The sequence below is a fragment of the Capricornis sumatraensis genome, chromosome 17 (assembly GCF_032405125.1).
Source record: "Capricornis sumatraensis isolate serow.1 chromosome 17, serow.2, whole genome shotgun sequence".
In the NCBI taxonomy this organism is placed as follows: domain Eukaryota; kingdom Metazoa; phylum Chordata; class Mammalia; order Artiodactyla; family Bovidae; genus Capricornis; species Capricornis sumatraensis.
The window spans coordinates 30,449,339-30,521,427 of NC_091085.1; positions in this window are offsets into that span (position 1 = coordinate 30,449,339).

The window sequence follows — 72,089 nt, forward strand, 5'->3', positions numbered from 1 at the left end:
ATTTAAGGGCCTAGATCTGATAGATAGAGTGCCTGATGACTATGGAATGAGGTCTGTGACATTGTACAGGAGACAGGGATCAAGACCATCCCCATGGAAAAGAAATGAAAAAAAAGCAAAATGGCTGTCTGGGGAGGCCTTACAAATAGCTGTGAAAAGAAGAGAGGTGAAAAGCAATGGACAAAAAGAAAGATATAAGCATCTGAATGCAGAGTTCCAAAGAATAGCAAGAAGAGATAAGAAAGACTTCTTCAGTGATCAGTGCAAAGAAATAGAGGAAAAGAACAGCATGGGAAAGACTAGAGATCTCTTCAAGAAAATTAGAGATACCAAGGGAACATTTCATGCAAAGATGGGCTCGAGAAAGGACAGAAATGGTATGGACCTAACAGAAGCAGAAGAAATTAAGAAGAGGTGGCAAGAATATACAGAAGAACTGTACACAAAAGATCTTCACGACCCAGATAATCATGATGGTGTGATCACTCATCTAGAGCCAGACATCCTGGAATGTGAAGTCAAGTGGGCCTTGGAAAGCATTGCTACAAACAAAGCTAGTGGAGGTGATGGAATTCCAGTTGAGCCATTTCAAATCGTGAAAGATGATGCTGTGAAGTGCTGCACTCAATATGCCAGCAAGTTTGGAAAACTCAGCAGTGGCCACAGGACTAGAAAAGGTCAGTTTTCATTCCAATCCCAAAGAAAGGCAATGTCAAAGAATGTTCAAACTACCACACAATTGCAGTCATCTCACATCCTAGTAAAGTAATGCTCAAAATTCTCCAAGCCAGGCTTCAGCAGTATGTGAACTGTGAACTTCTTGATGTTCAAGGTGGTTTTAAAAAGGCAGAGGAAACAGAGATCAAATTGCCAACATCCGCTGGATCATGGAAAAAGCAAGAGTTCCAGAAAAACATCTTCTGAAAAAGATGGGAATACCAGATCATCTGACCTGCCTCTTGAGAATTCTGTATGCAGGTCAGAAAGCAACAGTTAGAACTCGACATGGAACAACAGACTGGTTTCAAATAGGAAAAGGAGTATGTCAAGGCTGTATATTGTCACCCTGCTTATTTAACTTCTATGCAGAGTACATCATGAGAAACGCTGGACTGGAAGAAACACAAGCTGGAATCAAGATTGCCGGGAGAAATATCAATAACCTCAGATATGCAGATAACATCACCCTCATGGCAGAAAGTGAAGAGGAGCTAAAAAGCCTCTTGGTGAAAGTGGAGAGTGAAAAAGTTGGCCTAAAGCTCAACATTCAGAAAACAAAAATCATGGCATCCGGTCCCATCACTTCACGGGAAGTAGATTGGGAAACAGTGAAAACAGTGTCAGACTTTATTTTTGGGGGCTTCAAAATCACTGCACATGGTGATTGCAGCCATGAAATTAAAAGACGCTTACTCCTTGGAAGAAAAGTTATGACCAACGTAGACAGTATATTCACAAGCAGAGACATTACTTTGCTGACTAAGGTCTGTCTAGTCAAGGCTATAGTTTTTCCTGTGGTCATGTATGGATGTGAGAGTCGGACTGTGAAGAAAGCTGAGTGCCGAAGAATTGATGCTTTTGAACTGTGGTGTTGGAGAAGACTCTTTAGAGTCCCTTGGACTGCAAGGAGATCCAACCAGTCCATTCTGAAGGAGATCAGCCCTAGCATTTCTTTAGAAGGAATGATGCTAAAGCTGAAACTCCAGTACTCTGGCTACCTCATGCAAAGAGTTGACTTATTGTAAAAGACTCTGATGCTGAGAGTTATTGGGGGTAGGAGGAGAAGGGGATGGGACGACAAAGGATGAGATGGCTGGATGGCATCACTAACTCAATGGACCTGAGTTTGAGTGAACCCCGGGAGATGGTGATGGACAAGGAAGCCTGGCGTGCTGCAATTCATGGGTTCACAAAGAGTCAGACACGACTGAGCGACTGATCTGAACTGAGATTTAAGGCTCATTTTCGTACTCAAGTATTTCTCATTTTGTTTAAGTCATTCACTCACCAGGAGAATCTACTCCATATTCACAAGTAGATAGTTTAGGCCGCTGGTAAGAACAGAATAGCACAACTGAGGGAAGGACCCTTGTAACTAGTTCCCTTACTACATGAAAGTAAATCATTAAGAATAAAACAAAGGAGCACCTCTATTTTTCAATTTCACTTTTCATTCAATATTTTTTGATCTAGTAGGCTGAGGAGATAGTAGCAGTTCAGTTCAGTCACTCAGTTGTGTCGAACTCATTGTGATCCCATGGACTGCAGCACGCCAGGCCTCCCTGTCCATAACCAACTCCTGGAGTTTACTTACTCCTGTCCATTGAGTCAGTGATTCCATCCAACCATCTCATCCTGTCATCTCCTTCCCTCATGCCTTCAATCCTTCTCAGCATCAGGGTCTTTTCAAATGAGTAAGTTCTCTGCATCAGGTGGCTAAAGTATTGGAGTTTCAGCTTCAGCATCAGTCCTTCCAAAGAATATTCAGGCTGGTTTCCTTTAGGATGGACTGGTTGGATCTCTTTGCTGTCGAAGGGACTCTCAAGAGTCTTCTCCAACACCACGGTTCAAAAGCATCAATTCTTCAGGACTCAGCTTTCTTTATAGTCCAACTCTCACATCCATGACTACTGGAAAACCAATAGCTTTGTCTAGACAGAACTTTGTTGGCAAAATAATGTCTCTGCTTTTTAATATGCTGTCTAGGTTGGTCATAACTTTTCTTCCAAGGAGCAAATGTCTTTTAATTTCATGAGTGCAGTCACCATCTGCAGTGTTTTGGAGTATAGCACAAAAGAAAAATTATGTCTCATCTCTGTTGTAATTTATATTCTAGTAAGCAGATAAAGAATATTATCCTATAAAATAAATAAAATATTTCCAAGAATTTTTAAGTGCTTTTTAAAAATAGACACAAACAAGGTGATACAATAGAATGTTTCAGGTTACTTGGTGAGGGTGGAACAATTGTGCTCAGACCTGAAAAGAAAGAGAACCAGGCATGTTCAAAGATGGATGTTTCAGGCAGAAATGATAGCAAGTTCAAAGCCTAATGTGGGAAGAAATTTGGAATACTGAGTGAAAACAAAGATCACAATGGCTCAGTAATAATTAGCAAGGAGGAAGGGAGTTCAAAACAAGATGTAAAAGTTAGACAGGAGCCTTTTCTATAGAGCCTGGCACCTAGAGAAGTTTGGATTTTATTCTGAGTATAATTAGAGATAGTGGAAACTTTTATGCATAAAAAGCATACTCTGATTTGTTTTTTTAAAAGAAAAACATTTAACTAATATGAGGAGAATCAATTGACTGTGTTTGAGGGAAGAACCAATAAAATATTTTGAAGCTACACAGAAGTTTAGGTAATTGGTGGACCAAGAAGTTATGCGTAAAGATAAAGAGTAGATCCACATTGGATAATGGTGTGTATGAATGTCCAGAAATAAGATGGCCTCAGAGTCTTCCTGCTGAAGTCCATAAGTTGACTATATTTCAGTCTTATACAGTAAACAGTGGAAGAGGAGAGAGGACGTGTGATAGCAAGGATAGAGTGTGTGCACCTGACATAATACAGAGTTCCTTTATCAAACCAACACTACTGCTTTATTGTAATTTCATCATCATTGATTGGGCCTGATCTTTGTGGACTGTACCATGTCCATTCCATGGAGTCAAAAATCAAACATAAGAATATAGACCAGCAAAGAAAATGAAAAAGTCCTAGCTCTCAAGTAAGCAACCTTTTTGGAGACTTATAGTCTGTGTTATAAATAAGAGCATAGGTTAAAAAAAAAAGCTACATACCAATATATTATAGTATATTTCTATAGTGTTTCAGTATCTGAAATGAGTAAATTACTCCAAAGTAGAAGAAAATAGATTGCTTTACTTATATGAATTAAGAAAGTCAACATTTGAATTTATCCGTCAAATTTGAATAAGATAAATAATCCAGGTGATTTTCTTTTACATTAAAGTATGAGTCTTGAAATCCTCTTTGTGTTATAATTCAAATTGGAGTCAAAGTTTCATCATGCAAGAGAACAAAATATTTCATAAAATGTCTCTAGCTAATCTTGCACCAAACCAACAACTTCTTATAGTTTTCTAAGATTCTTATTTAGGTTCCACAACTTGCAATGAATTAATGAGGGAGAGGTGAAAAGATAAAAAGACAGCCACATTTAGTGAGGTCTAAATTGTAAATGCAGTTCATTGCAGATAACATATTACCATATTCTCTGTCTGTAATACAGAGTATTAGTTCAGATAGGAATGTGATTTTAAATAAATCTTATTATAATTTCACAAACTAATGAATTGCTTAGGAAAGTTCTCACTCTTTCAAATCAAGCCTGAAACTAGCATTTAAATTATCAGCTCGAACATAAATGAATACATTAATGTATGGAAATCATAGCTACACACCCATTCCTATTTTTCCTTTTTTTTTTTTTCCTTTTCTCATTTTCTGGAGTAATTTACAGCACCTGTTATTCAGTCTTTAGTCTTCACATTTATGTGAGCTATCTCTTAATGTTGACTGCTATATAAAGAGATCATATTTGTCACTGTTTCCAGGATCCTACAATGATATAGAGATTTAATATAACAGAATTTAAAATTAGATTTTGCATCATGAACACATATAATGGACTCTAGTGAATCAAATACATTTTATGAAACAATGATGTGATCAAATAATGTAAATCAATATAATCATTTTTCCCTGTTTTTTTTTTGACAATGTCAAGCAGAAGCATGACTAAACATATTCTTATGACTCATGTTTCTAGTAGTAAAAAAGGTTCCATTTTAATAAGTCTCCCCTCACTTCTCTCCCTTATGCACTAAATTCTATTGTAAATACTTTCATTTCTTTTTTTATTCATTTGTTTATTTTCCAATGTGGTCTTTAAATCTAGTTTCATCACATTGAAATCAATGTTATCAGTACTGTTTTCTTTTGGAGATTTATTAAGGATTTCTCTGTGGTCAGTTTCTGTGGTTTCTTTCTCTTTTAAGCTATATTGAAATATAATTAACATATAACATTGAAGTATATTTCTGGTGAACAGTATAATGATTTGATAGATGTATATATTCCAAAATGATTACCACAATAATGTTAGTTAATACATCCAACATCTCAAATAGTTTGTTGGGGGAGTGAGTGGTGAGAACTTTTAAAATCTACTGGATGATGGCATTTATCTCAATGCATATATATATATATATATATATATATATATAAATGATAGAAATCATTTAAAAAGAGAGGTAGAATACAGGGAGAGGCAAAAAGGAATGGTAAAAGTAAATGAAAAATAGTGAAAATTTTAGCAAAATGGTAAACTCAAACATACCATATAAATAAATTTAAGTTTAAATGGACTAATAGTGCACAGGTTTTTGGACTAGATTAAAAAAAAAATACTCATCTTTCTGTACTCTATAAGAGGTACATTTCAAATGTAAAAACACAGATAAGTTAAAAGTAAATAGAAAGACATATACTATACAAACAGAAAGCATAAGAGCATTAATAGCAGATACAAAGAGTATTATAGGGTATAAACAGGTAATTTCCTAATGATTAAATTGTGAATTTATCAGGAGATGGAAACAGTCTAAGTACAGAAATACACATAATAATGGTTTCAAACTATACATAGCCAAGACTAATGAAAGCTTTAGTAGAAACAGACATATTCAAGTCATAAGTGAATATTTTAATAATCCTCTCTCAATAATGTATGAATTTTAACTATTAAAAACACCTTGACCTGATATTTATTGAATGTTACATCCAAGAACTAAAGAATGAACATTCTTTGTCAAGGGCATATTAAACACTGACAAAGCAGAGCAGACCATACATTGGAATATAAAAACAAATACCAATGATTTTTAAAGATATGAAATAACATCAAGATTTCTGTAATCTCCTCAATATTCAAAAATTAATCACATCACACCTTCCTAAATGACTTATAGAAATTAAAAGACCCAAAGCCCAAGGAAAGAAATCATGAAGAAAACAAAAAAAAATGATAATAAAAATGTTTCAAAACTTATGAGATACAGTAAAACGGTCCTTAGATGAAAGAGTATAGCTTCATATTACTGTGTTGAAGGACATATTTAAACTCAATTATAAAAGTTTTTACCTTTAGAAGCTAGATAAAGGAAAATAACTAAGCACAGAGTGTCAGAAGGAAGGAAATAACAATTAAGACTACTACTAATTATTACAATAATAAGTAGTAATAATAGTAGGAATCTAAAAATAAAATCCTAGGAACAATAGATTAAAAAAAAAAAACAAAGTTGTTTCTTTGATAAGATCAATAAAGTTGATTAACTTCTAGATACACTAAATAAGGAAAAAAAGATAAAAAATACAAATTTGGCACTGTGATTTTTTTTTTTCTATCACACCTAGTACTAGAAATTTAATTCCAGATTATCAATAATATTAAATGGGCAGCAGAAACCAAGATGTCATCTTTTCCATGAAGACATCTGGATCAAATAGCCAAAGAATGTTCATACTCTCTAAATGTGGTTGCTAACGACCCAGGTGGCCTGTGCTACATCGTCTAGGGCTGGTAAGGCTAGTTCTTCATTTCTTGGTACTCAAAAGCCATGCATATATGTTTAAAACCAAATAGTTTGTTGAAGGAATGAAAGAACTGGTGAATTTTGTATAAAAGTTGCTGTTTCATCATTAGGAGTTTTCCCTCGTTACTTCCTATTAAAATACCTAATTAAAATACATTGAATATAATCTACCTCATCTGGTATTAATAGACACACCAGTACTAAATGAAATTTTTTTATATTGCAGTCCTGACTTAAACACACATATTCAGCCATTCACAAACTCTAGACCTGATTCTTCAACACTTGAAGATTCAAAGAGAAATATATACTTGATGCAAGAAAGAGAACAAGGAGAAGAAAGAGGTGAATTTTAGAATGTCACTCTATCTTCAGGTGTCCACTCATGGAAAAGAAAATACATATATATGGCATAAATAGAGCTATTCCCTGAAATTTCAGAAATCTGAAAAGGGAGATGCTGGGGACATACTGGAGTGTGACGTCAAGTGGACCTTAGGAAGCATCACTACAAACAAAGCTAATGGAGATGATGGAACTCCAGTTGAGCTCTTTTAAATCCTAAAAGATAATGTTGTGAAAGTGCTGCATTCAATATCCCAGCATATCTGGAAAACTCAGCAGTGGGCACAGGACTGGAAAAGGTCAGTTTTCATTCCAATTCCAAAGAAAGGCTCGCCAAAGAATACTCAAGCTACCGCACAATTACACTCATCTCACATGCTAGTAAAGTAATGCTCAAAATTCTCCAAGCCAGGCTTCAACAGTACGTGAACCATGAACTTCGAGATGTTCAAACTAGATTTAGAAAAGGCAGAGGAAACAGAGATCAAATTGCCAACATCCGCTGGATCATGGAAAAAGCAAGAGAGTTCCAGAAAAACATCTTTTTCTGCTTTATTAACTTTGCCAAAGCCTTTGACTGTGTGGATCACAATAAACTGTGGAAAATTCTGGAAGAGATGGCAATACCAGACCACCTCACCTGTCTCCTGAGAAATCTGTATGCAGGTCAGGAAGTAACAGTTAAAACTGGACACAGAACAACAGATTGGTTCCAAATAGGGAAAGGAGTATGTCAAAGCTGTATATTGTCACCCTGCTTATTTAACTTCTATGCAGAGTACATCATGAGAAACTCTGGGCTGGAAGAAGCACAAGCTGGAATCAAGATTGCCGGGAGAAATATCAATAACCTCAGATATGCACACCACCCTTATGGAAGAAAGCAAAGAAGAACTAAAGAGCCTTGTGGTGAAAGTGAAATAGGACAGTGAAGAGTTAGTTTAAAGCTCAACAGTCAGAAAACCAAGACCGTAGCATCTGTTCTCATCATTTCATGTCAAGTAGATGGGGAAAGAGTTGAAACAGTGACAGACTTTATTTTGGGGGGGTTCCAAAATCATGGTGATTGCAGCCATGAAATTAAAAGATGCTTACTCCTTGGAAGAAAAGTTATGACCAACCTAGACAGCATATTAAAAAGCAGAAGCATTACTTTGCCAACAAAAGTCCGTCTTTGCCAACAAAGCTATGGTTTTTCCAGTAGTCATGTATGAATGTGAGAGTTGGACTATAAAGAAAGCTGTGTGAAGAAAAGAAGAAAATTATGACCAACCAAGACAGGAGCCCACCAAAAAGCAGAAGTATTACTTTGCCAACAAAGCTATCGTTTTTCCCGCAGTCATGTATGAATGTGAGAGTTGGACTATGAAGAAAGCTGAGTGCCAAAGAATTGATGGTTTTGAAGTGTAATGTTGGATAAGACTCTTGAGAGTCCCTTGGACTGCAAGGAGATCCAATCAGTCCATCCGAAAGCAAATCAGTCCTGAATATTGATTGGAAGGAAGGACCAATGCTGAAGCTGAAACTCTAATGCTTTGGCCACTCAATGTGAAGCACTGACTAATTTGAAAAAAACCTTGATGCTGGGAAAGATAGAAGGCGGAAAGAGAGGGGTCGACAGAGGATGAGATGGTTGGATGGCCTCACCGAATCAATGGACATGAGTTTGAATAAACTCCTGGAGTTGGTGATGGACAGGGAAGCCCGGCCTGCTGCAGTCCATGGGGTCGCAAAGAGTCAGACACAACTGAGTCAGACACGACTGAACTGAACTGGGCTGGCTTTTCACCATTTGGAATCTAGCCTTGGTTTAGCAGAAAAAATTAAGTGAACAATTGTTGTTCTGACACCCCAAATTTGTGTAGAATATTATACAGTATGCTATGTATTTCTAGAAGAAAAGGATTCCCAGATATTTTTGCTTCTAGTGAGAAAATTTTAAACTAAAAACTTCCAGTGGGTTTTGTTGCTTTACAGTTATTAGTAGATGACAAGTAACAACAGGGACTCTATAAATTCCTGAAATTGTGATGCTGGTATGTCCACAGACATCTAGTTTTACTGAAAATGGAAAATGGTTCAGTAAATAGAGATAAATACAGAGTTTTAAGTGATAGTAATTGATTTACTAAAATAATAGATTGTAGGTTTTATATATCTAAGTAAAAGTTTCAGTTAATCAGTATTATTTTAATCACAGGATTAATATAGATGCACGTTAGTGCCCTGCCTGCCTTGGCTTGTTATTTTTTATAACTGCAAACTAGAGAAAGTTAAACGTCAACTTTCAGGTTCAAGCACATTTCTGGATCTAACCTTTGAAAAATGAAGATGAAAAACTAGATAATTCCTAAGAATATATTCAACATTTAGATATCTATGTTGCTGCTGTCTCTGCAATGTATTTTCAACCCTATTTAAACTTGACATTTATTTTTTCTTGTTTCTAACCAGTATTTCATTTTGTACTCCAGTTTTAGAATCATACTAGACACTTGCTTTCTCTCCATTTAAATCTATGTTTCAAATTCTTACTTCTTGGCCTAACTTTCCCTGAGGAAGGAGCCTCGCTTTACCTCCATACATAGTCTTTTTCGGGTTGCACATTCTATTTCTTCACACTGGTCTTTGAGATTGGATTCTCATTCTTTGCTTCTAGAACTCATTCCTCTCTGATCTTAATAGCCTTCTTGCATGTTAGTTGCTCAGTCATGTCTGACTCTTTGTGACCACGTGAACTAAGCCCACCAAGCTCCTCTGCCCATAGAATTCTCCAGGTAAGAATACTGGAGTGGATTGCCATTCCCTTCTTCAGGGGATCTTCCCGACCCCGGGGCTGAACCTAGGTTTCCCATACTGCAGGCAGATTCTTCACCATCTGAGCCACCAGGAAAGCATAATAAAGTGAAAGTGTTAGTGGCTCAGTTGTTTTGTCTGACTCCTTGTGACCCCACAGGCTGTAGCCCACTAGGCTTGTCTGTCCATGGAATTCTCCAGGCAAGAATACTGGAGTAGATTCTTACTATCTGAGCCACCAAAGAAGGCCGACAGCTTTCTTAATCGGCACCTAATTCCTTTCTTTCAGGTACCTTAATTTTCTTCTCTGTCATATCACAAAGACTATGCATGTCATTGCTTTCAGCATCTCCTGAAATGTCTTTTCCTATCATGTCCACACTCAATGCAATCTCGTATTTGCATTAAGTAGCAAATTCTACATTATTATTTTGCATTTTCTGAAGTTTTTTTTAGCTTTTCATTCTCTAGTTTCACAATACTGAGCAAAAAGTAACCTCCATAGACACATATTTTTCTCCTCAAATCTCATTCCAGGCATCAGCTTGCAAGATGGCTGGATGGCATCACCAACTTTATGTACATGAGTTTGTGCAAGCTCAAGGAGTCAGGGATGCACAGGGAAGTCTAGTGTGTTACAGTCCATGAGGTTTCAAGGAGTCGGACACAACTCTCAACTGAACTGAACTTATATATCTTGAATCTAGGCTCCTGGGCAAACATAGACATTCCTATCAGGGATGACGTTTTAAAGGGTTAGAGATTTCCTTCCAGAAGCCAAGGGCAATGGCCAGACCAAATGTTGGCAATGGCCAACACCAAAAATAGCAATATACAGATACTTAAGTTTATTATTAAAGGGCTTCCCTGGTAGCTCAGTGGTGAAGAATCTACATGCAATATTGGAATCTCAGGAGACATGAGTTCAATCCCTGGGTCAGGGAGATCCCCTGGAGAAGGGAATGGCAATCTACTCCAGTATTTTTGCCTGGAGAATCCTGTGGACAGAGGAGCCTGTTGGGCTACAGTCCATAGGGTCGAAAAGAGTCGGACACTACGGAAGCGACTTAGTATGCATCTAAACAAGGTTATGATGTACCTTAATTTATTCAGCTGCTCCTCTATGTATGATCACATAGGTTATTTTCCATATTTTCCAGCTATAAAGGGTAAGATGTAGGGCATTCATACAGTGAAGAACTATGCAGCAGTAAAAACCAGATGAGAAAAATTTCTATATATGAAATGATACAGAATGATTTTCAGAAATACAGTGTGTGCTGGAGCTTTCTGTCCTGCATTACTGCTGTTCAGCTTCAAGAGCTACCCTTTGTAAAGCCTGCTATTCTATCAATTATGAAAAATACTAGATTTAAGAAAATACTGATACATAGTATCTGGCCATTTGTATGAAAAAAGTACAGGAAGAGAAAAAAGAGATTGTTTAACTACAGGAGTTGGGTTCAAACAAGGACTTGTAGTGACTAACTTAATTTTGACCAGAGAGGCCTGGCCATTGCCCTCGGCTTCTGAAAGGAAATCTCTAACCCTTTAAAATGTCATCCCTGATAGGAATGTCTATGTTTGCCCAGAAGCCTAGATTCAAGATATATAAGTTCAGTTCAGTCAAGAGCTGTGTTCGACTCCTTGAAACCTCATGGACTGTAACACACTAGACTTCCCTATGCATCACCAACTCCTGGAGCTTGCTCAAACTCATGTACATAAAATCGGTGATGCCATCCAACCATCTCATGCTCTGTTGTCCCCGTCTCCTCCTGCCTTCAATCTTTCCCAGCATCAGGGTCTTTTCTAATGAGTCAGCTCTTTGCATCAGGCGGCCAGAGTATGCTGTCTATGTTGGTCATAGATTTTCTTACAAGGAGCCTACTTTAATTTCATGACAACAGTCACCATCTGCAAGTGATTTTGGAGCCTAAGAAAATAGTGTGTCACTGTTTCCATTGTTTCCCCTTTTATTTGCTATGAAGAGAAGAGAACATATGCCATGATCTTAGATTTCTTATTGTTGAGTTTTAGGCCAGCTCTTCACACTCCTCTTTCATTTTCATCAAAAAGCTCTTTAGTTCCTCTTCAATTTCTGGCATAAGGGTGGTGTCATTTGCATATCTGAGGTTATTGAGATTTCTCCCAGCAATCTTGATTCCAGTTTGTGCTTCACCCAGCCCTGATTTCACTTGATATACTCTGCATATAGGTTAAATAAGGAGGATGACAATATACAGCCTTGACATACTCTTTCCCCAATGTGGAACCAGTCTGTTGTTCCATGTCCCATTCTAACTCTTCACTTCTTGACCTGTAAATAGATTTTTCAAGAGACAGGTAAGGTGGTCTGATATTCCCATCTCTTTAAGAATTTTTCAGTTTGTTGTGGTCCACACAATCAAAGGCTTTAGCATAATCAATGAAACAGAAGTAGATGTTTTTATGGAACTCTTGCTTTTTCAATGATCCAACTGATGGTGGCAATCTGACCTCTAGTTCCTCTGCTTTTTCTAAACCCAGCTTGAACATCTGGATGATCTCGGTTCATGTACTGTTGAAGCCCAGCTTGGAGAATTTTGAGCATTACTTTACTAGTGTGTGAAATGAGTGCAATTGTGCAGTAGTTTGAACATTCTTTGGCAATGCCTTTCTTTGGGATTGGAATGAAAACTGACCTTTTCCAATCCTGTGGCGTTTTCCAAATTTGCTGGCATATTGAGTGCAGCACTTTCACAGCATCATCTTTTAGGATTTGAAGTAGCTCAGCTGGAATTCCATCACCTCCACTAGCTTTGATCACAGTGATACTGCCTAAAACCCACTTGACTTTGCACTCCAGGGTGTGTGGCTCTGGTGAGGGATTACACCATCATAGTTATCTGGTTCATGAAGATCTTTTTAGCATAGTTCTTCTGTGTATTCTTGCCACCTCTTCTTAATATCTGTTGTTTCTGTTAAGTCCACACCATTTATGTCCTTAATTGTGCCCATATTTGCGTGAAATTTTCCTTTGGTAGCTCTAATTTACTTGAAGAGATCTCTAGTCTTTCCATCCTATTCTTTTCTCTATTTCTTTATATTGTTCACTTAGGAAGGCTGTTTTATCTCTACTTGCTATTTTTTGTAACTCTGCATTCAGATGGTATATCTTTCCTTTTCTCCTGTACTTTTTGCTTCTCTTCTTTTCTCAGCTACTTGTAATGTCTCCTCAGACAACCATTTTGCATGTTTGCACTTCTTTTTCTTAGGGATAGTTTTGATCACCACCTTCTGTACAATGATATGAACCTCCATCACTAGTTCTTTTGGCAATCTGTCTAGCAGATCTACTCCCTTGAATCTATTGCCACTTCCACTTTATTGATCTGGTCCCATCACTCCATGGGAAATAGATGGGGAAACAGTGGAAACAGTGTCAGACTTTATTTGTTTTGGCTCTAAAATCACTGCAGATGGTGACTGCAGCCATGAAATTAAAAGACACTTACTCCTTGGAAGAAAAGTTATGACCAACCTACATAGCATATTCAAAAGCAGAAACATTACTTTGCCGACTAAGGTCTGTCTAGTCAAGGCTATGGTTTTTCCAGTAGTCATGTATGGATGTGAGAGTTGGACTGTGAAGAAGGCTGAGCGCTGAAGAATTGATGCGTTTGAACTGTGGTGTTGGAGAAGACTCTTAAGAGTCCCTTGGACTGCAAGGAGATCCAACCAGTCCATTCTGAAGGAGATCAACCCTGGGATTTCTTTGGAAGGAATGATGCTGAAGCTGAAACTCCAGTACTTTGGCCACCTCATGTGAAGAGTTGAGTCACTGGAAAAGACTTTGATGCTGGGAGGGATTGGGGGCAGGAGAAGAAGGGGACAACAGAGGATGAGATGGCTGGATGGCATCACTGACTCGATGGACTTGAGTCTGAGTGAACTCCAGGAGTTAGTGATGGACAGGGAGGCTTGGCGTGCTGCGATTCATGGAGTCGCAAAGAGTCGGACACAACTGAGCGACTGAACTGAACTGAACTGAACTGAATGGTCCAGTGGTTTTCCCTGTTTTCTTTATTTAAGTCTGAATTTGGCAATTAGGATTCATGATCCGAGCTACAATTAGCTCCCACTCTTGTTTTGCTGACTGTACAGAGCTTCTGCATCTTTGGCTGCAAAGAATATAATCACTCTGATTTTGGTATTTACCAACTGGTGATGTCCATGTGTAGAGTCATCTCTGGTGCTGGAAGTGGGTGTTTGCTATGACTAGTGAGTACTCTTGGCAAAATTCTGTTAACTTTTGCCCTGCTTCATTTTGTACTCCAAGAGCAAACTTGCCTGTTACACCAGGTACCCCTTGACTTCTTATCTTTGCATTCCAGTTCCCTATGATGAAAAGGACATCTTTATTGATGTTAGTTCTAGAAGCTCTTGTAGGTCTTCATAGAACTGTTCAACTTAAGCTTCTTCAGCATTACTGGTCAGGGCATAGACTTGGATTACTGGAATATTGAGTGGTTTGCCTTGGAAACAAACAGAGATATTTCTGTCCTTTTTGAGACTCTACCCAAGTAATACATGTCAGACTCTTTTGTTGACTATGAGTGCTACTGTATTTCTTCTAAGGGATTCTTGCCCACAGTAGTAGATATAATGGTCATCTGAATTAAATTTACCCATTCTGGTCCATTTTACTTCACTGATTCCTATAATGTCAAGGTCAACTCTAGCCATCTCGTTTGACCACTTCAAATTTACCTTGATTCATGGACCTAACATTCCAGGTTCCTATGCTTTATTGTTCTTTACAGTATAGCACTTTACTTCCATCACCAGTCATATCCACAAAAGTTTATTGTTTTTGCTTTGGCTGAGCCTCTTCATTCCTTCTGGAGCTATTTCTTTGCTTTTATCAAGCAGCATATTGGGCATCTACTGACCTGGGATGTTCATCTTTCAGTGCCTACATTTTTCCCTTTTCATACTGTTCATGGGGTTCTCAAAGCAAGAATACTGAAGTGATTTGCCATTCCCTTCTCCAGTGGACCATGTTTTGTCAGAACTCTCCAACATGGCCCGTCCATCTTGGGTGGCCCTATGCAGCATGGCTCATAGTTTCATTGAGTTAGACAAGGCTGTGGTCCATGTTATCAGTTTGGTTAGTTTTCTGTGATTGTGGTTTCCATTCTGTCTGTCCTTTGATGGATAAGGATAAGAGGCTTGTTGACGCTTCCTAATGGGAGGGACTGGCTGTGGGGTAATCTGGATCTTGCTCTGAAGGGAAGGGCCATGCTCAGTAAATTAATCCAATTTTCTATTGATGGATAGGGCTGCTTTCCCTCCCTGTAGTTTTAACAGAAGAAGAAGAAGATATTAAGAAGAGGTGGCAGGAAAACACAGAACTATTCAAAAAATATCTTCACGATCCAGATAACCATGATGGTGTGATCACTCATGTAGAGCCAGACATTCTGGACTGTGCAGTTATATGGGCCTTAGGAAGCATCACTACGAACAAAGCTAGTGGAGGTGATGGAATTCCAGTTGAGCTATTTCAAATCCTAAAGGACAATGCTGTGAAAGTGTTCCACTCAATATGCCAGAAAATTTGGAAAACTCAGCAGTGGCCACAGGACTAAAAAGGGTCAGTTTTCGTTATAGTCCTAAAGAAAAGCAATGCCAAAGAATGCTCAAACTACTGCACAATTGCACTCACCTTACACACTAGTTCACGGTTCACGTATTGCTGAAGCCTGGCTTGGAGAATTTTGAACATTACTTTACCAGTGTATGTAGTTGGCCCACTTCCTAAGGCCCACATGACTTCACATTCCAGGATGTCTGGCTCTAGATGAGTCACCACACCATCGTGATTATCTGGGTGGTGAAGTTTTTTTTTTTTTTTTTTTTGTACGGTTTTTCTGTGTATTCTTGCCACCTCTTCTTAATATCTTCTGCTTCTTTTAGGTCCTTACCATTTCTGTCCTTTATTGAGCCCATCTTGAACCATGAATTTCCACATGTTCAAGCTGGTTTTAGAAAAAGCAGAGGAACAACAGATCAAATTGCCACCATCTGCTGGATCATAGGAAAAGCAAGAGAGTTCCAGAAAAACATCTATTTCTGCTTTACTGACTATGCCAAAGCTGTTGACTGTGTGTATCACAATAAAATGTGGAAAATTCTTAAAGAGATGGGAATGCTAGACCACCTGATCTGCCTCTTGAGAAATCTGTATGTAGGTCAGGAAGCAACAGTTAGAACTGGACATGGAACAACAGACTGGTTCCAAATAGAAAAAGGAGTACATCAAAGCTGTATATTGTCACCCTATTTATGCAGAGTACATCATGAGAAACGCTGGGCTGGAGGAAGCAGAAGCTGGAATCAAGATTGCCAGGAGAAATATCAATAACCTCAGATATGCAGATGACACCACCCTTATGGCAGAAAGTGAAGAGGAATTAAAGAGCCTCTTGATGAAAGTGAAAGAGGAGAGTAGAAAATTTGGCTAAAAGATCAACATTCAGAAAACTAAGATCATGGCATCTGGTCCCATCACTTCATGGCAAATAGATGGGGAAACAATGGAAACTGGCTGAATTTACTTTTGTGGGCTTCAAAATTGCTGCAAATGGTGACTGCAGCCATGAAATTAAAAGACACTTACTCCTTGGAAGGAAAGTTATGACCAACCTAAATAGCATATTCAAAAGCAGAGATATTACTTTGCAAACAAAGATCCATCTAGTCAAGGCTATGGTTTTTCCAGTGGTCATGTATGGATGTGAGATCTGGATTATAAAGAAAGCTGAGCACCAAAGAATTCATGCTTTTTAACTGTGGTATTGGAGAAGACTCTTGAGAGTCCCTTATAGGCTGCAAGGAGATACAAACCAGTCCATCCTAAAGGATGTCAGTCCTGAGTGTTCACTGGTAGGACTGATTTTGAAGCTGAAACTCCAATACTTTGGCCACCTCATGTGAAGAGCTGACTCATTTGAAAAGATCCTGATGCTGGGAAAGATTGAGGGCAGGAGGAGAAGGGGATGGCAGAGGATGAGATGGTTGGATGGCATCACCAACTCAGAGGACATGGGTTTAGGTGGACTCCAGGAGTTGGTGATGGACATGGAGGCCTGGCATGCTGCGGTTCATGGGATCACAAAGAGTCAGACATGACAGAGTGGCTGAACTGAACCGAAGTGAACACACACTAGTAAAGTAATGCCCCAAATTCTTCAAGCACAGCTTCAACAGTACATGAACCGTGAACTTTAAGATGTTCATGCTGGATTTAGAAAAGGCAGAAGAACCAGAGATCAAATTGTCAACATCTATTGGATGATCAGAAAAGCAAGAAAGTTCCAGAAAAACATCTACTTCTGCTTTATTGACTATATCAAAGTGTTTGACTGTTTGGATCACAACAAACCATGGAAAATTCTTAAGGAGATGTTTGGAAAGATTGAAGGCAGGAGGAAAACGGGAAGACAGAGGATGAGATGGTTGGATGGTATCACCGATTTAATGGACATAAGTTTGAGGAGGCTCTGGGAGTTGTTAGTGGACAGGGAAGCTAGGATTACTTCAGTCCATGGGATTGCAAAGAGTCGGACACAATTGAATGACTGAACTGAACTGAAACTGTAGTGGGGTAATGGTGGTAATGGTGACCTTGTTCAAAAGGACTTATGCAAGAGGTTCCCACGACTATTGTTGTCAGTGCCCCTGACACCACAGCAGGCCACTATCAACACATGCCTCTGCCAGAGACTCCTAGAGTTTCACAGGCAATTTGGGATCAGTCTCTTTTGGTGTCACTGTTTCTTTCTCCTGGGTCCTGGTGCACACAGGGTTTTTATTTTGCCCTGCAAGAGTCTGTTTCCCCAGTCTTGTGAAAGTTCTGTAATAACTTCCCACTGGCCTTCAAAATAAAATTCCCTGGAGGTTCTCAGTCCCTTTGCCAGATCCCCAGGTTGGGGAATCTGTTGTGGACCCTAGAACTTTTGCAACAGATGAGAACTTCTTTGATATAATTGTTTTCCAGTTTGCGGGTTGTCTGCTCAGCAGCTGTATGGTGGGGCTAATGGAGATGTCCTCCAAGAGGATTTATGCAACAAGCCACTCTTCCTACGTCTGTTGCAGCCAGAGCCCCTGCCCCCTCTGTTGACCTGTGCCTTTGCAGGGGACACTCAAACACTCAACTGTAGGTTTTTCTCAGTCTTTTGTGGGGTTTCTGCATCCTGATGCATACAAGGATTTGTTTGAGCACTCTGAGCATCTATTGTGGGTATGGGGTTTGATTCTAAATGCAGTTTCACCCCTCTTACCGTCTTGTTGGAACTTCTCCTTTGCCCTTGGACATGGGGTATCTTTTTCTGTTTGGATCCAACGTTCTCCTGTCGATGGTTGTTCAGTAGTGAGTTGCAATTTTGGAATTCTCACAGTAGAAGATGAGCACATGCCCTTCCACTCCACCATCTTGATGAATTGCAGGGAAAAAAGACAGAGAAAGCTTCTGACATAGACATTAGAAGGGGGACAGAGAGTGCCTCACTAGTTCTAACAAAATGATTTAGAGTGGGAGCTAGTCAAGTCAGCCAGAGAGTCTAACAATATGACTTAGAGGAGAGTTTGAGGTCACATCCTATTAATTTGACCTCTGGAGAGGCTGGAGAGTGAGGCAGTCCATTCAGATGGCCGACCAGAGTTACATGATTGAGTCACAGTAATGACTCTGGGTACAACATGTAGGCGACTTTCCCTGGTGAGCCATGTTCCATGTGTATTGTCACACATTAATGCAGGAAACTAAAGCTATCCTTGACTGTACAATGATTGGACAAAGAGCTCAGTGCTTGAAACTTTCCTGAATTCTGCTCTATGTATTTTTTTCTGGCTGAATTTAATCTGTACTTTTTTTTTAACTGTAACAAACTTCATTATAAGAGTAATATCTTTCAGGAAGTTCTGTGAGTCCTTATAGAAAATTATGAAACGTAAGGATAACCTTGGGACCCCCAAACTTGCAATTGGTATTAGAAGTAAGGGTAGTCTTATAGACTATATTTCCTCTAGCATTTCAGTGGATGAAAAGTCTGTGGATGTAAGTTTCAAAGAAATTGGGTATTTTCATACAGTTTCAAATTGGATATTTGAAAGTCCCTCAATCATATATTTATTAATTATAAAAGGAAAAATAATAATTGGAGAAACCTAAACAATGTCATCTTAACAAAGATAATCAAAGTTATACCAGTAATATTAAGACATAATAACATCACATGAACCATCTCTCCTTTCCCTGCCACCAATATTCTACATTGAATTTAGGACCAGGAACAGCATCACTTCTGTGGTTCTCTCTAAAAATAAATATAACCTTAATATAATCATGAGGAAACATTAGGAAAAACTGAAATTGAGAAATATTCTACCAACAACTGATCAGAACTATTCTAAAATTTGAAGGTCATAAAAATAAGGACTGGGAATTCATGTACACCCGTGGTGGATTCAGGTCAATATATGGCAAAACCAATACAGTATTGTAAAGTAAAATTTAAAAAAATTAATTAAAAAAAAAAAGAAAAAGAAAAAGAAGGAAAGAATAGACAGTTGGCACAAATGGAGAAACCTAAGGAAATATAATGACTAATTGAAATGTGGGATATTGGATTGGATTGGATACTGGAATATAAAAAAGATATAAACAGAAAAACATAAAGTCTGAACTTTGGCTTAGAGTACTGTACTGATATTAACTTCTTAGTTTTGATCATTGTACTGTGGTTGTACAAGATGTTAACATTACTAGAAGCTAGACAAAAGGAGGAGGAAACCCACTCCAGTACTGGCATAGCATGGCAACCCACTCCATTATTCTTGCCTGGAGAATCCCATGGAGAGGAGCCTAGTGGGCTACTGTCCATGGGGTTACAAAGAGTCAGACATGACTGCATGACTAAACACAGGCAAAAGGAATGTGGGGATCACTTTTTACAACTTCAGTAAGTCTAAAACCATTTCAAAAAGGAAGAGGGAAAGAGGAAAGAAAGGATGGAAGGAAGGGAAGGAGGAAGAGAGTCAATATGAAAACTCTGTACTTAATGCAAAAAATTTAACCATCTGTTTCCAAGTAATTTTTATTTATGAATTAAAAAAAACATATTTTAGCTATACTTGTGTTTCTTTAACTCTTTTGGATCTCATCTAAAGACTGGAAAGAACTAGAAAGAGTTTCATATATACAGATACATGAATTTCACTATAAAGAAGTGAATTTCCTTGGAGACTTGTTATCAGTAATTTTTAAAAGCACCTCCTGGTAACAGTTCAGACAGATTTGAGAATGCCTAGTTTAGATCATAAACTACTTGACTATCCTACTATAGCGACAAAAAATACATATGAAATGTTAGGAAATGCTGTTAAGTGAAGATATATCATAAATGAAGGTAACACACATCTACAATTATAATGCAATTTTATGGCCAAACAGGATAACATTTTTTCACAATTTCGCTGAGGTACATCTGTTGTGGAAAGTTAGGCAAATGTAAACATTTTATAGATGCATTTTCTAAAGGAAAGAAAACTGTCTTAAACAGAAACAACTTGGTTTGAGAAATATAGCAAGATAATAAAGAGTATATATCAAAAAGAAAAGCTATTGCCATGAAAATATTACACCTTTAAGCACTCAGGGAAACATAATTTGTGGTCTATAATTATAATATCTGGTGTTTGAATTTATATTATGTACTCTTTCAGTTCAGTTCAGTCACTCAGTCGTGTCCAACTCTTTGAGACCCCATGAACCACAACACACCAGGCCACCCTGTCCATCACTAACTCCCAGTGTGCACCGAAACCCATGTCCATTGAGTTAGTGATGCCATCCAACCATCTCATCCTCTGTCATCCCCTTCTCCTCCTGCCCTCAATCTTTCCCAGCATCAGGGTCTTTTCCAATGAGTCAGCTCTTCACATCAGGTGGCCAAAGTATCAGAACTTCAACATCAATCCTTCCAATGAACACCCAGGACTGATCTCCTTTAGGATGGACTGGTTGGATCTCCTTGCAGTCCAAGGGACTCTCAAAAGTCTTCTCCAACACCACAGTTCAAAAGCATCAATTTTTCAGAGCTCAGCTTTCTTTATAGTCCAACTCTTGCATCCATTCCTGACCACTTGGAAAACCATAGCCTTGACTAGACAGACTTTTGTTGACAAAGTAACGTCTCTGCTTTTCAATATGCTATCTAGGTTGGTCATAACTTTCCTTCCAAGGAGTAAGCGTCTTTTAATTTCATGGCTGCAATCACCATCTGCAGTGATTTTGGAACCCCAAAAAATAAAGTCAGCCACTGTTTTTACTGTTTCCCCATTTATTTGCCATGAAGTGATGGGACCAAATACCATGATCTTAACTTTCTGAATATTGAGTTTTAAGCCAACTTTTTCACTCTCCTTTTTACTTTCAAAAGAGTCATATTTTCTAAAATACCACAGAAGATATTTAGATCTTATACTTCTTTTCTGCTCATTTCAAAAAACTAAAATTGAGCGAGACTAGACAGAAAAATTTGTAGACTGAATTCATATATTTGTTGCTTTGAGAAATTTCAGTCTTTTCTTACTTAAAATTCAGCACCAAGAAGTTACAATATGAAGTTCTATGTACACCTTGTTTAGAGCATCTTTTTTCCTTAGTGATCATTTTACATCATTCTCATTCAGTGAAATGTTCTCAATATATCCCAGGTTAGACCCATGTACTCAGTTCTTTTACACATACGATTGATATTGAGGCAGATTTTGTACTGCCTTCTATTGGAGAAGGAAAGGGGAACCCAGTCCAGTATTTTTGCCTGGAGAATTTCATGGACAGAGAAGCCTGGCAGGCTACAGTCCATGGGATCACGAAGAGTTAAACCCGACTGAGTGACTAACAATTTCACTTTCACATAGTAAGTACCAAAGCTAAAAATAATCTTATATAACCTAAAAATAACCTTATGTCTATATCTGTAGCTATATTTTTGCAGAGTTACATTGAAAGTACATTATTACTGAAGAACATATTTGCTACATATTTTTATGGTGAGATGGAGATTATCAGTAAGCTTTAGAAGTAATTTATTTCATCCTATTACTTTTAGTAATCTAGAGATTTGATGCAATTTTATCAAAATTCCAAAGACATTTTTACAGATATAGAAAACACAATTCTACAATTTATATATTAAAAGAATCACAAAAGCTCATGAATAGCCAAATGTAATTTTAAGAGGAAAAAATAAAGAAGGAGGCATTACACTTCCTGATTTCTAAATATATTATGAAACTACAGTAATCTAAACTCAATGGGACTGGCATAAAAGTAGGCATATTCACTGCTGAACAGAATGAAGAGGTGAGCAATAAATTCAGGCATGTATGGTGAACTGATTTTCAATAAATTATGTTGGGAAACTGGAAATCCACATGCAAAAGAATGAAATTAGGCTTTCATTTTACACCATACACAGAAATCAACCCAAGATGGATTAAAGACTTAAATGTAGGATCTGAAACTGCAAAACTCTCAGAAGACAACATAGGGAATAGTTTCGTAGCAGTGGTCTTGGCAGTGATTTCATGGTATGACACCAAAATCAAATGCAACAAAAATTAAAATAAGCACATGGGATTGTATCAAACTTATAAGTTTCTGCACATGGAAGGAAACATTCAACATTGTGTAAATGCAATCTACAGAATGGGAGAAAATTTTGTAAATGATCTATTTGATAAAAGGTTATTGTCCAAAATATGTAAGAAACTCATACAGCTTAATAAGAGAAAAACTAGTAACCCAATTGAAGATAAGCTAAGAGCTGAAATAAACATTTTTCCAAAGAGGACATACAAAATACCAACAGCTATATTTAAAAATATTCGTTATCACTAATCATCAGAAAAATGAAAATCAAAAACACAAAAAATATCACCTCGCATCTGTCAGGATGGCTCTTATCAAAGCAACATAGACAGCAATTGTTGGTGGGAATGTGGAGAAATTAAAACGTTTGCACACTCCTGTTAAGGATGAAAAATGAGGCAGGCACTCTGAAAGACAGTACTGAGTTTTCTCATTAAAAATAAAATAATTGATCCAGCAATTTCACTTTCGTATATACATTCAAAAAAAGTTAAAATCAGAATCTCAAAGATAATAGCACTCCAGCATTCACTGAAGCAGTATTCACAAGAGCCAAGATGTGGAAATAACTTAAAAACATGTGAATGGTTAAAGAAAATGTATGCACATCCAAGGGGTTCCCAGATGGCTTAGTGGGTAAAGAATCCACCTCCCAATGCAGGAGACACAGGAGACCTGGATTCAATCTCTGGGTTGGTAAGATGCCCTGAAGGAGGAAATGGCAAACCACTCCACTATTCTTGCCTGGAGAATCCCATGGACAGAGGAGTCTGTGGGGCTACGGTCCATGGGGTTGCAAAGAGTTGGACACAATTGAAGCGACTGATCACTCAAACATGCGCATACAATGGGATATTATTCAGCTTTTAAAAAAAATTGGGGCAACATATAACAGCATGGATGGACCTGGAGAATATTATACCTAGTGAAATAAACCAGACAAATAAAGTACTGAATAATTCCACTTAAGTGAGGTACCTAAAGTAGTCAAATTCATAAAATCAATTACTAGAATAGTGGTTACCAGGGTTTTGGGAGTAGTAGGAAATGGGGAGTTATTAATCAAGAGGCACATTTCAGTTAAATGAAATGAATAAGCTCTAGAGATCTGCTGTACAACACTGTGTATGCGTGCATGCTAAGTTGCTTCAGTGGTGTCTGACTCTTTGTGCCCCATGGACTGTAGCGTGCCAGGCTCCACTGTCCATGGAATTCTCTAGGTAAGAATTCTGGAGTGGGTTGCCATGCTCTCCTCCAGGGGATCTTCTCAACCCAGGGATTGAATCTGCATCCCCTATGCCTCCTGCTTTGGCAGGTGTGTTCTTTACTACTAACACCACCTGGGAAGCCTCACCTATAGTAAAAATATAATATACACTTAAAATCTGCTAAGAGGATAGATCTCCATAACTGTTCTTACTACAATACAGTAAAACAAATAAAGCAAAATATACTAAAGTAAAATCAGAACTGACAAAGATTGTTGTGTGGTCATATTCTTGTAGAAACCATAGCATTTAAAATAAAATGACTTTGAAGATTTACATGAATTATATACACATAGATTTGTATAGTAGAAAATATTATATCAATGTGTATGTGCCTGCACTTGTAAGATTTTGGTGTAGTCATGCAACACTAGGATTGTGAGGAATCACAGATATAAGTTCACACTAAAGGTGAGAAGCTTACTACTTGTCAATGCTACCCATATAGCTCAATGCAGAGCTGGCATTATTACAAACTTTCACTCCTTAATAGGGACTATGTGTTGCCAGGCAGTTAGAAACAAATAAATTATATATATTATTCAAGTACCAAAGGACTATGTTTCATACAATGTGACAGATGTTTTAAATGTTTTCTAGTTCTAATTACATAAATTTAGGAAAGTACCATATTCAAGTTCATGCAGTGTGGAAAATATATCTGTCATAGTAATTTGTTAAAGAAAAATGAAAATAAAAAAGAACATTCTGTTCACCATTTCAGTGACCTAGTCATTCACTTTAGATATGATAATTATTAAAATAATAGTTTAAAAAGCATACATTTTTGTTTTAGTGTGATTTCATTTCTAAACCTTTTGTTTGATTTAAATTTAAGAAACCCTAACATGTTAGTAGCTTCTGTAAATATTTTCTCTCTGCGGTACCTATAAATATGTGTCATTGTATAGAAAGTAAATTTAAATATCATCAATATTTCCTGTTTATACACAAACAAATCAATTATGTATATAATTCTCATTATTTATCATATATTTTTTAATTCAGGCATTCTTTAAAGTTGTATTTACTGCTATGTTTCTTTATTTTAAACTTAGCTTTACTGTATTACATTGAACTTTGGTCACTGCTTGTCATCAAAGAAATTATATTTTTCTCTGTTGCACATATTTCTAAAAGTCTTAAAACTCCACATGGGGATTCATTACTAAATTGATTTTTCTGTTACATTTTTAATTGCACTTCTTTGTTGGATATCTCTTAGACTTTATTTTGACCAATACATCATGAAAATTAGATTAAATGTTTTGAAGAACATTAGAGAAAACTAATGTTCTCAAAATTTTTTCAATGATTGCTTCTCCTGGAAAAATTAGTAATATTGTATTCACAATTCTATGGCTTCATTACAGGATAAGATCAGCATTTTCCTGTAACCATATATTATTCTATTTACTGGCTACCTGACTCTCCAATAATAGGAATTTATTAATGGTAAATCAAACGGAGCCATTTAGTTCATTTCGTTTTCCTCTGCCTTTTCTTTCTCTGGCTGTCAGGTCCATAGACAGACAGGGAGCTGCCAGGCACTCTGGCCAGCTTGACTGACGGTAGTGGTGTCGGCACTGCCTGTAGTGCTCAGCAGGGAGCATGTATTCCTACAAACTTTCTGAAATATTAATATACAAAATTGTACTGAGGTTTCTGATAGCAGAAGCCTGGCTGCTCTGTGGTTTTCTGATTAGGGTTCTATTGGTGATTCCGAGAAGTCAGTGGCGCCTAAATGGGTTAAGCCTAATGAGGTTTGGAAAGCTGATAGCATAATTTAAGATGACTTTCAATCTCAAAGCTACAGACCTGGCTGACCCCAGCAAATTACAGTGTTTGTTAATGCTCTGTTATAGACATCTTCTACTCAACCAAAACCAGATATATTAAGTGAAAAATCGAGTTGTGGTCCTCTAAGAAATGTTCCTGGGTACATTTTGACAGGTCTTCTGATGGCAATTTTTTAAGGTATTTGATACTTCCTAGTCTTTTAGGGGCTGAAATCAATACACACACACACACATGCACAGTCACATAGTTGTATTACTTCTTGCTGAAGAAACATGATCACCCTAAAATATTATCATCATGACTTTATACAATATGTTTCTAATGGGAAGTCAAAAATCAATTTAAATAATCTCTGCAAAAAAAAAAAAAAAGACAGAATTTCCCATGATAAAAAAGGAAGAAAAACAAACAAAACAAATATACAAAAAAACTCCCCAAAATTGTATGTTTAAAATATATAAAATAAGATTGTGAAAAAAACTGTGACTAACTTTGTTAAAATGCATTTTTACAGATTCAGTGTTAATAAGAATTAATGACAAAACTAGAGTAGTGATGCTTTAGAAGTGAACACTTTCACATGTATTAAGTGTTGCAGGTAAAAAATTAGAGAACTTTGAGGTAATTCCAAGAAGGCAACACAGTAGCTTAAATAAACACTGATTAAAATATGGATTATCAATTTAAGTAAGTATAATACATTTATGTGAAGTAGTCATTTGAATTTTTAGCTGATGGACATTATTATTTACAACACAAATGGCCTTACAACAACAGTTAAGCATTCTATGTCTTAGTGTAAAAAAAAAGTCATGATGATTTATGTTATTGCAAAATTATCCCAGAAATTATTTTTATAAATAACATTACTTAAATATGGTGTTGTTAGTTAAAACAAAACTCTCTGACTCTTGAATGAGCTTGGGAAATATTTGAGGAAATTATATTTAAAAACTCTTACTCTAGTTATCTTTGCATTTCTTAGATTTTATATGATTGTTCTACATGAATTTTATAAATAGCTATTTAAATATTTATTTGCTTATCCACAGTCAATGAAGAATATTATTTAAAAACAGATGAGTTAAAAAAATAAATAAAATAAAAACAGATGAGTTAAATTGAACAGGTTTATGGAAACAGACATAGACTGGAGGAATAGAAAATATTTAAAATCTATAGTACTGCTTAGATCATTAACCAATATCTCTATAGAACAGTTTTCAGAAGGAAAGGGAGATGGATGTTGTCGTCTTTCCTCTCCATTTATTTTTTATGGTTATTTATTCACAGATGATGCGGGCAGACTATGTGCAGAGAGAAAGCATGGGTAATTTACAAGCAGATGTAACCCTCAATTGGCTAGGATATTCAAAGTGCTCGAAGGAATTAAGAGGAAAGTAGGTCATTTGAATCATAAACATTTTTAACATTCCCTTCATAAGTGAAACTAATATGTACTTGTTCTAAAAGTGAAGGGAAAAATTGGTTTCAAATAGGATAAGGAAGAAAGCTAAACAAAACAGAATTATTAAACCGTCCCAGTTTCCACACCTCTATGAATGTCAGTAGGAGGTCTACTTCTGACAGTGTGCAAACCAGCAGGAGAGTTCACTAATGAAAGACAAGATACATGTGTTGACATAGCATTAAATGACTGGTTTGTCACTCCCCCAGGATGTGAATTGTAGATTCTATGTTGTAGTAGCACCAACTAACTGCTTTTATCCTCTTATTTTCTTCATTTTAACTTCTCACACAAATTAACAGCTTTCTGTTTGCTATTTGCATGTTTATTTCATGTCATGCTTGGTTAAAATGAAAATTAGCCCACAAGCTATGGTACTTCATAATTTAAAACTTCTTCAAAGACCTTCAGGATAACTCTAAGAGTATGCCGTGCAATTGTCTCTTTTAAATTAAATTCACTATAAGTTATGTGCAATGCTGCAAGAATGCATTGTGTATTATATAAATTGAGAATACTGAGTATTAAGAGATGGCTTTATATCTTCTGTGTCTAAACAAAAATGCAATGATTGGCCTCTCATGGAGTTTTACTCCTGCCACAGGAAAAGTTCTGAGTTCCGACATTCCAGATCTATGGTATTGTGTCCCTGATTATGAACAGCAATAGGACCTAAAAAGATCAAAGTTCAAGTTTTCCTTTGAAAAAGACACTATTGTTAAAATATAAACAAACATTTTTCTCCTTGTTATCACCATGGGCTATATCCACAGGCTGGATAGGTCACATTGTCATTCAAACTCTTTAGAGTCAGTTTTTCAGAGTAAAACAAGAGTCAAGCTAAAGCACATCCCTGAGAGACTTGCAATTTAGTTAACTTTGGCAGCAACATTACCAAGTGGATACTAGTGTCCAGGAAAGAAGACCTATAACAAGGTAACATGAAAAACAGGGAATCTGTTAGTCTTCAAGTTTTTCTTTTAGTATCAACAAGACAAGGATTACAACTGGTACATGGACTAGTATTTCTAATTAAGAAATGAACAAGAACTATTTACATAAAAAGACTGATCCAATTTGTTGTTATCAATATCTACATATTTATTGCAGACTGAGGTTGACTTGAAATCATTAATCTTGTTTTGACAATTACTGATAAGTGGCATTTTCCCCCTAGAAAATTAGCACTATATCCTTAATCTAATTGAGGAAGTGCTCACCTACACTGGTTTAGAAATATAATACTTAAAAGTTTCAATGATTTTACTTATTCTAGATGCAGTTTTGTTAAAGGAAGAAGTTTGGCCAATTTGAAGAGAGACAAATTTTAGAAATAATATTAAAGTCGGAAAATTTTTAAAACATTAGAATGTGTCCACTTTCTGAAATTAATATTTTCTAGAAGCATGTTTGATAAATATGTTTTAAAACTAATGTTTTTAAATCACAGCAAGGCTGATAATTCTTGTACTCATTCTGTAAAATAACACTGAAAATATTAGTAAAAATATTAATAGAAATTATTCCTCCATAAATACATAGATGTAGATAGTATATCGGGCTTCCCTGGTGGCTCAGCGATTAAGAACCCATCTACCAATGCATGAGATGTGGTTTCGATCCCTGGGTTGGGAAGATCCCCTGGAGAAGGGCATGACAATCCATTTCAGTATTATCACCTGGAAAATCCCATGGACAGAGGAGCCTGATGGGATACGATTCATGGGGTCACAGAGTTGGACAGGACTGGAGTGGCTGAGCACACAGAGAGCATATTGCAATTTAATAAAAGCATAACAGCGGTTTTTAAAAAGTAATATTTGGCTTAAACAATATTAAACTAATCTATTTAGGGGCCTAATCTTGCTATTTATATTAATTTCAAGGAGTAATTTAAATATTTAGCACTTGCTGAATAAGACAATGTGTTAAATGGTATGAGAAATGCAGATAGGAATCATACTTCATTTTGAAAAGTAAGTATCTACCCAAGAATAAAGCTATATTTATTTAGAAGTTAAGAACATGGACTCTGTAGGGATGGAAGAAATATGAATTTGAGACTAGTTAGTGTTAAAATTTCAAATTGGTAAATTGACAGTAAGTGATAACACTTTGAACTTCTGTAGTGTCATCTAAATGTAATAAAATAATGTTTCACTTTTCTTACTTTTCTGAAGAATTTCTTCTTGAGGAAGAATTTTTTTAAATAATTAAGAAGTAAAGCCAACAGAAATCAATCATGATTTATAAGTTATATAGTTAAGTGTATATATGTGAGTTCTCTTCATGAAAATAATGAAAATATCATGTTTGCAAAAGAGTTTTATTTTTGCTAATAAGCATGGTAAGCTTGAGATATCTAAAATCTAGTATGAAATTTAAAAAAAAAAGCAGAGCTAGGCTGGGAATATACATTAGACCATCATCTCTGGATATGTAGAACTGAAGTCATCAATAAAAGTGAGGGTCACTAGTTTGAAAGGTTGGATCAGTTTAGTTCAGTTGAATGGTTGGATAGAGATTTTAAATATTCTATTTGGGCCTTAATGTCAAAGTTTCTGACATCAAAAAAGCCAAGATAAGACAGATTAAAGAAAGGGAAGCATACAGAAATATGGAAAGTGTCCAGAATTAAATACAAGGAGGAAACATTTCTAATGGATTTGGATACATGGAAGTGAGATGAGATTTATATGATAGAACCAGAACCTGTTTTACAAAAGGTTGATATGTGAAAGAAAATTAAGCAAGTCTAGATCAAATTTCAGAGAAGGCAATGGCACCCCACTCCAGTACTCTTGCCTGGAAAATCCCATGGACGGAGGACCCTGGTAGGTGTGGTCCATGGAATTGCTAAGAGTTGGACACAACTGAACGACTTCGCTTTCACTTTTCACTTTCATGCATTGGAGAAGGAAATGGCAACCCACTCCAGTGTTCTTGCCTGGAGAATCCCAGGGATGGGGGAGCCTGGTGGGCTGCCGTCTATGGGTTTGCACAGTCGGACAAGACTGAAGCGAGTTAGCAGCAACAGCAGCAGCAGATCAAAATTTACAAAACTCAATACAAGATTATGAATCAGTCAGAGAAAGACAGATGCCATATGATTTCATATATATTTATAATAAAATCTAAAAAAGAGATGAAACAGAACTCATACATACAGAAAAGAGATTGATGGTTGCCAGCAGTGGGTGTGCATGGGTAGGTGAAATGAGTGAAAATGGATGAAATGCCCCAACTTCCAGTTATAAAGTAAACCCTGGGGATATAATGTAGAGAATGATGACTAGTTATTAATACTGTTTTGCATATTTGAAAGATGTTAAGAGACTAAATCTTCAAAGTCCTTATTACAATCTTATTACAAGAAAAAAAATTGTAACTGTGTAGAGATGTACATTAACCAGGGTAATTTTGATGCTCATTTCTCAGTACATACAAATATCAAATCTTTACATTATAATCTTGGAACTAATAGACAGTCTACAGCAGGAATAAATAAATAAATTTTAAAAAGGAGTGGAAGCACCTACACTTTTTGAAGTAAAATATTTGGGTATTGCTTCTAATCATATCTCCATATTCCCAGTTCTACATCTGTGGATTCAATCAATCTTGGATCATGTAGTACTGTAATAGTCACTATTGAAAAAAATCCTTGTATAAGTGGACTTTTACAGTTAAAATTCATGTTGTCCAAAGGCCAATTTTATTGTTATATTTTAATTATATATCAATAATAACAGCAACAAGAGTTTGACTCCCTGAGATGACGCCTGGAAACATCCACAAGTCAGTCACTCAGGGCAATTGCAGGTTTTACTTCATTTGTGTCCCATTTCTCAGGGATTATTGTCCTTATTTTCTTGATGTTTAGTGTCTTGAAATCTGTTTCATGGTTTGGTTCTTTCTGGGGGGTTGTAATTTGGTTTTTATGAATGTGAGGTTAAACCTGGTTCCTGACACTCCACCTTGGCTAAAAATGGAAGTCCACTGCTTATGATTTCTAATGGATTGAATGTAGTGTGTTAAAAATATGTGAAAGACTCCAAATTTCTGACTTGAAGTATTATAAATATGCAGCTGCTATAACTGAGACAGAAAGGCTTTCTCAAGAGGCAAGATTATTCTTTACATAAAGTTCAAAATTTGGCTGCAAATTAGAACCATCTAGGGAGCTTTCCATAAAATGCTTATGTTTCTTTTCTGAAAACTTACAGCTGAAGCCTTTTTTTTTTTTAGTGTGGCACCAGGACATTGGTACTAGAAAAAGATTTCCACATAATAATAATGTTCAGCCATGTTTGAGAATCAGTGCTTTGTACTTATAGCTTCTCACTTTAATATGCTTGTGGATCACTTAAGGACCTTATAAAATTCAAATTCTTATTCAGCTTTTCAAGGTGATAAACTTTGTATTTCTAACAATGTCTCAGGTGATTCTAACGCTGCTGGCCCACATTTTGCACAGGAAGGAACTACTATTCATATTCATGATAGAGCTTTTTCACAGTACAGATTAATTTGACATACTGTGTAAAGCATTTGCCTTAGTTCTTCTGTATTAAAAGATGTATGAACTAAAACATTCAATGGTTAATTAAGTTTGGCAAACAGTGAGTTAAACAAGGTTAGAGAGAGGTTTCTTCATTGCAGGATTTTCAAAGTTTTGTCTTCCTGAATCCTTTCAGGAGCATATTATAGGATTAGGGGTTTGTAAAACCCACTATCCTGTACTAATACAGAGGTTGAGCTATCTTCAAAAAATCTTTTCTACTTTTTTAAAAGCTTAAAATTTCACTGAAACATCTATTTAACTGATTTGTTTTCATTATCCTAATCCAATTCACAACTTGATGATTCTAATTTATTTACAAATCAAATAGGTTTTACAAAAAACAAATTAATCATGCTCTGAATTATGAAGTGATTATGTTGTACATGTTCATATGATTCTTTTGTTTATACTTAAAATATTTGACAAGTATTTCTTTTCTACAGCATTTCTACACACACATTTTCTTACTATTTGTTTGCATAATTTCATAGCATATTGTTTGTTGACATATTTCTACTTACTAACATTTAGGAAAAATATAAGAAAATATTGTTTCCACAAAATTACATTAAGATTTCACTGGCAGAAAGAATAACTTTTGTAAATTTTCTTAATAATTAGATCAGTTTTATGTGGATATGAATTCTGATACAATTAATTTCCTCTTCAGAAATCAGTGATGAAACCCAAACACGCCAGGACTCAATAGCCCATATGTAAACATAAGATCATTTTACATTAATTCTCAAATCATGATAGTTTCTGCCACCTCATGTAGGACTTCAGAATGTTCCCTGACATCCCCTACAGCACTGACCTTAAATATTTTGAAACTTCCCCACATGTGGTTAAGTCTCCTGAATACTTGAGCTCCAATATTTTCTGTTCCAACCCCCGTATCCAGATTTCTTGTCCATCCCACGTATCAGCTGCTCTACCAGAGGCAGAAGGCCAGTTAAGAGACACTGTCAAGAGATGGATCATGCTTGAGTGTGAAGGGAAAGAGGGACCTGAGGTATAATTGGCTAACTCTGGGCTTCCCTGGTGGCTCAGATGGTTAAAAATATGCCTGCAATGCAGAAGACCTAACTTCAGTATGAGCTACTAACACACACACACACTCACCAAAATACACAGAGCACTATAAGATTCAAAACCAGTTACACACCTTACAATTTACACTAATATAACTTTAATCTGTTATCTCCATTGATGTAACTTTATAATGCTAGAAAACTCTTGCCATGGAAGATAAAAATTACAAATAATTTCATTCCAAGAACTTCCTGAAAGGTACATGGACACTGCAATAAAAAGTGTCAAACCATAGTTTACTCCTTAGAATATTTTAAATCCCTTGCCTCAAATCCTTGCACTGCTATTCTTAACCAGTCCTAAACTGTTACATCATGATTCTTACCCTAACCTAACTAAACCCCTCCACCAAAAGACCCACCCTAACAAGACTTCAGAATCTAAATAAATACTCTGAGTTTGCCCTTCATTCTCAGAAACACAGTGTCTGTCAAGGTAGTGTTCTCTTATTGAGACTACTTTTATTTTTCTGTACAATCAAATATTTACCTTCTGATAAAGACAATTGAAACTGAAACTCCAATACTTTGGCCACCTGATGTGAAGAGCTGACTCATTTGGAAAGACTGTTGGGAACCAGCGTGAGGAACTCCGCCCATGGCAAAGGTCATGAGGAAGGAAGCTTGGCATACGCAAAGGCGTGATCAAGCCTCAGGAAACCCCCTGTTCCCAAGCATCTACCCCCAAAACCAGAGTACTTTACGGGGAGCTCTCCCCCATAACCATTTCTCTCAGAGAAGGAGTTAACTTGCAGCTCCAGTTAATAAAAATTCCTGGGCGTGACAAGAGTGTTTCAACTTATGAACTCTGAAGTTTCTCTGGCCTGCCTAATCAGGCTCGTCCGGCCGCATGTGATTGTTTACAGCCTCCCAACTGTGAGAGGCACGGGATGTTTTAAAACTTTCTAAATACAGACTCTTTTGAGAAGTTAGAAGATCATTAGTATAGTATAGTGGGTTGATTAGGAATTATATTGGTGAAGGGTTTTTTTCATTTGTCGTGCCAATAATTACTGCTAATTCCCTGCCCTGGATGTGACAAGGATGTCTCAGGTCAAACCTCTCTGCTGACAGACTAGCTCGTGTGTGTGACAGCCTCTCAACCATAAACAGCACAAAGAGTTTGGAGTATTAGTATAGGGCTTTTTTCATTGATGAGTCAATGATTGCCATCAGGTCTCCATATCCTTAGGCACCTGGGAACATATTAATCAATGTATTGGGAATATAGAAAAGGAAATATAGTAGTTTTTTGATGTTAGTAATACTAGACTTTTGAGTTAATGAATCTTCTCTTTTGTTATAGATCACTGTACTTTGTTATAAATCACTATAAATCACTGTATCCTTGCTATGCAAAAATGTAACTTTATCACTATCTTAAGACCAAATAGATCATAAAGGGAACATTGGTGAAGGGTTTACATTTGTTGAGCCAATATTTGCTGCTAAATCTCCATATTCCTGCCCTTACAATGAATATAACTAGCATATAGGAGAAATAAGTATTAACCTTTAAGATTAATCATGTTAAACCTTAGGTTAAGTAAATTCCTTTCTTGATTGTAACTCACTACACCCTCACCCTATAGGAATGCAACTTTATTTGGAGGGTGGTGCCTGATTTAAGAAAAAATCACCCTTGGAAAAATAAGTTTTCTGGTTAACTGACAGGTATCAGAAAGAGCCATAAAATGTCAGCAGACCTCATGGCTAAAAGATGATGAAACTCATAAGACCTTGGTATAATTTTATATGAAGCACCTGATTGTGACAAGGGTCAGGTCTGCTGACCCCCGCATGACTCTGTATTCATCCCTATGTATAACAAAAAGATATATAAATAAACCTGAAAAATAAAGAAATCGGATCAGTTTCTGGAAAGACTGATACCCCCGTGTCGTTTCTTTCTCGCTCCCCATTTTCCTGGCTGAATTCCCATCTGAAATGTGGGTACTCACCAAGCCTGCTAATTCTGCCTGGGCTTCTGAGATCGGAACGGGGAGGCCTCAGTGCCTCCTCTGCTTTGGGAGAATGGAAAGACGCCTGTGGCCTACGTAGGTGGTGATTGGTATTCCACATAAACCAGTTATTCAGCCTCTTTTCTCCACTAATTCTCCTACTACACTATCTGTTTCTAATCTCCCACTATATCTGTAATTAAATAAGTTTTTTTCCAGGATGCCGACTCCGTCCCCACCTTCGGATTACCCTGGATCCACCGGGGCTGGACCCCGGCAGAAAGACCAGGATGCTGGGAAAGATTGAAGGTGGGAGGAGAAGGGAAAGACAGAGGATGAGATAGTTGGATGGCATCATGGACTCAATGGGCTTGAGTTTGAGTAAACTCTGGGAGTTGGTGATGGTCAGGGATGCTTGTAGTGCTGTGGTCCATGGGCTTGCAAAGAGTCGGACATGACTGAGCAACTGAACTGAACTGAAAAACAATAGCAATGCTCTAGTGATAAACAGTCTCTCCTTTTTTCTAAAATCATATACCTCTCATTTTCTAACATGATAGCTTTGGAACCCTGTGTTTTCATTTCAAATGGCAATAAAATCCAGAATTATTTATTACATTCCAAATGGTTCTGAAAACCTAGGTGGCATTCATCTTCTCTCCCATAAGGAGGTTTGTTTACATTCCAGAATAAAAGTAATCACGCTATGCCTAGAGGGGAGTGGTGGGTAATATGCCAACATTTACACATTAAGTTTCTAGTTTATAATCTTGATTTCCTCTCCTATAGTATGGATTCCTTTCTACTCCTTCCCTCCACATGCAGGGTTCAACTGGCCCTCACCAGACTGCCCCATGGAGGAACATGAAGCATGGACATCTAGTACTAGGATCTTTTTTTTAAGTAAATAATTAATTTGCCTCTGATTCAGAAACCTTGTATTTACCGTCAGGAAAAAATAAAATATGAATATATATTTACTCCCTTACCATTTAAGCAATAAACTTATCCTTGTGTTACTAATAGGTTGCTTTGATGACATTTTGAGAGTCAGTATTCAACGGTGCTATCACAATGGATTTGTGAGAGAAAAAACAAAAACAAAACCCCTCATCTATCTGTCCTTGAGAACCTAGAATAGCACCTTAATGGTAATGAAGGTTTATAAAACTGCATATTCCTTTTTTCATTTCCTTCCCCTGATGCCCTACAAACACCACACCCTTCATCCCACCCCACAATAATCCACAAACAAAAGATAGATATCAATTTTTACAAACTACTGCCTAAAGATTTAATTATTCCATCTATTTCCTTAAAACTCCAATTAGGGCTAAACAAAGGCATGTTAATATTTAAAATGTGTTTGTGGTCCAGTGTACTGCTATATGATACACAAAAGATGTAGCATGATGGGTGATTCCTTACCTCTCCAATAAAGTATTGATTAACACTGGACATGGAACAACAGACTGGTTCCAAATAGGAAAAGGAGTGTGTCAAGGCTGTATATTGTCACCCTGCTTATTTAACTTATAAGCAGAGTACATCATGAGAAATGCTGGACAGGAAGAAATACAAGCTAGAATCAAGATTAACAGGAGAAACATCAATAACCTCAGATATGCAGATGACACCACCCTTATGGAAGAAAGTAAAGAGGAACTAAAGAGTCTCTTGATGAAAGTGAAAGAGGAGAGTGAAAAAGTTGGCTTAAACTCAACATTCAGAAAACGAAGATCATGGCATCTGGACCCATTACTTCATGGGAAATAGAAGGGGAAACAGTGGAAACAGTGTCAGACTTTATTTGTTTTGGCTCCAAAATCACTGCAGATGGTGACTGCAGCCATGAAATTAAAAAACACTTATTCCTTGGAAGAAAAGTTATGACCAACCTAGATAGCATATTCAAAAGCAGAGACATTACTTTGCCGACTAAGGTCCATCTAGTCAAGGCTATGGTTTTTCCTGTGGTCATGTATGGATGTGAGAGTTGGACTGTGAAGAAAGCTGAGCGCTGAAGAATTGATGCTTTTGAACTGTGTTGTTGAAGACTCCTGAGAGTCCCTTGGACTGCAAGGAGATCCAACCAGTCCATTCTGAAGGAGATCAGCCCTGGGATTTCTTTGGAAGGAATGATGTGAACCTGAAACTCCAGTACTTTTGCCACCTCATGTGAAGAGTTGACTCATTGGAAAAGACTCTGCTGCTGGGAGGGATTGGGGGCAGGAGGAGAAGGGGACGACCGAGGATGAGATGGCTGGATGGCATCACTGATTCGATGGATGTGTGTCTGAGTGAACTCCGGGAGTTGGTGATGGACAGGGAGGCCTGGCATGCTGCGATTCATGGGGTCGCAAAGAGTCGGACACGACTGAGCGACTGAACTGAACTGAACTGAACTGAACACTTTTTCAAATGTTCTCAGATGGAAGATGAATTACACTGCTTGTTATGATCATCTTCCAACAAGCTATCCTGGGCCTTTCATGTTCATTAAGTCTTCCAGCTTCTCTGGACAGTGTGCTCTAGTATAATCCTAAATTCTTCTGTTTTTTTTTTTTTTTTTTTAATCTTTTTAAAGAGGTTTTTTTTTATTTATTATCTTCTTTATCTATTAATCTATTGATGAATATTTAGATTTCTTCCATATCTTGACTATTGTAAATAGTGTTGCTATGAACCTTGGGGTACATGTATTATTTAAAGTATGCTTTTCTCCTGATATATGTGCCCAGGATTGGAACTGCTAATTCATATGCTAGCTCTATTTTTAGCTTTTTAAGGAAATTCCTTACTGTTCTCCATAGTGTTTGCACAAATTTGCATTCCCATCAACAATGTAGGAGAGTTCCCTTTTTTCATACTTGTTCAAGAATTTATTATTTATAGATAGTAATGAAAGCTAAATAAACTATCAGTATTATTGATGAAGTTGCGGAAGACACCTGTGTTAAGACAACCTGGGAATTATACCTCGAAGGAAAACTAGTGCCAACCATGTTCCAAATGCCTTCCTCTCCCTCCTCTCTTTTCCTTTATTCCTTTCCTTCTTCTCTGTCTCTACATACCTAATTTCTTCTTTTTCATGTCCATGATTCTTAATCACCTTTTACTCCTCAGGTGGCAACCTCCTGGGAGCTTGTTGGAAATGCAGATATCTGTGTTAAGACCCCATATAATTTGCAATATATAAAAATACTTTGGAAGTACCACTTATTACGTATTTTTGAAATTGTTGAATAAAGTCATTTCATGTGAAATTTATTTTTTAATTGCCTTTTACTCCTCTGCATTCAGTTCCAAGAAATGATTTTCTTCTGTTTTCCTGCCTGTTTTGTAACTAAGAATTAAAAGTGATTGACAGTTGGAAACAAAATCAGCTACAGGGAGTGTAAAAGCAACATTATATATGTTTTAAAAAGAAGAAAAAGCTATCAAGTTAAGAAAAAGCAGCAAAATTGCTTACAGAAAAAAATATAATAACTAAGTATATAAAATTAGGTTCTAGAAAAATGAATAATGAATAACAGATGTAAAATTGATCTTTTTATACTTTAATATATTCCTTTATTTTGAATATTATTACTCATAATTATCTACCTTTGTTCTTGCAAAGTTATATTTTTGGACAATATTCACACAGAAATCACAGTTTTCTACCTTGAATTCAGTGGTATGCATAGCATAGAAAAAGAAATGCAAAAGAGCAAAACTGCTGTCTGAGGAGGCCTTACAAATAGCTGCAAAAAGAAGAGAAGACAAAAGCAAAGGAGAAAAGGAAAGATATGCCATTTGAATGCAGAATTCCAAAGAATAGTAAGGAGAGATAAGAAAGCATTTTTCAGTTATCAGTGCAAAGAAATAGAGGAAAACAATAGAATGGGAAAGACTAGAGAATTCTTCAGAAAATTAGAGATACCAAGGGAACATTTCATGCAAAGATGGGCTTGATATAGAACAAAAATGGTAGGGACGTAACAGAAGAGGAAGATATTAAGAAGAGGTGGCAAGAATACACAGAAGAACTGTATAAAAAAAGATCTTCATGACCCAGATAATCACAATGTTGTGATCACTCACCTAGAGCCAGACCTCCTGGACTGTGAGTCATGTGGGCCTTAGGAAGCATAATTAAGAACACAGCTACTGGATGGAGGTGATGGAAATCCAGTTGAATTACTTCAAATCCTAAAAGATGATGCTGTGAAAGGGCTGCACTCAATATGTAAGCAAATTTCAAAAACTCAACAGTGGCCACATGATTGGTAAAAGTCCAGTTTCATTCAATCCCAAAGTAAGGCAATGCCAAAGAATGCTCAGACTACCACACAATTACACTCATCTCACACACTAGTAAAGTAATGCTCAAAATTCTCCAAGCCAGGTTTCAACAATATGTGAAACTGTGAATTTTCAGATATTGAAGCTGGTTTTACAGAAGGCAGAGGAACCACATATCAAATTGCCAACATCCCCAGAATCAATGAAAAAGTGAGAGTTCCAGAAAAACATCTATTTCTGCTTTATTGACTTTGCCAAAGCCTTTGACTGTGTGGATCACAATAAACTGTGGAAAATTCTGAAAGAGATGGCAATACCAGACCACCTGACCTGCCTCTTGAGAAATCTGTATGCAGGTCAGGAAGCAACAGTTAGAACTGGACATGGAACAACAGACTGTTTCCAAAGAGGGAAAGGAATATGTCAAGGCTGTATATTGTCACCTTGCTAATTTAACTTATACGCAGAGTACCTCATGAGAAACACTGGACTGGAAGAAGCATAAGCCTGAATCAAGTTGCTGGGAGAACTATCAATATCCTCAGATATGCAGATGATACTACCATTATGGCAAAAAACAAAGAAGAACAACAGAGCCTCTTGATGGAAGTGAAAGAGTAGAGTGAGAAAGTTAGCTTAAAACTCAACATTCAGAAAACTAATATTATGGCATCCAGTCCCATCACTTCATAGCAAATAGATGGGTAAACAGTGGAAACGGTGGCAGACTTTAACTTTTTAGGCTCCAAAATCACCTCAGATGGTGACTGCAGCCATGAAATTAAAAGACCCTTACTCCTTGGAAGAAAAGTTATGACCAACCTAGATAGCGTATTCAAAAGCAGAGACATTACTTTGCCAACAAAGCTCTGTCTAGTCAAAGCTATGGTTTTTCCAGTAGTCATGTATGGATGTGAGAATTGGACTATAAAGAAAACTGAGCAACAAACAACTGATGCTTTTGAACTGTGGTGTTGGACAAGACTCTTGGGATTCCCTTGGACAGTAAGGAGATCCAACCAGACAATTCTAAAGGAAACTAGCCCTGAATATTTATCGAAGGACTAATGTTGAAGCTGAAACTCCAATACTTTGGCCACCTGATGCAAAGAGATACTGATTTGAAAAGACCCTGATGCTGGGAAAAAGTGAAGGCAGGAGTAGAAGGGGACAACAAAGGATGAGATGGTTGGTTGGCATCACTGACTCAATTGGCATGAAATCCCTGGAGTTGGTGATGAACAGGGAGGCCTGGTGAGTTGCAGTCCATGGAACAGCAAAGAGTTGGACATGACTGAGTGACTGAACTGAACTGAACTGAACTGATGCTTCAGTGACTATGGTGTACCCAAGAGACAAATGAACTCTATCACATATCTAAGTGTCTCTTATTGTATCATAGGAGGTAACTGAGACAGAACTCTAGTGTTCTGGAAGAAGAGGTTGCCTCTAACAAGTGACCACCAGAAACTAACTTGCTCACAGAAGGACTTGATAATAATTGTGGACGTTTTGTATTTACTTCCTTTTTATTAAGGATGCTTGATTATAAAACTACCATTTATATACTGGAAAAAAAAAAACCCAAAGATAATATTCAAATATAAAAAGAAAACAAACATTATATATCCTCACTAATACATGATAATCATTATAAGAAATGATCAAGCATCAGATTTAGTGCTATTAAGATTATTTTACTTTGATTTCATTTTAGAAAAAGTGACACATATATTAAAATTATACATGTTGAGGAGTCAGCCCCTCTTTGGTTCCTTTCAAAAAGAAGACTCTAAATATATAACAAGAAGCTGTCATCTACTTGATTTTGAGGTTGACTTTGGGGATGTATTATTGTTGTTTTGTTTGTTTGTTTGTTTGTTTGTTTTTCACAGTTCTTTTCCATGGGGATGGTCTTGATTCCTGTCTCCTGTACAATGTCACAAAACTCCATCCATAGTTCATCAGGCACTCTGTCTATCATATATAGTCCCTTAAATCTATTTATCACTACCACTGTATAATCATAAGGGATTTGATTTAGGTCATATCTGAATGGCCTAGTGGCTTTCCTTACTTTCTTCAATTTAAGACTGAATTTGGCAATAAGGAGTTCATGATCTGAGCCACAGTCAGCTCCCACTCTTGTTTTTGCTGACTGTGTAAAGCTTCTCCATCTTTGGCTGCAAAGAATATAATCAATCTGATTTCAGTGTTGACTATCTGGTGATGTCCATGTGTAGAGTCTTCTCTTGTGTTGTTGGAAGAGGGTGTTTGCTATGACCACTGCATTCTCTTGGCAAAACTCTATTAGCCTTTGCCCTGCTTCATTCCGTATTCCAAGGCCAAATTTTCCTGTTACCCCACGTCTTTCTTGACTTCCTACTTTTGCATACCAGTCCCCTATAATGAAGAGGACATCTTTTTTGGGTGTTAGTTCTAAAAGGTCTTATAGGTCTTCATAGAAGAGAAGCGAAAAGCAAAGGAGAAAAGGAAAGATATAAACATCTGAATGCAGAGTTCCAAAGAATAGCAAGAAGAGATAAGAAAGCCTTCCTCAGCGATCAATGCAAAGAAATAGAGGAAAACAACAGAATGGGAAAGACTAGAGATCTTTTCAGAAAAGTAGAGGTACCAAGGAAACATTTCATGCAAAGATGGGCTCGATAAAGGACAGAAATGATATGGACATAACAGAAGCAGGAGATATTAAGAAGAGGTGGCAAGAATACACAGAAGAACTGTCAAAAAAGATCTTCATGACCCAGATAATCACGATGGTGTGATCACTCACCTAGAGCCAGACACCTTGGAATGTGAAGTCAAGTGGGCCTTAGAAAGCATTACTATGAACAAAGCTAGTGGAGGTGATAGAATTTCAGTGGAGCTATGTCAAAGTGCTATACTCAATATGCCAGCAAATATGGAAAACACAGCAGTGGCCACAGGACTGGAAGAGGTCAGTTTTCGTTTCAATCCCAAAGCAAGGCAATGTCAAAGAATGCTCAAACTACCACACAATTGCAATCATTTCACACACTGGTAAAGTAATGCTCAAAATTCTCCAAGACAAGCTTTAGCAATACGTGAACCGTGAACTTCCAGATGTTCAAGCTGGTTTTAGAAAAGGCAAAGGAACCAGAGATCAAATTGCCAACCTCTGCTGGATCATGGAAAAAGCAAGAGAGTTTCAGAAAAACATCGGCTTTTGATTTATTGACTATGCCAAAGCCTTTGACTGTGTGGATCACAATAAACTGTGGAAAATTCTGAAAGAGATGGGGATACTAAATCACATGACCTGCCTCCTGAGAAACCTATATGCAGGCCAGGAAGCATCTGTTGGAACTGGACATGGAACAACAGACGGGTTCCAAATAGGAAAAGGAGAATGTCAAGCCTGTATATTGTCACCCTCCTTATTTAACTTATATACAGAGTACACTGAGAAATGCTGGGCTGGAAGAAACACAAGCTGGAATCAAGATTGCTGGGAGAAATATCAATAACCTCAGATATGTAGATCACACCACCCTTATGGCAGAAAGTGAAGAGGAACTAAAAAGCCTCTTGATGAAAGTGAAAGAGGAGAGTAAAAAAGTTGGGTTAAAGCTCAACATTCAGAAAACGAAGATCATGGCATCCAGTCCCATCACTTCATGGGAAATAGATGGGGAAACAGTGGAAACCATGTCAGACTTTATTTTTTGAGGCTCCAAAATCATTGCAAATGGTGATTGCAGCCATGATAGTAAAAGACACTTACTCCTTGGAAGGAAAGTTATGACCAACATAAACAGCATATAAAAAAGCAAAGACATTACTTTGTCAACTAAGGTCCATCTAGTCAAGGCTGTGGTTTTTCCAGTGGTCATCTATGGATGTGAGAGTTGGACTGTGAAGAAAGTTGAGCACTAAAGAATTGATGCTTTTGATCTGTGGTGTTGGAGAGACTCTTGAGTGTCCCTTGGACTGCAGGGAGATCCAACTGGTCCATTCTAAAGGAAATCAGTCCTGGGTGTTGATTGGAAGGACTGAGGATAATGCTGAAACTCCAATACTTTGGCCACCTTATGAGAAGAGTTGACTCATTGGAAAAGACCCTGATTCTGGGAGGGAATGGGGCAGAAGGAGAAGGGGGCTACAGAGGATGAGATGATTGAATGGCATCACGGACTCAATGGACATGATTGAGTGAACTCCGGTAGTTGGTGATGGACAGGGAGGCCTGGCGTGCTGCGATTCATGGTGTTTCAAAGAGTTAGACACAACTGAGCGACTAAACTGAGCTGGACTTGGGGATGTATTTATAAATTCAAGGATAATGTTAGTTTAACTGTAATGCTTACTCCTTGGAAGAAATCTATGCCCTATGTAGAAAGCATATTAAAAAGAAGACATTACTTTGCCCAGAAGGCTATGGCTTTTCCAGTATGGATGTGAGAGTTGCAACATAAAGAAGGCTGAACACCAAAGAGTTGATGCCTTCAAACTGTGGTGTTGGATAAGACACTTGAGATCCCCTGTAGTGCAAGGAAATCAAACCAGTTGATCTTAAAGGAAATCAGCCTTAAATGTTCATTGGAAGGACTGATGCTGAAACTGAAGCTCCAATACTTTGGTCAACTAATGCAAAGAGCTGACTCACTAGGAAAGACCCTGATGTTGGAAAAGATTGAAGGCATAGGAGAAGGAGACAACAGAGGATGTGATGGTCACATGGCGTCACTTACTCAATGGACATGAGTTTGAGCAAGCTCTGGGGAATGGTGAAGGACAGGGAAGTTTGATGTGCTGCAGTCCACAGGGTCACAAAGAGTCAGACACAATCGAGTAGCTGAACAACAACAACTGGGACCGATTTAGATTTTTCAAAGGAAGAGGTTTTGTAACTAAAAGAATAATTTTAACACTGCAAGTATTTATATGTCTGTGTCACTATAATCCTACTGCTTGTCATATTTCTTCATTGATTTTTCTGAGAGGATTCCCAAATGTCAGGCTATTTGTCATTCTTTTAATATACTTTTTGTATACCCACAAGCGGGGCAGGGTTGTGCTGACAAATTTGAGGAGATAACAGTTGCCTAAATAATTTAACAAGATGTACAGCTAATTTCCTGCTAGGATGGACAAGCTAGAAGTAACATGGATAACATAATTACTGTTAGATAGGAACTCTGCTTGGTTATTTGCATGTGATATATTATTTACTTATAAAACTGCTTAGAACTAAATGTAACCCCTACTACATACGTCACTTTGGAAAGTGAAGTTTAGAATTATTGAAAGGCAATTAGTATGTTGTATGGATATGCTGCTCACACTTGATCATGGCTATTCTTCATTCTTCAAATATATAAGTTAAAGATGATTACAAATTAGAGAAAAAAAAAAGACTGATTACAGGCAACTACAAAATGTTTGACTAAATGATTTATAGAAGGATATTTACAAAGCACATGAGTACTTAAAATAGTACTTCTTAAATAAGTGATATTATAAAAATTGGGTGAATCATGCTCCAAAAAAGTGTACTTACTAAATTTTGTCACTCATAATAACATATACCCCAGGAGGTAATGTATACATTTTCTCAAAAACATAATTTCTTATTTTCACTTATATGAACACTGGTTTTTGGAGGACTATTTCAAGGTTTAAAATACTGTTGTAAATTTAATTATTTCATATTTATTTTACTTTTCTATGTTTTCTTTTGTGATATATCTCACACTGCTTTAATGTTTTACGTGAACTGAAGACTTGATTGATTCTTGGAATGTCATAAAAATTGCCTTTTAGAGTTTGTATTCTCAAGATTTATTTATTATAAAGTATAATAAAATAACTGTGAATAACACATAAATATGATTGTTTAATTTATTAGAACACATTTAAAGCCTTCACTACCAGTCAGAAAAGCTCATTAAATTATACTGACTGTAGATATATGGATGTCATTATTTTAGCAAATCATTCTAAATCAACGTATTTATTTTATTACTTGCAAACCTCAGTAGCTAAACCTTATAACAAAATAAGTTTTTGTTTTCTATTACCCATATTTTCACTCTTGGCAAAACAAAATACAAATTCTATAATTTGAGAGTATACTGTTTTACTCTGATGTTTAACTAAAATCATTAGATGTTGATTTCCAACTCTACTTAGCAAGTACTTGAGCATAAATAATGAGCTCCTTAAATACTCCTGACATTAAATAGCTGCTTTTACCATTTTGTTGATTCTAATAAATATCCATTTCTACTTGCCCAGAAGAAATAATGTCTTGCCAACTGATTATAAATTCAAATGCATGTTTGAATTTTACTAAATCTTATTTAACAATAAACAGTAAAAACTAACACTAACAACAATAACAGTAATATAATATATGACTTGGTATTTCTGTCACTTAATTGGATATAATTCTTAATTATTAAAATTAATTCACAAGTATGTAAAATCCACTCTGTTTTTTTGTGGACTCTGTATTTAAATATTTTGTTCAAACCAGCTATTGTGAAAACCATCAGAGTATACAAAAGGCACGTACGTGGTCTCACTTAATGCATTTATTGAGAACAAAAGATAACTCAAACTTGGATTTCTTTTATATTTCAAATAAATGAACCAATTCATTGCTGACTTAGGTACTACTATGAACTTTATCATGATTATTAGCATATGTTGGCTGACTGATGAGTACTGACCAAAGGGTAACATAACAAGTGTAAAGCAAATCCGAAGGTATTTGAGAAATATTTGAACTGATATCATCCAACATTTATACTAATTTTTGTGTATTATAAGAAAAGACAATGGGAACCATATATTGATTATTTCTAAAGTTTTCAAGAGGCCTGGTATATATGATTCTGTGTACCAGAAATGCTACTTAAATGACTCATTTTAACAGTTTTCAGGTGGAGTCAGAATATGAGGCCAGACTTCTTACAACACAACATCTGTGCACATGTCACACGTTCACATCATTTCTTATCCTCCCCATATGGACATGTAGCCATCATAGTGCACAAACATAAATTCATGCAGCTTAAATGGCCATGACAATGATAGTTTCCTCTGCCCAGCCTTACTTGCAAATATAGTGCTCTGTTTTACACTTCTGAGTTTCACCTAGATGCTTTATCTGACACTTATGGACAATTTGACTATTTGAGTATTATTTCTTTGAAAAAAATATGCCATTAAGGAAAAAAAGTCTATAAATGTTGACAGGTGAAACTTTATTTGACTTGTAAAATAAGAAAGTAAATAATAATATAACAGTGAAATTATTAAGTCAATAAAAAGATTTAGTGACAGATAAATACTAAATAACCATTCAATTTAATGAAAAATTGTATTGTCAGGATGCACATGCAACTAGTACAAAGTATAAATACAATGTACATATATATTTTTCAGTATGCTATATATGTATAATCCCCATTATTTATTATTATTGGTAGTAACTGGTAGAATTTGATTATCAAAAATAATATTGTTTTACATTTTTCCAAATTAGTTATATTCTGTTTTGAATGGCTGATAAGAACATGATTCCTGATATATACTTACCTTTCCAGTAGATGGTAGTGCAGATGTTCATAAGAGAACATTCAATAGTACAGATTTTGAAAGGAGAGAGATATTTGCAAATTCAAAAATACTATAATAAACAAATGGTGTTAAATATTATACAAACTATGAGGAATGGGAAAATTATAAGAACAGATGTATTTAGTCTAAAACTATATTTAAAAATGATGCTTAGTGTGTGTGTGGGTGTATGATGGGGGGGTGTATTGCTTCTAAGCAAAATAAACTTAAAAAAAAAAAATAGTACCAAACCAGAACATCAATTTCTAATGTGTACATATGCTTATCACTGTGAATCCAAATATTGCTATTTCAAAATGGCCATTTGTAGCTCAGTCAGTAAAGAATTTGCCTGCAGTACTGAAGACCCACTTTTGATCCTTGGGTTGGGAAGATCCCTGGAGAAGGAAATGGCAACCCACTCCAGCATTCTTGACTGGAAAATCCCATGGACAGAGGAGCCTGGTGGGCTGTAGTCTGTGGGGTCACAAAGAGTAGGGCACGACTGAGTGACTCACCCTTACATTTGATTTTAGGTCTCATCGTCAACACATTATTAAACAATATATCTCCAATTTCTAGTCATCATTAATAAAATAACATTGATATCCTTTGTCTCTCTAGATTTTCCAATGCAAACATTTCTTTCTCTTTAGTTTTGCTGATAATCATAGCATTCTCAGATATATTATTGATTTAGTATATATTCTAAATTGGTAATACAGAAATGATAAAATATTCCAAAATCATTAGGTAGCTTATTTTAAAAAAGAAGAAGAAATAGAAGTTGGTAGATTTGTGAAAATAATTTTAATGCCAAAAAATGTTTGAACAGTTTATAAGAATAAATAATTTCTTATCTATTTTGAAAATCATAAAGCCTTAGGGTGATTCGAAAGAAAACCCTCAGTTCAGTTCAGTTGTTCAGTTGTGTCCAACTCTTTGTCACCCAATGGGCTGCAGCATGCCAGGCCTCTCTGTCCATCACCAATTCCAGGAGTTTCCTCAAACTCATATCCACTGAATCGGTGATGCCATCCAACCAGCTCATCCTCTGTCGTCTCCTTCTCTTCCCGCCTTCTATCTTTCCCAGCATCAGGGGCTTTTCAAATGAGTCAGCTCTTCACATCAGGTGGCTAAAGTATTGATTTCAGCTTCAACATAAGTCCTTCTAATGAACATTCAGGACTGATTTCCTTTAGGATGGACTGGTGGGACATCCTTGTAGTCCAAGGGACTCTCAAGAGTCTTCTCCAACACCACAGTTCAAAAGCATCAATTCTTCGGCGCTCAGCCTTCTTCACAGTCCAACTCTCACATCCATACATGACCACAGGAAAAACTATAGCTTTGACTAGACGGACCTTAGTCGGCAAAGTAATGTCTCTGCTTTTGAATATGCTATCTAGGTTGGTCATTACTTTTCTTCCAAGGAGTAAGCGTCTTTTAGTTTCATGGCTGCAGTCACCATCTGCAGTGATTTTGGAGCCCCCCAAAAGAAAGTCTGCCACTGTTTCCACTGTTTCCCCATCTATTTCCCATGAAGTGATTGGACTGGATGCCATGATCTTCGTTTTCTGAATGTTGAGCTTTAACACAACTTTTTCACTCTCCACTTTTACTTTCATCAAGAGGCTTTTTAATTCCTCTTCACTTTCTGCCATAAGGGTGGTGTCATCTACTTATCTGAGTTTATTGATATTTCTCCCGGCAATCTTGATTCCAGCTTGTGTTTCTTCCAGTCCAGTGTTTCTCATGATGTACTCTGTATATAAGTTAAATAAGCAGGGTGACAATATCCAAAAAAATCCAAAAATGTATTGCTGCTAAGTCGCTTCAGTCGTGTCTGACTCTGTGCGACCCCATAGACGGCAGCCCACCAGGCTACCCGTCCCTGGGATTCTCCAGGCAAGAACACTGAAGTGGGTTGTCATTTCCTTCTCCAAGGCATGAAAGTGAAAAGTGAAAGTGATTTATCTAATCCTTTAATCCTCTGCCTCTTCCGTGCAGGAACAAGTCAAGAGTAAAGGGTAGCAGTGATCTTGGGACAGAGAGAGAGTATGGGGGTGGAGGGGAGGCTGGGCGTGAGACAAGAAGGAATGTGAAGAGATATATCAAGTACACATCATGGGAAGACAACATAAGGAGTTGGAAGGTGGGTGGGACGATGGTGCGCCAAGTGGCCAAACTCCTAGCTCATATTTAATTATCCTATTGGAATTTACTTGAAAAACAAATTCAAAGATAAATTTGTTAACAGTTTTAAGATAGTGTACAGAGAATTTAATTCCAAACATGGAAGTCCTTTTAAGTATGGACCTTGTGCAACTGCATTGATCACATACCTATAAAGCCAGCCTGATTTCTACATGTATGGGGTTGACAAACCCCATACATGTAGCAATCCCCACTTCTGTTTATCTAGTTTTGGAATAACAATCAGCCACAACAAATAAAAAATAATGCCGTTTGCAGCAACATGAATGGACCTAGAGATTGCTATATTGAATGAAGTCAGACACAGAAAGACAAGTATCATATAATATCTCTTATATGTGGAATCTAAACCAACTTATTTACTAAACACAATTGTAGAGTCATCAATGTAGACAACATACTTATGGCTACCAGGGGGTATGTGATGGATAAATTTAGAGGTTGGGGTTGACATATCTACATTATTACATATTAATATGAATTACTAATAAGGACCTACTATATAGCACATAGAACTCTACTCAATACTGAGTAATGGCCTATATGGGGAAAAAAAAGTCTAAAAATACTGCCAGTGGATAAATATATTCCCTTTGCTACACATCTGAAACTAACACAACATTGTACATCAACCAAACTCCACTGAAAATCCACACTCCCACCACCAAAAAGGGAGAGAATTGAATCTCCACAATGTAATTCAAGTAGTATTTGTCTAGCAAACCATGTACTCTTGTCCAGTGTTCCATATTTGTTAATACAACAATTAGAAATAAAGTTTCCATATTTAACCAAGAATAAAATTAAAACTCAATGTAAAAGTATAATAGAATTTAGCAGAAAGTGAAATATTATAAACTTTTTCTCTGAACTCGGTCTTGAAATGTGAATGATAGAATATCAATAGATGAAGCTCAGAAAGGCATATATACATTATGTAACTGAAGATCATTGCATTAACTTAATGACTAGCACAGAAATTCCATTTAAAATGTTGTTGGTTACAAAATTTATATTCCTGAGCAACCTTCTTGTTGTCAAGAGTAACTCCTAATTTGATATTGCTTTTCCCCTGGAATCCATACTCATATTCATTCACATTCTCTGAAACACATATCATAGTAATAGAGATATAACACCAAATTTTAATTCCATAGAAGTTTTGAATTTTTGGTCTCAATTCTGTTTCAGGCTGACCTATATAACAGAAAACTGAAGTCACATCTAGGGGATAGATCTTTCCATAAGCAAGTCTGACAAAAGATTTAAGGAGGGGCTACATCCACTAGATGAGGCAGTGAAAAGCTCATTTAAGATCAATCAGGAAATAATTAGCCTCAGGATATTTGAAAGTGACATAGCCAGTTTGGGATTACAGGTGAGAGAGAGAAAAAGAGGGTCAAGGTTCCTGAGAATGTTCTTATCTCTAAAAATCCTTACTTAGTCTCCAAGGAATAGGACCTGTCTGTCATCCTAATTTTTAAAAGTCTTTCTCAGATAAAAAATTTTACTTCCCTTTCTCTTTGTTAGAATAGAAAAAAATGAGCTCTTTTTATGACCTATGTCAATAAAATGGTATCACATATTTCTTCAAATATAAAGTCTATTGTTTTACATGAGGAATGAAGGTTGTAAATCAAGATGAAAGACTATTAGCAGCTAAAATTTTATATGACATTTGCAAAAGCTAAGTGAAATGGTTTAAGAAATAATTATACTGTAACAGATAATATTGGCTAAAAAGGCAATCTGGCTACAGTTGAACTTATAAAAATCTGATACAACATATTTGTTCAGAGCTCCAGAATCATATTTGTTCATATTTGTTCAGCTCCAGAATCTGAAAGGACTTACACACAAGTTTGTATTTGTACAAATTATGGTCCATCTGAAACATGCCAGGTCATCCTTTTCTTTCTTTTGATATTTCATTATTTTTTCTAATGTTCATAATCCCTTTTGACTTTACATCTTTCTTTCTCATGCTCTTTTATTTTCTCAATATTTGATTTCTCTTTTAGCTAAATGCAAATTTTAATTGCCATTTTTTTCAGATATCGAAAGAAGTATGCTATACAATCAGCTGGTAATTTCTTCTTATGAGATCATTTGGTTGATTTCCCTTTATGTTTTGTTCTTATTACTTTTAATTGACAGCTGTTCTATTAAACAGAAAAAACATAGACATTAATAATATACTTTACTTTTAATCCTGTTTTTGCTCCTGCATTCCTGTGCTCTCTGATAAGCTTGCTCATTGATATTTAATATATTTTTCAAGCCTTTATATTTATTGGTCCACTTCTTTCCCTTCACAATAAACATAAAAGTCCAGCTTCAAATTATCTTGGTGCCTTTTCTTCCTTCCTTTCCATAAAATTTATAAACAAATTTAGTGCTCAAACACAGAAGCCATATTAGTCCTTATAGTGTGCATATGATTTCCTGATTCAAAATCAAATAAATATATATTAAATATATTGTGTTTTCCAGAAACAGGACGAACAGAAGGAGGTCACAGCACTCAAGCATATTATGGTTTATTGAGAAAGAACATTAAGAAATGAGTCCATTATAGTATGTGTATCACATCCTACAGTATAGGAAAGACAATAGTGTCATCATAGTCAAGAGGGGCTCCTGTTTCAAAGCCAAGTATACTGATAGCTAAGCAGAGTCCTGAAGGATACATGGGAGTTTACCAGCTGCAGAAGAGGGAGGAGAATGCCACACAGAAAAAGCAGGATGTGCAAATGCACCAATGTGAAAAACAAAAAGACAAGTTCTGGAACTTAACCTACCTGGAAAATAGTGAAGGACATGGTTCAATGGAAGAAAGGAGAGATATTGGCAAGACATGAGAGTGAACTGATACACTTGTCTGGAGGAGTCAAATATTCAAATACCTACAGAGACCAAACCTTAAGAAGCAATAACTTTCTCCTTATTTGGATGAAAATAAACTATGGGAATATAATACAATGGAAACCTATATAAATTATAGATTATAAAAGTATTGCTTCTAAATCACAATTTCGTTTCTGTGATCTGCTGTGTGAATGTTGAGGCTGAGATTCTACAAACTACACATCTCCTTTGACAGCTGACTTCCTGTTAAATCGTGCTTACACAAGGGATTTAGAGAATGACTACAAAGTGGAAGGATAATAGAAAGACACATTCTCTTTCTTATCTGCTTGCTGTTGCTCCCACAACAAATCTCCTCAGCAGTTTGGTGGCCTCAGCTTCTGCCTTCTTTTGGCATTCCTAGAAGCAGTGTTACTGCACTACCTAGAAAGGCCAGCAGCACTGTGACCTGCACACTATGAAATCTGATGAACACAAAATTCTTCAGTTGAAATTAGCTTTACGTACTGATTATTTTTGTTTGTTTTGTGTTCTTTATGACTTGTTTGACTCTCATAAGGGGAAAAGGGTTCATAGCTACTCCCTGCAACTACCTCTGGTTTCTCTTTGTTTTTGTTCTGGTCTCAGTACTATCATAGGCACATGACCTATTGTCAAATGAAATGCCTTCTTGTTTAAGTATTTACCATTATTCAGTTTCCTGACTGATACGGTAGCTGTAAACTAAATTCAAAATCTTAAAGTATGACCATTTAAAATACAGAAATAAATCATTGTCAAAGTTTACTTTTATAGCCCCTTTGGACCAGAATCTGATTTTTTTTTTTCCCTGCGTAATGACATTTGCATCAATTCTTGCAATTAGTGTTTGATTTGCAGGTCAGAATTTATTCTTAAATTCTTCAGTTTAAATTAGCTTTATGTACTGATTTTTTTTGTTTGTTTTGTGTTCTTTATGATTTGTTTGACTCTCATAATGGAAAATTGCTTTTGGTAAATTGTTCTTAAAATACAATTTACTGTGTTCTTCATATCCAAAGATTTTTGTAACATCAGTGAAGATATTATTGTAGCCAGAATTTGAGCAACTGAAATAGTAAGAATGTTCTATACATGTTGTAAAAATAGTAACTGTAATAATTTATTAAAATATGTTACTTTTGCAATAACGTTAATAAAATGTTATGAGTTTACAAGTTATTAATCATCTATTTAAGTTGGATACTATCAATTATAACTGCACATATAGCTTAGTTAAGCCTCCTCATAATGTATCAATGCCTCAAAATATATTAAAGTCCTATAGTAAATGAAAAAAAAAAAGGTTCCTTGTCCTGTTTTGCTTGACATATAAACTGATTTAATGTCAAATTAATGTTATTTTGTCAATTAATCGAAGCAGACTTAATAATATTTTTAAATTGTTTTATATTACTCAAACTTTTCCAAAAAATATATTTTTCACTATCTTTAAACTATAGTTTTGCTACATTTACTTTTTGAAGAGCAAAAATTGTAATCTTTGGGATATCAATTATTTTTAAACCATAATTTCATCTATTAATTTTACTAGGATGAGGCTAGTATTGCTCACGATGGATTAAATAATTCAATTATATATATATATATATATATTCATATATATAATTATTTATTTATATGTATATATTTTATATACATGTAACACAAGTGTATACATTTTTTAATATATAGTAAAGCTAATGACATCTCTACTAAATCTCTGATACAAAGATGGGATGGTTGAGCAAGATTTAATTTTCAGCAATGGGAAACACAGAGCAAGATTTAATAAATAAAACACTGTCTGTTGAACAGATATGGGAGGTATCTGCCTGAAACAGATTTATTATATGTATACTTCATACATGGACACTCTTCTGAACTATCTTCTTTTCCATTGGAGTCTCTTCTATTAACATTCTGCTCATGTTTTACAACCTTTTTAAATTTACCTTTATAAAATTTTGATTAAATACTTTGGCAGCATTGTATAGAGTTGATCATTCCTATTCCATATGACTCAGCATATTCATAAATAAACCTGAATGAAACTCTTGGACATATTCATTATGAGATATGTTTGAGAAGTTTCATAGTAGTACTATATATAATACCAAAAATTTAATGCTAACCCAAATGCCATAGAAATATTCTTTATTTCTGCACAATGGAAAATGGAAACAAACAGTAGAAAAGCCACATGATAAAATATTACAAGTGAACTACAGCTAAATGCACATATTAGTGAAATAATGTTGAGTGAACAAAATATAGAAAATATATATCATTTTCAAAAGTTAAAACAAAAAACTCTTTTATAAACACATGTATTATAAAACACATAAACAAACATATTTTGAAAAAGCAAGACATAGTAAAGCTAAAGATTCAGAAAGGGTTCACCTGGTAGAGTGCGGCAAGAAAGTGAAAGGAAGGCAAAGTAGAGAGCAACTACAGTAATGTTGAAGATAAGCAAGATGAAGCAAACTTGTTCACAAGGGCAACTGGTTATTGAGGACATTTAAGAATGTCCTGAAGGATTTGTGAATGATTATTTGGAGAAGCATATTAGTAAACAAAAGCAAATGTATTGTTTCAGTGAGTTAGACAAGCCTGTGGTCCATGTGATTAGATTGACTAGTTTTCTGCAATTAGGGTTTCAGTGTGTCTGCCCTCTGATGCCCTCTCACCACACCTACCATTTTACTAGGTCATGGTGGAGAGGTCTGACAGAATGTGGTCCATTGGAGAAGGGAATGGCAAACCACTTGAGTATTCTTGCTTTGAGAATACACAGAACAGTAAGAAAAGGCAAAATGATAGGATACTGAAAGAGGAACTCCCCAGGTCAGTAGGTGTCCAATATGCTCCTGGAGATCAGTGGAGAAATAACTCCAGAAAGAATGAAGGGATGGAGCCAAAGCGAAAACAATACCCAGCTGTGGATGTGACTGGAGATAGAAACAAGGTCCGATGCTGTAAAGAGCAATATTGCATAGGAACCTGGAATGTCAGGTCTATGAATCAAGGCAAATTGGAAGTGGTAAAACAGGAGATGGCAAGAGTGAATGTCAACATTCTAGGAATCAGTGAACTAAAATGGACTGGAATGGGTGAACTTAACTCAGATGACCATTATATCTACTACTGTGGGCAGGAATCCCTCAGAAGAAATGGAGTAGCCATCATGGTCAACAAAAGAGTCCCAAATGCAGTACTTGGATACAATCTCAAAAACGATAGAATGATGTCTGTTCATTTCCAAGGCAAACCATTCAATATCACAGTAACCAAGGCTATGCCCCAACCAGTAACTCTGAAGAAGCTGAAGTAGAATGGTTCTATGAAGACCTACAAGACCTTTTAGAACTAATACCTAAAAAAAAAAAATGTCCTTTTCATTATAGGGGACTGGAATGCAAAAGTAAGAAGCCAAGAAACACCTGGAGTAACGGGCAAATTTGGCCTTGGAATACAGAATGAAGCAGGGCCAAGGCTAATAGAGTTTTCTAAGAGAACTCACTGGTCATAGCAAACACCCTCTTCCAACAACACAAGAGAAGGCTCTACACATGGACATCACCAGATGGTCAACATGGAAATCAGATTGATTATATTCTTTGCAGTCAAAGATGGAGAAGCTCTATACAGTCCGCAAAAAAAAAAAAAAGACTGAGATCTGACTGTGGGGCATGAACTCCTTACTGACAAATCACAGTTAACTGAAGAAAGTAGGGAAAACCACTAAACCATTCAGGTATGACCTAAATTAAATCCCTTATGATTACACAGTGGAAGTGAGAAATAGATTTAAGGGACTAGATCTGATAGATAGAGTGCCTGATGAACTATGGACAAAGGTTCATGACATTGTACAGGAGACAGGAATCAAGACCATCCCCATAGAAAGAAATGCAGAAAATCAAAAAGGCTGTCTGAGAAGGGTTTACAAATAGCCGTGAAAGAAGAGAAGTTAAAATCAAAGGAGAAAAAGAAAGATATCAGCATCTGAATGCAGAGTTCCAAAGAATAGCAAAAAGAGATAAGAAAGCCTTCTTCAGCGATCAATGCAAAGAAATAGAGGGAAACAACAGAATGGGAAAGACGAGAGATCTCTTGAAGAAAATTAGAGATGCAAGGGAACATTTCATGCAAAGATGAACTCAATAAAGGACAGAAATGGTATGGACTTAACAGAAGTAGAAGATATTAAGAAGAGGTGGCAGGAAAAAAAAAAAAAAGAAGAAGAAGAGGTGGCAAAAATACACAAAATGTACAAAAAAGAACTTCAAGACCAAGATAATCACGATGGTGTGATCACTCACCTAGAGCCAGACATCCTGGAATGTGAAGTCAAGTGGTCCTTAGAAAGCATCACTACAAACAAAGCTAGTAGAGGTGATGGAATTCCAGTTGAGCTATTTCAAATCCTGAAAGATGATACTGTGAAAGTGCTGCACTCAATATGCCAGTAACTTTGGAAAACTCAGCAGTGGCCACAGGACTGGAAAAGGTCAGTTTTCATTCCAATCCCAAAGAAAGGCAATGCCAAAGAATGTTCAAACTACCACACAATTGCACTCATCTCACGCACTGGTAAAGTAATGCTCAAAATTCTCCAAGCCAGGCTTCAGCAATATGTGAAATGTGATCTTCCAGATGTTCAAGCTGGTTTTAGAAAAGGCAGAAGAACCAGAGATCAAACTGCCAACATCTGCTGGATTATGGAAAAAGCAAGAGAGTTCCAGAAATACATCTATTTCTGCTTTATTGACTATGTCAAAGCCTTTGACTGTGTGAATCACAAGAAACTGGAAAATTCTGAAAGAGATGGGAATATCAGACCATCTGACATCCCTCTTGAGAAACTTCTATGCCGGTCAGGAAGCAACAGTTAGAACTGGACATGGAACAACAGTCTGGTTCTGAAGAGGAAAAGGAGTATATCAAGGCTTTATATTATCACTCTGCTTATTTAATTATATGCAGAGTACATCATGAGAAACGCTGGGCTGGAAAAAGCACAAGCTGGAATCAATATCGTCAGGAGAAATATCAATAACCTCAGATATGCAGATGATACCACCCAATGGCAGAAAGTGAAGAGGAACCTAAAAGCCTCTTGATGCAAGTGAAAGAGGAGAGTGCAAAAGCTGGCTTAAAGCTCAACATTCAGAAAACGAAGATCATGGCATCCGGTCCCATCACTTCATGGCAAATAGATGGGGAAACAGTGGAAACCATGTAAGACTTTATTTTTCTGGGCTCCAAAATCACTGCAGATGGTGACTGCAGCCATGAAATTAAAAAAACGCTTATTCCTTGGAAGGAAAGTTATGACCAACATAGACAACATATTCAAAAGCAGAGCCAGTAGTTTGCCAACAAAGGTCTGTCTAGTCAAAGCTATGGTTTTTCCAGTGGTCATGTATGGATGTGAGAGTTGGACTGTGAAGAAAGCTGACTGCTGAAGAATTGATGGTTTTAAACTGTGGTGTTGGAAAAGACTCTTGAGAGTCCCTTGGACTGCAAGGAGATCCAACCAGTCCATTCTAAAGGAGATCAGTCCTGGGTGTTCTTTGGAAGGACTGATTCTAAAGCTGAAAGTCCAGTACTCTGGCCACCTCATGAGAAGAGTTGACTCATTGGAAAAGACCCTGATGCTGGGAGGGATTGGGGGCGGGAGGAGAAGGCAATGACAGAGGATGAGATGGTTCTATGGCATCAATGGACATAAGTTTGAGTGAACTCAGGGAGTTGGTAATGTAGAGGGAGGCCTGGGCGTGCTGGGATTCATGGGGTCGCAAAGAGTCAGACAGGACTGAGAGACTGAACTGAACTGAACTGAACTGTATTGTTTTGACTTTGATGAAAATAGACTAGATAGGATTAACAGATTAGAAACAAGAGCAATTTGTTTCATTTTAAAGTCAATAAGATTAAAGCATGACTGAGATAATTATTAGATTAATTTATACCAAAGGATGTATTCAAGATTTATTTGAAATATGTGTAGTAAGGTCAAGGTAGATTGACACATCTTTACTGATGCATATTCAGAAAAGCTACCAAAGATCGAAGGTATGATATTTCAATATACTTATTCTGTACACATCTATCTGTAATATCTATCATCTAGTTACCTACCTACTTATTATCTATTTATCTACCTATTTCTATTTTGCCTTTTTATATGAAATTCTATGTTTTTCATAAATTTGAGCTAGAGAGTATTTTGATGTGAACATTCAACTAATAAACTTGCAGAGGATAAGAATGTTGGTTGGCATTACTGACTCTCTGGATATGAGTTTGAGCAAGCTTCAGGAGTTGGTGATGGACACGAAAGCCGGGTGTGCTGCATTCCAAGAGGTTGAAACAGTCAAACAAAACTGAGTGACTGAACTGACTGACTGTGGTTCAGTAGTAAAAAGTTCACGTGCAATGCAGGAAACCCGAGTTCAATCCCTGGGTCTGGAAGAGCCCCTGGAGGTGTCATGGCAACACACTCTAGTATTTTTGCCTGGAAATCTCATGGACAGAGGAGCCTGGCAGGCTATATTCCATGGGATTGCAAAGAGGAGGACATAAATTGAAGTGACTGAGCATGCAAGAACACATGCATAAGTAAATTACTTTCAACAATTCTATGGAAAAGTCAAAATGTAGCAAAGGGCAAAGAGAATGTAGGTATTTGAACTGGAAAGGAGGGTTGCAAGACTCAGTAAGTTGGCTAGTGCAACCTTTATGAGAAAGTAGATGATTTCAGCAAAGACTTGAAGGTAAACACTCAGTTAGTTGTAGCTTGGCAAACCTTCCAAGAAATGGGAAAGGGTAGAATACAAACATTGCCTGTAATTCAAGGAAAACAAGGAGGTCAGTGTGACTGGAATGTAAGGAGAGAGGGAGGATAGTAGTGGAAATCAGAGATAAGTATGAGGGCATGACAGGGTACAATGTAATTTGACACAGGTAAGTCATTGTAGACTCTTCTAAGGATATAGATGCTAACTCTGAATAAAATGGAGTATGCTTGTGGACGTTTGGGCATAAGAGTTGTATTTTTAAAGGACCCCTGGATTTTGTGTTGAGAATAAACTACTAAAGGGTAGAGTCATAACTAGAGCAGCGAGATCAATTGTGAACTACAGTGAGAGCAAAAGGTAATGGTAATGCTGATCCTCTAAAATACAAGTTAAAAAGGTGAGCCCTACAGCTACGAGGCTCTGGGGACAATCTCCACACATCAGACAAATGCTCTAATATTGTCATCAAGAATACTACTCTCAACTCTGGGTCTGAGATGATGTCTCCAAATACAAGTTGAATAGGCATTGGGTTTGCCAAAATTTTGTTTGGATTTTCCAAAAGATGGTACAGAAAAACCTGAATGAACTTTTTAACCAATCCGATAGATATCTACAAAGCAAAGTATTATAGAGCATATAAATGAGAGAATAAACCATAATAACACTTTTTTCATCCATAAAAAGTCAAGCTTATATAACTATTTGAAAATTTACCTATACTGGCTTTTGCACATATATATAGATAAATAAATATGTTAAAGAATCACTGATAAAAGTCAATCACAAATATATAAGTTCCAGACCTTATATATATGGAGATATTTTTATCCCCATTCCTTTTTCTCCAGACCCCAAAATACTATCTGGAACATAAGAGACTCTATAATTAGTCACTGAAATAAGTATTAAATGAACAAAGGAATATTAATACCTGCTACAATGTCAAATAAGAGGTTTTAAATTAAAATTATTATTTAAAGTATGGAAATTTGCTATTTTAATTGCTTGAGCTCTTAAAAATTATAATTTTAAATGTATCAAAATATTTTCTAATTGAGATTCAAAATTTACTTTCACTATTAAAGTGCTATTTTTTTATTGCAACAAACTGTTTTAGTTTATATAATTTATGAAATGTATCATAAAAATATTTTAAAATTTGCAAAATTTCACCCAAACTTAGTCTGTTTTTTATACAACATAGTGTAACTACATATGCCCGATTTTTAAGACAGTTTGAAATAATTAATTCAAATTCTCTATCTCTCTAAGATTTTCTTTATGACATTTGAAGACACTTTTTTTAATTCAAAAAATATTTATCCTGTACTATTTGTCAATCTGAAACGTAAGGTTAATACTAAAATTTAAACCATGGGAATAAATCAGAACACCAATTTATGTTAGAATTTTAGATATGGATGACCAAATAAAGTGGTTTTTTAAGATGGAATCTACACCTGGTAAAGCTGATGTGAAGATTTTTGAAATGACAACAAAGGATTTAGAGATCACATAAATTTAGTTAAGAAAGCAATGGCAGGGTTTGAGAGAATTGGCTCCAATTTGGAAGTTGTGGGTAAAAGAGCATTAAACAGTGTCGCATGCTACAGAGAAACTGTTAGTGAAATGAAGAATCAGTCAAGGTGGCAAACTTCATTATTATCTTATTTTTAAAATTGCCACAGCCACCCTCACCTTCAGCAACCTCCAGTTAGTAAGCTGTCAATAACATCAAAATAAGACCCTCCACCTGTGGGCCAGGTTTTTAGTCTCCTGGAAAAGGTTCTCCTGGAGAAGGGCATGCCAACCCACTCCAGTATTGTTGCCTGGAGAATTCCCATGAAGAATCGGGTGGACTGCAGTCCACAGGGTTGTAAAGAATCAGACACAACTGACTGACTAAGCAACAGCAACAGCCAGCGGAAAGTTTATGACTCACTGAAGACTTACATGATGGCTAGTATTATTTAGCAGTAAAGTCCTTTAAAGAGTACATTCTATTTTTAGACATAATGGCATCAGACATTTAATGTTACAGTAGAATGTGTATATAGATTTTATATAAACTGGGAAACCAAAAAATTCAGCTGACTCACTTCATTGCTACTTTACCTTTATTGCAGTGGTTTGAAACTGAACTCTCGGTACCTCTAAAGTATGCCTCTTCATGACAGTATGCAAATTTTCAGTGTATATTTTACTCCCTAAAGATTGTGTTGAGAAGATATTATTAGGTAAAATGATTGTTTCTGAAAATGATTGTTTCTAAAACTTTGCAGATCTATGAAGTGGAAAATAAGACATAAATGTTTTCTACTAATTCAACAAACAGTTCTAAAGCTACTTGCTGCGAGAGTTTTGAATACAAGTAATTAGATTGTTTAGGGAGTTTTAATTTATTAGTGTTTTGTATGGCTATTTTTTTTTTTTTCTTCAAGGAAATCAGAAGCCTAGACAATGCTAAACAAACCATAGTGAAACATTGAGGACTATAACCCAAGGTTTAATAAGACCATGAACTCTCTGGTTTTGGCAAGAAACTGGGAGGATGAGCCTACTAAGAAATGTGAACTTGAGAGGTGCTGAAAATTCCTTTTATTTGCTCAAGAAATGTATGTCAGTGCATGAGTTTCCCTCCTTAGAACGACCATCTGATACAGTTTAAAAACCCTCAGGACAATGGCCACATCTAAATACTTTTTTGAGTCCCTCCTATGACTTCTTTTTAGCTACTCATATGAATAATAATCATCTTAACAGTTATAAATGAATATATAGTACAGTTTCAGCAGATTGCAGGACATATTTTCAGTATTATAATTATCATTTAAAAATGGATATATTTGTATAATTTGTCATTGGCCAAATTTATTTCACTTTGCTTTCACAAGTTTACACACTCTTAAATGGTATTTTCAATGTGTGCTTGAAATGCTCAGAAATCCTTATGATATAATTTTAATAAAAGAAGTAGCAAGAAGAATACACTTTCCTAAAATACTTTCTTAACTCTACATTTCTAAATTTTTAATTAATCTTTGGATGGTTAAATGATTAAAAACTGTATTGTGCTGACACATGAAAATAAATATAGTAAACTTTATAAAAGTGTAAAAGTATTTAGATAAATATTTTCAGGCAAAGTAGTCAACTAGCTATCTAAACAAGAAGGAAAAATGTTCCACTGATATTTTTTCTGTACGTAACTAAGTCTTCCTTAACTTTCTCATAAAATATTCACATAAATTTAGCTCAAAATCCCTGGACACGAATCATTTCTAACTGGGATACTTGTATTATTCTGCGGTTTTTATAATAAGCAGTGGCAAAAATTGTTTCCTCCCTGAAAAGAAAGAAATATTCCTTGAAGTAATTTAAATGAATATAATGCAATTTATGAAAGATTGTAGCCTTTGAGAACATATTTGAGATTATATCCCAACCATTTCCTCATTTGGCACTGTTTAGTAAAATATGCTTGTTTTTTCACTCATATAGCTTGCACTAAAGAAACTATTCTGTTATCATGCTTATTGTCTGTTACTCTAAAATGTATGTATATCAAAGTTATTTTATGTTTTTAAATGATCTTTTTCTTTCCTTTTTTTTTTTTTTTTTTTTGAGTGGCAGCCCACTACAGTATTCTTGCCTGCAAAATGCCATGAATACAGGAGTCTGGTGGGCTACAGTCCATGGCGTCACAAAGAGTCAGGCACCACCTCGTGACTAAGCACATGTGTCTCTGTGTGTATTTGTCATTCCATTATTCCGTGACTGATATCCAAAGTTATTATTGCTATTTTGGTTTATTTTTCAAATTTTCATTGTGATGAGTAAGTATTTGTTTTATAATGTTAACATCTTTCTTGAAAAGATTTGAAGTAAATATCTTATTGGAAAAAAATCAATTTCCATTTTATTCTACTATACTGGAAATGTCTATTTTTAATTTTATGAAGTGATACTCTAAATTAACAAGCCTTCACAGTTAAAAACCAAAAAATTTATAAATATGATAAAACCTATTTCAGGAATATGAAATTATATAGACATAGATATACCCAATACACTGTAGCCTAAAGTTGTTCTTGTTTGGTCACTAAGTTGTCTCTGACTCTTTGCAACCCCATAGACTGTAAACCATCAGGCCCCTGTTTTCTGCTTGGCAGACGGATTCTTTATCACTGAGGTACCTGGGAACCTCAACCTAAAATTTGGCAGCTGCTAATGAGAGAAAGATATAGCACTAAAATGAGCCCCAAAGATTGGAAGGTATGCAATATGCTACTGGGAAACAGCAGAAGGCAATTACTAACAGCTCCAGAAAGAATGAAGTGGCTGGGCCAAAGCAGAAATGTTGCCTAGTTGTGGAATTGTCTCATGGTGAAAGTTAAGTCCGATGCTGTAAAGAACAATATTGCATGCGAATTGGATATGGTCAAGCAAGAGATGGCAAGAGTAAAGATTTACATCTTAGGAATCAGTGAACAAAAATGGGTGGGAAAGGGTGAACTTAATTCAGATCTACCTCTATGTACAAGAATCGCTCAGAAGAAATGGAGTAGCCCTTATCATCAACAAAACAGTCCAAAATATAGTACTTGGGTGCAGTCTCAAAAACAGCAGAATGATCTTAGTTTGTTTAAAAGGCAAATCATTCAACACCACAGTAATCCAAGTCTATGCCTCAATCACTAACGCCAAAGAAGCTGAAGTTGAATGTTTCTGTGAAGACCTATAAGAATGTCTAGAACTAACATAAAAAAAGATGTCCTTTTCATCAATAATGGATTGGAATGCAAAAGTAGGAAGTCAAGAGATACCCGGAGTAACAGGCAAGTTTGATCTTGGAGTACAGAATGAAGCAGAGCAAAGGCTAACAGAGTTTTTTCAAGAGAACACACTGGTTATAGCAAACACCCTCTTCCAACAACACAAGAGGTTACACTACACACAGATATCACCAAATTGTCAATGCCAAAATAAGCCTGATTATATTTTTTGCAGCCAAAGATGGAGAAACTTTATGCAGTCAGCAAAAACAAGACCTGCAGCTGACAGTGGCTCCAATCATGAGCTCTTCATAGAAAATTGAGCTTAAATTGAGAAAGTAGGGGAAATCACTAGATCATTCAGGTATATTCTAAGTCAAATCCCTTCTGGTCATACAGTGGAGGTGACAAATAGACTCAAGGGATTAGATCTGGTAGACAGAGTGACTGACAGAGGTTTGTACCACCCTACAGGAGGCAGTGACCAAAATCATCCCATAAAAAAAGAAGTGTCAGAAGGCACAGTAGTTTTCTGAGGTTTTATAAATAGCTGAGGGGAAAATGGCATGGGAGAAAGGGAAAGATATATCCAATTGAATGCAGAGTTCCAAAGAATAGCAAAGAGAGACAAGAAAGCTTTCTTAAGTGAACAATGCAAGGAAATAGAGGTTAAAAAAAAAAAAAAAGAAAGAATGGGAAGGACTAGAAATATCCTCAAGAAAATTGGAGATATCAATGGAATATTTCATGAAAGGATGGGCAGATAAAGGACAGAAATGGTAAGGAAGTAGACAGAAGCAGAGGAAATTAAGAGTAGGTATCAAGAATTCACAGAAAAACTATACAAAAAAGTTCTTAATGACCCAGATAACCATGATGGTGTGGTCAATCACCTAGAGCTAGATATGCTGGAGTGTGAAGTCAAGTGGGCCTTAGAAAGCATTTCTATGAACAAAATTAGTGGAGGTGATAGAATTCCACCTGAGCTTTTTCAAATCCTCAAACATGATGCTGTTAAAGTGCCACACTCAATATGCCAGCAATTAGGAAAACTCAGCAGTGGCCACAGGACTGGAGAAGCTTCCAATTCCAAAGAAGGGCAATAACAAAGAATATTTCAACTACCACACAATTGTGCTCATTGCACATTCTTGCAATGTAATGCTCAAAATCCTTCAAGAGATGCTTCAAACATATGTGTACTGAAAACTTCCAGATGTACAAGCTGGGTTTCAGAGAGTCAGAAGAACCAGAGTTCAAATTGACAACATTCGTTGGATCATGAAGAAAGCAAGGGAATTCCAGAAAAAAAAAAAAAATCTACTTCTGCTTCATTGATTATGCTAAAGCCTTTGACTATAAGGATGACAACAAACTGGAGAATTCTTAAAGAGATGGGAATACCAGACTACTTTACCTGCCTCCTAAGAAACCTGTATGCAGCTCAAGAGGCAATAGTTAGAACTGGGCATGAAACAACTGACTGGATCAAAATTGGGAAAGGAGTATGAAAGGCTGCATATTGTCACCCTCCTGATTTAACTTGTACACAGAATACATCTCACAAAATGCTGGGTTGTATGAATCACAAGCTGAAATAAAGATTGCTGGAAGAAATAACAACAACCTCAGATGTGCAGATGATACCATTCTAATAGCAGAAAGTAAAAACAAATTAAAGAGCCTCTTGATGAAGGTGAAAGAGGAGAGTGAAAAATCTGGCTTAAAACTCAGCATTCATGAAACTAAGATCATGGCATCCAATCCCATCATTTCATGTCACATAGAAGAGGAAAAGTGGTGAGAGTGACAGATTTTATTTTCTTGGGCTCCAAAATCACTGCAGTTGGTGTCTGCAGTCATAAAATTGAAAGGTGCTTGCTCCTTTGGAAGGAAAGCTATGACAAATCTGGACAGCAGATTAAAAAGCACAGATATCACTTTACCAACAAAGGTCTGTATAGTTAAAGCCATGGGTTTTCCAGTAGTCATGTATGGATGTGAGGGTTGGACCATAACTTCTTTATGGCTGATGGCTGAAGAATTAGTGCTTTTGAACTGTGATGCTAGAAAAGACTCTTGAGATCCCTTGGACTATATGGTGATCAAACCAGTCAATCCTAAAGGAAAGCAACTCTGAATATTTATTGGAAGGATTGATGCTGAAGCTGAAGCTCCAATACTTAGGTCATCTGATGCAAAGAGCTAACTTACTGGATAAGACCTTCATGCTGGAAAAACTGATGGCAGGAGGAGAAGGGGTCAGCAGAGGAAGAGATGGTTAGATAACACTGCTGACTCAATGGACATAAATTTGAGCAAAATACAGGAGACAGTGAAGAACAGAAGATCCTGGTGTGCTGCAGTCCATGGCATCCTAAAGAGTTGGACACGACCAAGTGGGTCAAGTGACCAAGTGACTGAACAACAAATGGGAAACACAATTAAGTAAGCTTATTTTATTGAAGAAAATTTCATGCCATTCTTGAGAAAGTTAAGGTAAATGTATTAATAAATAACTGCTTTAAGCATGTTTTTTTCCTCCTAGTTTTTTCTTATAGTTAGACCTTGTACCTGCTCTACATATTCCAAATCTCTTTATTGTATATAATAAAGTCAAAGAAATACTATAAGCAAGTACTTTAGAATTAGACTTGATTTCTTTCACTTGAGTTTTATGATTGCCCTCCCTCAAATTTATGGCCATTTATTAAAAAGAATTAAAAACATGAGAAAAATACTAATAAATAACACTCACCATCTCCTGCCCCCTGCCAACAACAACAACAAAAAAAAACATGAAAATCCAAAAAATACTAATACTGTCAAATAAGGATACAATTCAAGCTTATCCCCTTAAGAATGAAAATTGCTAAATATTAATGTTTCTTTATGTGAACATATTGAAATAGCCATTTGTAAATATAGTAAAATTTACAATGAATAGCTGAAATTAATTTGTTAAGCAATTAAAGTGAAGACTGATCTTTCACAGGATTAAGTTGCTCATGAAATAAGCTACTTTTAGTTCCCCAGCTAATACTAAAATATTTGATTATGAGTCTCTAAGCATCAGTTCTTCAACATATAATTGACAATATGATTTTGTGTCCAAAAACATTAAGATTAGTTTATTTTTTTTTAAAGAGTCATTTAGCTGAGACCTGGGATTTAAGCAGAGAGCTAGACATGAATTACAAGTCAAAGTTATGATTCAATCAATGAATTTTATGGGAAAAAAGGAATGACTAACTAAATAGAGTGTAACAAGGAAGACTATGTGATATTTAGAGGAATAAAAATGAAAGCAGGATTCTACCAGACCTAACAAAAAATAAAAAGGTTAAATCAAACATAAGAAACAGAGTCTATAAAATCATTGAGCAGGAAGTAGCTTGTCACATCCCAGGATACGAGAAAGCCAGAGCCTGAGGAGGAATCCAAGAGGTAGGTAGGTAAAGGTACAGTATTATTATTTGGGTTCTAATATCACATTGAGTTATGCTCAAATATGTTCTGGGAACAAGTGAATGGTATTGATGGATTTTTAAGATGAGTGACATACTCATCGTAAACAACATAATCACGATGAAAACAGTTTGGGGGAGGAGTGATTTCGAATGTTAACAGAAATCCCAACCAGGAAACTACTAATGTTCAGGTGAGAGATTTTGGTGGATTAGTAGGTGGTAAGAGGAGATAATATAGAAAAGAGTTAATTGTTGATTTCATGTTGTGTGGGAGAAAAAAGGAGGAATCAACATGTCAATTAAAATGCAGCGTAAATCTCATGTTGTATTCTTACAAAAACAAAATAAAAATTTAAAAATAAAATGTGTAATATAATTTAAGTATATTAAAGAGACATCAAGATACAAGCAATCACGATAAGCCATTATATGTATATCTGTTAATAATCAAGTTTTCCAAATGAAGGAATAGAGAGAATGGGAAAGATAATATTTCAAAGATACTTGCTGAGAACATTGGAGAATTTAAAGACAACATGAAAGCATGTAATTTAAGGCTTGGAAAGTACAATTAATCCCACAGTGGCTATAGAAAAATTAATCAACATCAAGAAATACCATAGCGAACTTTTTAAAACACATTGAGAATGAAGAGTTTATTTCCAAAGAAGTGAGTTATTTTGATTTACCAACAGCAGCAATTTAAGCCATACACAGTGCAATAATGGCTTGTAAGTGACAAAGTTTATAATTTTAAGTGCAATAGACTAAGATTTAAAGATGAGGGAGAAATGAAAATATATTTGAAAGGTAAAAGTGGAAAGATTTTACTACTGACAGACCCATCAAAGGGCCTTTTGAGGAATGTGTTTCAGGAAAATGATAAAGAAGAAGCAAGAAGAATGGTTAATCAGAAAAAATTTAAATATGCTTCCCTAAACAATGATGTGAAATAATAATAATAATATATTATTGGGCTTAAAGTAACAAGGAAGTAAAAATAGTGGATAGCAAAGATAATATGATAGGAAAGTGACTTAAAATTTTAGGAATATTATTTCTAGGGGAAGAAAAGAGATATATTGATTTCTGTTAGAGTTTTGTTAAGGGGAATAGGCAGACCCAACAAAGAGAAACTTAATACTTCAACAGATCAGATTGCAAAGAAGGATGAAGATGAAAAAGAAGCATGATATGAGCAGAGTAAATAACACTTCAGTAAGATGGTAAAAGTAATGCAAATATATTTGCACTGAAACAGGCATAAATATTCTCTATTTCATACTTAAAGATAGATTGTCAAAAACTGAAAGAAAATTAAATCAATGGAAATTCTGCATAGATTTGACATTGCTAAATGTATGAGCAGACTAGTTTCTAAATAAAGACTGCAATGACATTAGATGGTTGAAAACAGAATGTATTAAACATTTGACATGTACCTAAGATGTGCTTAGAAAGTAATCTGCAGTATTAGTGCATACATTTTTTTAAAGTTGAAAATTGATCTTTATAAAAGAACAGCAAACAAACTTGATGAAAATAGCAAGGGCATTTTTTTTTAAAGTGATAAAATTGAAAAGAATCAAAAGAGAAAAAAAATGTTATTACTTGAAAACAACATGATTGTATAACTATAAGGTAAAAAATTCACACAAACTAGTAGAATTAATGAGTGACTTTAGCAAAGTTTCTGGATACAAGATCAATGTATACAAATCAGTTACTTTTAAACAATTATAGATAACATAGAAAGTATACTAATAACTAGCTATTTATTATAGCAGTAAATGTTTATAGGAATAAATCTAATGGAATATGTATAATGGCTCTACATTGAAAATGCATATGTAGGAAAAACTAAATTAAACCTAAACAAATAGATTAAGTCATCTTCAGGACTTTGAAGATTCAGAATTGTTAAGGATCAATTTATTTATAGATTGAACATATTAAATTTTAAATCCAGTAGGATTATTTTCTGTAGAAATTAACAATGTGCTTTAATAATGAGTAAGGAAATAAAATGGACCAAAAATAACCATAGCAATATGAAAGGACTACAAGGCTGGATGACTTTTTATTTAATTCTGGAAGAAATATCAAATTTCTAGATTAATTTTAGTAATTAAACTTTTTATCTTAGAAGTACATAGTACTGACTTTAGACTCTGCACAACATGAAATAAAGTCTTTGCTCAGAAGGTTTTGAAATGTCTGCATATTACTGTGTATTAAATGTCTCTTAATTTTAATTTCTAATTTGATAAATGCCAATAAATATAACCAAATTAAAAAAAAAAAACTTTGGGGTTTAATAATTTTTTTAAACTGTAAAGGGGACCTGGAGGTCAAAAATTTTGAGAACACCGATATGAGATTGCAATAGATTGGTTTCTGAGTCAAAAGATATTTAGGTGCCAGATACATGTTCTATATTTTTCCTTTTCCTTTCTAAGTAATAACCAAAATATTTTTCAGTCACAACAATACCTCTTCTCATCCGACACTCATCCCCAAAAAAGAGTTTCACTGTGAATACAATTGTTAAGTGTTTGTCTTGGAAGCTGAAATTCCCATGTGGCCTCTTCTCTTACCTGTGTTATACGAGTTTATTTTTTAAGACATGATCATGCCAGCTTAGTGATATGAAGTAAAAATGATTAGAAAGTAAGAGTGAGAGATCTATTTGGTGAAATACTTGACATATGAGAATGAAGAGAAACTTCTGAGATTAAAAATATCTAATAAGAATTTCTAATTTTTAAAACTTGTCATTTGCAGTAGGTTAGTTCTTTTCTTTTCCTAATCTAGACATTGAATATACAATGATGAACAAGATGAACAGATTTCCTACCCCAGTGATTTGATTATTTTTGTTTTTATTTTCTCATCCCACTAGATTATAATTTGAGAGAAGAAACCTTTGTCACTTGATCATTAGCACTCCCAATAATATCTGATATGTGCACAACTGAATCTATATGGTGACTGGCCAAGTAAAGGCAGAGAAGATGGCTCCTCTTCTAAATTGTAAGGCCCATTGTAAGGCCCTTGTTACTCATTTCCCCAAGAGTCAGTCAGTAACAGTGGGTACAACATTGAAATTGAATAAATGTTTGTTGAATTAATAAATGCTGAATTGCCTCTTTGTGATTCAGTCTTCTGGGATCTTACAAGGTGATACTGAATGAGTACAAAGAACTCTGAAGGTTATACCTTCATTTTCTTCAGTGGGACTTTGAGTTTTCATTAAAAATCATGAGATAACAGAAAGAAAGATAATATATGACAGTTTCTAGATCTCTGAATTGTTGAACAGACAATATCACTCAAAATCACAAATGCTTCACTTACTAAATGAGACATGCTGCATACACAGTTTGAAATTTGAAATAAGAGGATAAACAATATCTACCTCATGGATTTGTTGTCACAGTTAAAGGAGATCATGCATGAAAGTACAAAACAGCATCTAATCCACTATGGGCGTTCAATAAACTTCTGTTTCCTGAATAGAAGAAATGAGAGAAATTGTCCTTTAAATATAATTATTGGGAAATTTCCTTTAAGGCTTATGATACTTAAAAATAAAAAAAGATACTTGACTGTACTTTTTTAAACATCTGGAATGACCAAGACAAAAATATAGTCATTTATAGAGAATGTAGAAATAATATTTTGCCTCTGTGACTGTATTTAACCTGAAATGTTTCAACTGCAAAATACATTGAACAGATAACACCAGGTAAACTCACAAAGAGTCCCAATCTAGCTGATGAGTCTCTAGTTCTATCTCTGTTTTACACACTTTGCTCTATACCAACAGAATACTAATTATTTTAAATACATTACCCAGCTGACAAAGAACTTTAGCAGAAAGACAGGCTTGATATAGACAATTGAAAGTTAGCTAATGAGGAACACTGAAACCAGCTTGGTAGAATGTTAATTAACTGCTCTCATTTGGGGGGAAAACTGAAACTTTCACGTGTAAAATAATTCCACCTATGTCAACATTATATATTTTCTAGGACTCAAAATGACTTCAATAAATATAGTTTCACTGTTTTTAAATTTAAAATAGATGCTAGATTTTTGCCCCAGATATGGTTATTGCTTCAAATGTGATTTTTTTCAAAGGTAGAAAAAAATTCTCCTCATTTTCTTATAAAAGAAAACCAAAGACTAAACAATGGTCATGAAACTTTGCCACATAACACGTGTCCAATTATCCCTTTTAATTTTGCTTAATAATTAGAAGGCCTGATATTATTTGTATTAATTGATGAAGGATGGAGCCTTTACTGGTACCAGAAATTCCTTGTGTTGTATTTGAAAATAAAAGTTTAGATGCTATTCTTGGACAATGACAGTTTTCTTAGATCAGGGGAAAGCCCACAATGTCTTAATGAATTAGTGTAACTCTTCAGTATACTATAATTATCTGGGAAAACAGGTTGGGGGGAAAGTAGTGTAATTTACTCCTTCCGAGTATTAGTTATGCCGAAACCCAATGCTAGTAAGTGTAGACTTATGGTGTCGATATAAATTTTTAACACTGAATGAAAAGTTGGGTTTATAGAAGTACTTCAAATCAAACATTCTGTGTATGCATGTTTAGTCGCTCAGTCATGTTCAATTGTGCAGCCCCCGAACTGTAGCCTGCCAGGCTCCTCTGTCCAATGAATTTTCCAAGCAAGAATACTGGAGTGCATTGCCATCTCCTACCTACACCAAGGGATCTTCCTAACCCAAGGATCTTGCATTTTCTGCATTGGCAGGTGGATCTTTCCCTGGTGGCTCAGTTGGTGGAGTATCTGTCTGCAATTCAGGGGACCCAGGTTTGTTTCCTGATTTGGGAAGATTCCCTGAAGAAGTAAAAGGAAACCACTCCAGGATTTTTGCCTGGAAAACCCCATGGATAGAGGAGCATGGCAGGCTACAGTCCATGGATTCACAGAGTTGGACTCACTGAGACTCTGAGCAGTGCCACCTGGGAAGCCCAACAAACATTTTAACCATGTGGAAAGTTTTATGTAGCAACATAGTGAAAATCTGTTTTCTCAAGACTCATTTTTACTTATTTGTTCTTTCCAATTATTTGACTTGATTCTGATATATGAAATACTTTTTCTCTTCAACTATAATGACTCTCTTCAGGAATTCTATTACTTATTGCTTCTTTCAGTTTTGATGCTTAAAACATTGGCATCCCTTGAGTGATCTTTCAATTAGCACCTTTCCACTAATAAAATCTTCTTTGAACTTGCTTGTTTGTCTGCCTTGTTTATTAAAAAGAGGATTAATTAATGATCTCTGTGATATTTGTTATGAATAATTCTCTTTTTTTTAATTCAGATTTGCCTGGATTATGATGATGCCAATCAGTAACACGAGTGTTAGACTAA